Source organism: Athene noctua, chromosome 16, assembly GCF_965140245.1.
Source record: "Athene noctua chromosome 16, bAthNoc1.hap1.1, whole genome shotgun sequence".
In the NCBI taxonomy this organism is placed as follows: domain Eukaryota; kingdom Metazoa; phylum Chordata; class Aves; order Strigiformes; family Strigidae; genus Athene; species Athene noctua.
Genome location: NC_134052.1, coordinates 6,031,037 through 6,082,545, shown reverse-complemented (window position 1 = coordinate 6,082,545; position 51,509 = coordinate 6,031,037). Strand labels below are relative to the sequence as shown.

The 51,509-nt window shown below is 51.6% G+C and overlaps 3 protein-coding genes across 5 annotated transcripts; 1 reads left to right on the top strand and 2 right to left on the bottom strand.

Moving 5' to 3' along the window:
• Nucleotides 1–13,528: 13,528 nt before the first annotated feature.
• On the bottom strand, nucleotides 13,529–37,435 carry SDC4 (syndecan 4). Of its 2 annotated transcripts, none has more exons than XM_074920285.1 (5): nucleotides 37,332–37,435; nucleotides 17,152–17,293; nucleotides 16,146–16,198; nucleotides 15,721–15,904; nucleotides 13,529–14,466 (listed from the first exon to the last, which is right to left on the bottom strand). In XM_074920285.1, exons 2-5 carry the CDS (start codon nucleotides 17,273–17,275, stop codon nucleotides 14,315–14,317), a joined length of 513 nt encoding a protein of 170 aa, XP_074776386.1. In that variant the 5' UTR covers nucleotides 17,276–17,293; nucleotides 37,332–37,435; the 3' UTR covers nucleotides 13,529–14,314. The 2 variants fall into 2 exon arrangements, with proteins under 2 accessions (XP_074776386.1, XP_074776385.1); XM_074920284.1 differs by lacking the exon at nucleotides 37,332–37,435 and adding an exon at nucleotides 31,175–31,312.
• A 101-nt stretch (nucleotides 37,436–37,536) lies between these two features.
• On the top strand, nucleotides 37,537–39,859 carry SYS1 (SYS1 golgi trafficking protein). 2 transcript variants are annotated; one of them, XM_074920140.1, is made up of 3 exons: nucleotides 37,537–37,714; nucleotides 38,325–38,392; nucleotides 38,981–39,859. In XM_074920140.1, exons 1-3 carry the CDS (start codon nucleotides 37,553–37,555, stop codon nucleotides 39,219–39,221), a joined length of 471 nt encoding a protein of 156 aa, XP_074776241.1. In that variant the 5' UTR covers nucleotides 37,537–37,552; the 3' UTR covers nucleotides 39,222–39,859. The 2 variants fall into 2 exon arrangements, 1 of the variants encoding a protein (XP_074776241.1); XR_012634629.1 differs by having other exon boundaries at nucleotides 37,587–37,714; nucleotides 38,167–38,392; nucleotides 38,981–39,059.
• A 4,115-nt stretch (nucleotides 39,860–43,974) lies between these two features.
• Nucleotides 43,975–49,548, bottom strand: LOC141967106 (neuritin-like). The gene is made up of 3 exons (XM_074920491.1): nucleotides 49,486–49,548; nucleotides 48,878–49,025; nucleotides 43,975–44,714 (listed from the first exon to the last, which is right to left on the bottom strand). Exons 1-3 carry the CDS (start codon nucleotides 49,526–49,528, stop codon nucleotides 44,474–44,476), a joined length of 432 nt encoding a protein of 143 aa, XP_074776592.1. The 5' UTR covers nucleotides 49,529–49,548; the 3' UTR covers nucleotides 43,975–44,473.
• Nucleotides 49,549–51,509: the final 1,961 nt, after the last annotated feature.

Below are 51,509 nucleotides of genomic sequence, written 5' to 3'. Positions count from 1 at the left end.
AGAATGGTACTTCAAAATACGACACTTTGCTGCAATTGATGTTGTTCCTAAGATGAGAGGAAAAGTGGGATGAGGTGCTGTATGCAGATGTTTTTCACTTTAAGTAATCATCCTGAGTGGCAGGAGAGTGTGGTACTAATTTAGCCCCTCAGGATCCTCTTGTACTGGCACTGGAGAAAGAACAGAAAAAGAACCAGGGCAGGTTGAAACGCTTTTGTTCGGCATGTAGTATTGGAGAGAGATGCCTAAAAATAAAAGATCGAGAGGAAAAGGCAGAAGAGAGAACTGAGAATTATGTGTCCCCACCCCTTGAAATACAAGAGGGATTCCCCGGAGAGGAGGAAGAACACAGAAGAGGGGCAGTGGGGGGCAGCACTTCAATCACTGCCCGGACTTGTGGTAAAACAGGTCCAGTGCCAGATCCAGTTATACAGGCACCGCTCAGACAAGCGATGGGACCGGGAGGAATAACCTGTATTAAAGTCCCGTTTAATATGAGCGAGTTGGACGCTTGAGGAGAGGTGGTGAGAAACTACCGGGATGACCCACTAGGGGTCGCAAAAAGATTTGCATTAATAGTTAAAAACCAGGACCCCCATTGGAAAGATACAGACTTAATGCTAGATGCTGTGACAGAAACAGAGAAACAACTGGTTTTGAAAACAGCTCGTACTCATGTACAGGCACAAATGACCTTTAATGTCTTGACTGGGGTAGCTGATCAATATGTTCCCCTGGCCAACCCGAACTGGGATCCAAATGATAACATCGACTATCAAATGCTGAAACGATACCAGGATTGGGTAAAATTTGGATTTGAAAATGCAACCCCTAAAGCCATAAATTGTTTGGAGTTATACGCTGTGAAACAAGGTCAAACTGAAACCCCTAAAGAGTTTTTAGATCAGCTGAGAGCTGCAATGCACAAATATACCACTTTAGACCCCTCATCTGATGTGGGGCAGCAACAACTGGTATCACTGTTCCTGAGACAATCGTCTGAGGATATTAGAGAGAAGCTTCAAAAACTTAAAGAACCTGAAATATGAGATTTAGAAAAGCTGATTGAGGAAGCTTGGAGAGTGTATAGAAATCAGGATAATAATGACAGGAAGAAATTGGGAAGGACAATAGCCAGGGCCTCTGTTTCCACTCTAAATCAGCATCATAAAGGCAGCCCCACAGAAAGGGGGAGTAGAGGTAGAATGCAAGGTCGTGGAAGAGGGGGATTCAGTTTGGAGATCGGATGGAGTTGAAAAGCAATCAGTGTGCTTATTGTAGAGAGAGCGGGCACTGGAAGAAGGAATGCCCCAAGTTGGAACAAGGTTGTGCAGGGTTTGGGACGGTGGCAGAACTGAAGTGATGGGATCCTGGGGAATCCACACTAGTGGATCCAGTGGTTAAAATAAAGCTAGGGAGCAGGGATAAGGAAGTTTAATTTTTTGTAGATATCGGAGCCACTTACTCTGTTTTGAACCAACATTTAATACCTATGGACAGAGATTTTGTAACTCTGATTGGAGCACCTGGCCAAACTGAAAAGGCTTTCTTTATGCAACCTATAAAGTATAAATTAGGAAAACAAATAGGTATACATAAGTTTATTTATTTGCCCAGATCCCCTAAACCATTAATAGAGAGAGACCTGTTAGAACAACTAGGAGCAAAGATTGGTTTTGGTGCTGAAGGAATTGAGTTTAGAATAAAGGAAGAGCAATTAACCAAAATTTTAAGTTTGTTACAGACTGAAAAGGAGAGAAAAATACTGACAGAAGTTTTGGAGTGTGGGCTTCTGGAATACCAGGTAAGGCTAAGAATGCCAAATTAATAGACATCAAATTAAAACCAGGAGGTGCTCCAGTGAGGATTAAACAGTATCCTTTGCGTGCAGAAGATCAGACAGGGGTAAAAGAAATTCTTGATAAATTTTTGCAATTCAGACTGTTAATTGAATGTGAATCGGAGTATAATACCCCTATCTTACCTGTAAAGAAATCTGATGGCAAGAGCTATAGATTAGTTCAGGATTTAAGAGCAATAAACAAAATTGTACAAGACCTATATCCTGTGGTAGCAAATCCCTATACTTTATTAACTAAATTGAAAGGAGACCAAGTAGAGTTTACTGTATTGCATCTAAAGAATGCCTTTTTCTGCCTAACCTTAGCAACAGAAAGCCAAAAGTTATTTGCTTTTGAATGGGAAAAGTGTGACATAGGGAGAAAAACCCAGTTAACCTGGACAGTGTTACCACAAGGTTTTAAAAATAGCCTCACTATCTTTGGGAATCAATTGGCCCAGGAACTTGAAACCTAGACCCCTCCCTCACCAGAAGGAACTTTACTACAGTATGTAGAGACCTTTTAATAGCTACAAGGACAAAGGAAGATTGTATACAATGGACTGTCAGTTTGTTTAATTTTCTGGGCCTTAGTGGATATCAAGTCTCTCAACAGAAAGCTCAATTGGTCCAGCAGCAAGTGACCTACGTCAAATGCTCCACATCGTGGCAAAGGAGCTGGTAGCATCAGCAGAGCTATTTATTTGCATAATCACTGATGAACACAAATGTCTCGGACAGGCACCAGCCATCCAGTTGTACGTTCTCACTCTCTTGTGAGTTGGCAGTGCCTGTCTCCGCCGGATCCTACAATAACCCAGCATGTGTTGGGGAAACATGCACAGACCATCCCGCCGGCTCTGGTGAGCTGGGCTGCCTGCTCGGAGGTGGGCCGCCTGGTGGGGCCCATCTGGCAGCTCTTTCCTGTGCTCCTGAATTGTATGTGGAGCTTTTCCCCATTCCTAAAGCAGCCAGAAATGTGAGAAATGTGGGTATAAAACGAAGCGTGAAAAACCCATCACATCACTCCAAGAGTTGAGGATTAAGAAAGGCATCAAATGCTTTAGGGATGCTCAGGATAAGTTATGCTGTGGCACTGCATGAGCATCCCCAGGCGATGGCTCCAAGGCAGTGGGGATCCCCTGCTCCCTCCGGGTCAGGGTGCTGCTGGGGCTGCTCGGCTCCCATCAAGGAGCCACTTCAAATCCTGGAGGTGAACGTACCTTCAAAAACATCAGCAGGAAAAGAAAATCCTGGCTTTCCCACCATGAAACAATATCCTAGAGGAACAAGAAGTCTGGTCTTGGTCTGTGTCCCATTCTGCCTGGGCTGTGCTGCACTGTCCTGGCCGTTTGGAAGAAGAGTTGCTGCCATCTAGTGAGCCCAGCCACCAGCACCTTGCCTGCTGAGCACTGCCACACTCATCACACTGTCTGTGCCCATGCTGCCCCCCGGGAGCTGCACTGGGTGCTGGGGACCACCTGGGCATCTCTGGCCATCCCCGGGGGACATTTTCTGCCCGACTCAGACAGTTTGGCTGTTTTCTTTAAACAGCTATTGCACTGCATTTTGCCCCAAACCACAAAGCAGTTTTTCTGATGGGTTGGTTGAGAGTTTTTTGGAGAGCAGGGAGCAGCTGTGGCACACAGCGGTGCAGGGAATGTCCCTCCCTGCTCACCCAGCCCAAATCCAGTCTGCGGACACCATTCTTGGTAGCAAGGTGGCCAGCAGGCTGGCTTGCTTGTAGGGCAATTGACAGCCACACCTGCAGAAAGGCCAGTAGAATTCCTGTTAAAGGGGGTTTGGCACCCCCTGAGGATGAGGAGGGGACAGAGAGGGGGAGCTGGCCAGGGGGCTGCAAGGAACGGGACTGTTCTGTACAAGCAAGGCGTCTGCCTTGGCAAAGGCAGCCCAGGGCAGGTCCCTCTGCTGCGCTGTGCCTTCCTCACCTCCCCGACAGGAGTGTGGTCAGGGCGGTGGCAGCACTCCCAGGTCCCTGCCCAGCCCCTGCACAGGAGCCCGGGGCTGCAGGTGAGCATCGCCGGGCACCGTGCGTCAGGACGAGCTGCTGCATCCAGTGCTGGAGACACGGAGCCACCTCCAGCCCAGAGCAGCCTCTACACCCTGCCTGCTCTAAGGCCTTCGCCTGGGGCTGTCCCTGCCCTGCACCCCTGGGCAGAGCCTCCCAGTGGTCCACTCCTTGGTGTAAATGTCTGTATCACCAGCCCTCGAGAATGGGGGATGTGGGGATGCTGTTCTGCCCACCAGCCAGGGAGAAGGTGCAGAGAAAAACCTCCTTCTTGGAAACACGGTGCCCCTGGGGCTCATGACCAGGGCTGGTACAGTGCATAAATGGGGCTCGGCCAGTGAGACTGATCCAACGGGCTGGTTAATGCACCATGGGCCAAAAAATCCCCCTCCCTACCAAGCCCCCGCACTGGTCTCAGCCCTACGCGCAGACCCCAGCGGGGTCCCATTACCCTGAGCATCCCCCCTAGGGCACCCCTGGCCCCAGCCCAGTGCAGCCCTGTGTATGTACGTGGCCATAGGTTTGGGCAGTGCCCAGAAAACCTATGCTGACTTTATCCTTTTTCTGCCAGAGCTATAAATAACCCAGCTGGGTGGCGGGATGCAAAACTCTGCCGGGGCCAAAATAAGCTGAGTTGGGTCACTGAGGAATTACAATTACCTGTTCAAGAGACTCCAAGCGCATCGGGAACTGCCCAGGCATGAGGCCCATCGGGCCAGACTCTAAAAAAACCTCAAATAATATTAAGGACCAAGCAAGCCAGAGACACTCATGGGTGCCCACATCACCAGTGACGCCAGGAATGGGTATTATTAGCCCCTGTCCCAAGATGGGCTGTTTGGGGGCAGACTGCCACGCTTCTGTGCCCACAGCTCCGGGCGCTCAGCCCTGCCCAGGCAGCCAAGAAGACTGTGGAAAAATTGGGTTTCCTTTTTTTTTTTTTTTTTTCTTCTTTTCCTTAAAACAAGTTGAAAATAAGCTCACTCCTGGCAAGCTCCAGACTCCCTGCAGCCCAGGGAAGGACTGAGCCCAGGGGCCAGCAGCATCCTGCTGGGATGCAGGGCTGGACCACTGCCCCAGGGCTGCAGCTGGAGTTTGGTGGCCAGATTAGGGGTGCGGGGTCAGCACTGGACATGGCTCCCGGCAGCCAGCCCCACGCTGCAGCGCTGCTGGGGGGTCTGGGGAGCACAGCTAGGGGGGGCAGGATGGAGGGAGCTGGCAATCTGCTTTCATCCCACTCTCAAAAGAAACACACGGATAGTTTTCTCAGGGTTCACTGAGGAGGGAAAATAGATTTTTTAAAAGCTTAACTAAACAACTGAACTTGAAAAACACTGGCCTGATTTCCATGCGCCGTTGCTGTAATTAGGCATGCAAACCAGGCAGACAGTTACGGATCAGCACTGAGAAAGAAATGAATGGGTGCAGCTCCCTCCCCGAGAGCCCAGCAAAGACTCAGCATCTGTGGAACTGCCAGCGGAGGAGCTGAGCTGCACCCCTGGGTGCTTATCCACAGCCCCAGAGCTGTCGGGCTCGGGTCTACCCTGGTGCGGCTTTGCCCAGAGCTCTGCAGGGAGGGAGCAGGCGGCACTGTACACAGGGTGTGCTGGCACCTGGCTGCACGGTCACACTGGCTGCAAGCACCCTCCTGCCCCCTGCCCTGTTAAATCTGGCCTCCTGCCCCGCATGGTTTGCGCTGGGACAGCTTGGGAATGAAGCCCCCAAACTCCCCCATCGGTGCCCCTCACCTCTGCATCAGGCCTGGCAGGACAGCCTGCTGAGGCTGGTCTCTGCGAAGGGACCGGGATGTGAGGATAGGCTCTGCCAGGAGATCAGCTGGAAGGAGAAGCAGCATCTGGAGGGCTTTGGCCCGGCAGTGATGTGTCCTTGCTCCCTGCAACCAGAATGGGGACCTGGCCCCGCAGCACTGGGATTTTGGGGTGCGAACTAAGCAGCAGACACAGGCTGGCAACAAAAAAAAAGACAGAAGGAATGAATTGCTATGGCTTTGATTTGTGAGCACAGCTCGGTCCAGCACAAACCCATTCCCAGAGAGGCCCTGGGAACCTCCCCGAGGAGCGGGGCTGGGAGCTGCCTGCCTGTCCCTGCCTGAGCCGGTCCCTGCGGGAGGGGCTCAGCCCTGCCAGAGCCAGGCAAGGGTGCAGGGGAGCAGCGTGGGGGCTTTAACCCTTCGCACACCCACTCTGCACAGGGATGCTCAGCATGGGCCCGTGTGGGGCTGATGTGAGGCCCCTGGCACAGTGTCTGTGGGGGACTGTCCATCCCAGCCCTGCACACAGGGGCTGCCAAGAGCTGCCTGCCTGACCAGGAGCAAAGGGAGCAGAGCAGCCCTCGCCACTGCCCCCCGCTGAGCCCCAAACCAGCACCCAGCAAGGGAGCTCACAGGGTGTCCCCCACACAGGATGAGGCACCACAGGGGCAGAAGAAAATATACTTCATTAAACCGGCTCCAGCGTAGGCTAAATGACCAACACGAGCAGGATCAGTGCTGAGAGGCAGGGCAAGATTTGCTTTTTGCCCTTGGGTGCACAACCAGGAGCGTGGCTCCTGGAGAGGAGTCCATCTGTCCCCCCCTGACTGTGGCTCCCAGGGAAGTTGGGGATGCATCGAAGGTTTGTCCCCCCCGGGCTGCCTCTGCGGGTGTGCGTGGTCACCATCCCCTCACACCCCACCGACAGCTGGCACGTGTGCATGCACGCAGCCCCCCGGGGGGGAGTGGGCAGGTTTGAAGGGCTCTTTGTTCCCTCGTGTAATTATACCTGAGCGGGTGAATAGAAACATGCTGAAAACCCCTCGCTGGACCTTTCTGACAGGAGCCGGGGCGCTCGGCTGCACAGTGGCCCCATTGTTCCCTCGCGCGTGCCTGGGGCAGCCAGCCCACCTCCCACCTCCTCCCCCAAAATAACCAGCCTGTGATTAAAAACCGGGTCTTTTCCCTCTGCAACATCAACACTGGGCAAAACACCCTGAGGCTCCCCCCTGCCCAGAGCTGGCAGGGCGAGCTGGCAGCAAGGGCAGTGCCCACAGATGAGCTGGTGCCTTTTGGCACTGGGGACACCCCCAGCACCCCAGGCCCTCACGCCAGCCTGGCTGGGCAGAGCAATGGGGACATCTGCACTCATGTCCATCCCTGCCCATGCCAACCCCCACGGAGATCTGGGGACACCCAGTCCTTGCCCTGCCCCATGCAGAAATGCTCCTGCCCTCGGGATGCAGAGCAGCAATGGACTTGTGGCTGCAGCAGACTGGTTTCCAACAATGAACTGGTTGTTGGTGGTATCGCTGCTCACCAGGGCAGTGGCAGGGGACAGCATGCCAGCCTGCTCCTCATGCTGGTCCTGGCAGGGTGCCTTCAGATTTAGGCAGCCCCAAGCTCTGGCTCTGCTTTTAGGCTGTGCTTCTCCCCGAGCCTGCTGCAAGGAGATGTGCTCAAAGGGGGCCTGGTCATCATCTTCCTGGTAGCCCCAGGATCAAGCGGACGACCAGGGTTTTGGATCACCTTTGCCAAGGATGGATTGCAAATCAAACCTGCAATGAGTCCAACAGCCTCAGTACCCTTGGTGGCCAAATCCTGCACAAGCACTGCCTAGGCTAAGGACAGGCAGGGACTGGCTGCCGGCAGATGCTCAGCACCCTGCACATCAGGCTGTCTTGGACACACAGGCAAGCACCTGGGACGAGGGGCCACCAGTCCCAGGGGAGCATCCCATCTTTGCACCCAAATGGAGATGCACCCACAGGGCTCAGGACAGCCCCACTCGGCTTCCCTCCCATGTCAAAGCACGCACAGCACCAGGTAGGCTGAGGCGAGCCACCATCCCTGCCCCAGAGATCCCCAGGAGTTCGGGCCGCGCACTGAGCCACCACCGCCCCCCGCCCCGAGGCTGGGGGTGCCGCTGGGAGCCAGGCTGGCTCCACCACACCCTCTGCGATGCTCAGAGCAGCTCTCACAGGTCTGGGCTTGCCGGTGGCTCTGGGGACGTGGCACCCAGAGCTGAAAATGCAACAGCTCATCGCAGTGGGCTGGTTCCAGGCCAGGACAAGCAGGGGGGGGCTGGGGGAGCTGTGGGCGCTGCCAGCACCCACTGTCCCCGCAGCCCAGCGGGACCCCCATGCTGGGTGGTGGGTTCCTCCATGAAGCAGGCTGGCTGGACCCCCAAGCCCCTCTCTGAGCATGGCAGCCCTGGCCGCCCCGTGCTCGGCACAGCTACCAGTGGATTTTCTCGGGTGAGCTCCCAGACAGGCAGGAGCTGCACCCCCATTCCCCACCATCGAGCCCTGCCTCCTCTCACTGCATCAATCAGGCACACCTTTGCCGCACTGACCCCGTGTTATTAAGTTTAATCTGTTCCCAAGACAAATGCATCGTTACAGCTTTTCCCACCCACACTTTTCCCAAGCCACCAATATTTTAGCATGGCAAGGAGAAATTCCTGCCCCTTCTGATTTCCATACAGGGACAGGGGATCTGCATCTTTGTCTGCTCTGCTGGGGAAAGGGAGAGGGGAAGGACCCATCCCCGTGGCTCTGGGGCAGGAGAGGGGTGCTGGTGACCCGGGTCTCTCCCTGAATGGGCTGCAGCGTGAAGACACAGCATGGTCTCATCATCTCCAGACGCAAAACGAAGAGGATCCTTACATCGGGGTGCGAGGTGGGGGAGCTGAAGCCTTTCCCAGCCCTGCTCACCCACCGCAGCTCAGGGGTGGCTTGGGCACTGCGTGAGCTCCCGGAGCACACAGCCCACGTGCACGTGGGGAAGACCAGGTCAGCACCTCGCCGGCCCTTGCTCAACCTGAGCACCTCCTGCCACACAGCCACTCTGGGGGTCCCCCTTCCGCCGAGGTCATGCTGCACCCCCCACCCTCCCCAGGTAACCAGCCGCTATGGGTGACGATCCTTGGTCTGCTGCTGTGTCCAGCCATATGCTGCTCCTCCCCATGGCAAAGCCTCACAAAGGCTCTTTTAATGCCTTTTGCAGGGAAATAGTATTTCCCTGTGGGTCCCAGATGCCTTTCAGAGCCCAGGCCACCTCTATAAAGCTGCCCATGAGCTTTGGCTGTAACAAAAAGCAACATAGCTAATACCTTCATAATGCTTTCTCTGAATCCTCCGTGAAAGGAACACAAACCTCGGCTGGGGATCCCCCGGGGAAGTGCTTGCTCCTGTCTGAGGGTTCAGGAGCTGGTGGCCCCTCCGGGTGAGAAGCTCTGTCGGTCCCTCCTCCCCATTCCTGCCAAGGGCCTTTAGCTGCATTGAGGCGCTTGCAATGCAAAGAGAAAGAGAGAGAAGAGAGGAGACAAAACAAAACGTTAGCAGCCGGCTGGGTTTCCTAACACTATTAGCAAGATTGCAATTCGCGGTCCTGTGTCCGAGAGCGCTGCTTGCCGAGGAATTCCCACCCGCGGCGGGGAGCCACGGGGGGGCAGCCTGTACTTGCCGGAGACCCCTCCACCCCCCCGCAGAATCCGCGCCCCGGTGGGAGCCGCGGGGGGGGAGCGCGGGCAGCGGCGGGGCCCGGCCGTGCCGGGAGGGGCTCGCCCAGGAGGGGGCAGCAGACACAAGGCGAGCGGGCCGGGACGGGCCCCGGCGCCGGGCGGGGGGGTGTCACACGTGGGCCGGGGCTCTGCCAGGGCTGGGGGCAGGCAGGGGAGCACGGCCATGGGCAGCGGGACCAGGCGGGCAGCGGCCGTGCAGAGCTGGCAGGGAGCACCCAGGGCAGCGCTGCTACACCCTGAAGTGCAAGTGCTGGTGCAGAAAACCCACCCTCCTTATCCGCGGGTGGTGGTTGTTAACCTGCGTGGGCAATGCGGCTCCACCACGCTGCAGGGAGCATCCCACCCCTCCTGCCCCTCTGAGTCCGTCCAAGGAACATCCCTGCAGCGATGGGTCAGCTGCGCCCAGCAGCGTTAGCACCCGGCAGGGCCCAGCCCCAGGGACAACCCTCCCCGTCACCTCCTGCACAGCCCCAGCTCCTCTGGGTGACAGGGCCGCCCCATCCCCTGGGCTCTCTCGCCCTACCTGGAGCTGTGCACCCCACTCAGCACCCGGGGGCTGGGGGATGCTCGGGGGAAATGCTGTGTCTCCAGGGAGCAGGAATCCACAGTCCCTGCAGGCAGTCTGGGTGTGCTGCCCAGAGAGGGGGGTACCCTGTGCCCCTCTGGAGGGTTAGGGGTGGTGGGGACAGGCACCCCTACTGCCACCACTGTTGCACACCATCACCATGGCCCATTTCAGCACCTCTCCATCACACAGCACAGCACCCACCCCAGTGCCACGGCTCACCCTGCAAAACAAGGGACCCAAACACCGATGAACTCTATCTCAAAACCCTCCTGGAAGCCAAAAAATAAAGCGGAACAGCTTCTTCTCCCAGCTCATCCACTCCTTCCCCAGAGCCCCTCCTGCCAGGGAGCACTGGGGAAGGGCAGACCTGCCCCTGGCCACTTGGTCACATCAGTCCCTTGGGAGGGTTCCAGCTATTTTCAAGCCAGGTAAAGCAGATCCTCAGGGTTTTAGTTTTAAAACCAGAGCAATGCAAGGAGGAGAAACAACCGAGTATCATATCTGGGGTCAGAGCTGAAGACCAGGAACTCAGGAAGCATTAGTGTAAGTCGCCCCTCAGCTAACAGCAGATACAAGCGGGCTGGCTGGGGAGGGCCGAGGGGTAGACTGAAGGAATAGTGACAAACCCATCCCAGGCACTGCAGCTCTGCAAGGACGGGCAGGCAGCCAGGCCTGTGCTCCGGGGATTCGCAGAGTACATTTGCGAAAACAAGGCGCTTTTACGCCGAGGGCGGTTTTGGAAAGTACACAGGATTCTTCCAACTGAGAGATGAAGCCCAGGAGAGAAAGAAAGAAAAAAAAAGAAACCACAAAAGAGACAAACATACGTTGTTCCAAGAAGCATGTCCAAGAACCTGTCACAGCTGCACAAGGCACGAGAACATGAAGATCGCAGGCATACGTCACCAATTTACCGACAAACAGCGGCTCCCATGAAGGGAAGGGTCAGCCCTGGGAGCACACAGCTCCGCTTCACTCAGTACTAGAAGCAGATTCTCAGAGGACCTTTGAGAGCACACCGGTGACAGAGCAGGCAACAAGAACAAGTGTTTGCTACTCCCTCACCCCTGAGGGAGCCTGTGTACTAGTCCCATTTTTTCCTCCATCCCTGCTAATCTTAGCCACCATCTTCGAGGAGTAGGAGTTCCCACAAGGGAGAAGGGAATTACATTTTCCTGAGGACAACAATCCATTTAAATACAGTACTAAGGAGACTCAGCACTTTTCCCAGTGAGCGGTCCTGCTCTGCACACAGCCCACCCTCTCCCATGCGCCCAGGGAGACAAGAGATGGGTCCTGTCCCTCAAGAGCATCAAACTGTCAGAGGGGCTTAGAGAAGCAGCAGCTTCCTCCATGTCTTGCTTAAGAGCTGCTTTAGTCCAAAATGACGAGATCACCTGTAGACTTGCTCCCAGAGCAGCTGATCCCAGGGAAGCTGAAACAGCTCTACCCCTACTTGAAGGTCCACCCCAGTAAAACAGGTTGGCTTGAAACTTGGTTGAGCGACTCTCTGCATGTTGCTCTCCTACATTTGAGGGACACAAACATGCTGCTGCCATCAGGGGACACACACAAGCCCAACTCTGGGCTCCAAGTGCCATCACAAAACATCACCAGAGAAGGGATGGACTCTCTTCATTTTGCCATGCTGCACTTGCTTTACTTGCCTGGAGGAGCTTCAGTAGCTACAGAAACCCAGCGACGCCGTTTCTACAGGAGTCACTTGTGGGTCAGATGCTGAAGACTGCTCAGGAGCCGCTGACAAAGCCCCTTTGAGCTGCAGGCCACCGCCAAGCCAGATCCCTGCATGCCTCCCCTGTCGGTAAACCAAGAAGTTACACAAACATGAGCTCCCTGTTACCAAGCTCTCAAAAGTAATTTCAGATCAGAAACAGTCCAAAAGCCAATTTTAGAAAGTACCAGTTTATTTGAGGAGAAAAAAAAAAATCAGTAACAGTGGAAAATCCCCAAGAGCAATTACACAAGAGAATCTAAATAACCCGAGAAGCAGACACCACTCCTGCCTTCCTGGTAGTGCTGTCCATAGGCAGTGAAATCCTCCCTCTCCTTCCCAGTTCACAGTAAACTCTGTGCAGTTTTCACAGCCTCCCAGCGCCTGCAGTTTCCCCAAACACGCTTGTACTGGGACAAAGTGAGTGAGTCAACCTGGAGGAGGACCCTTGGGAAGAGCCTTCTCGCAGCGATGGCTCAATACAAGGCTCTCCTTCCTTCCCCGCTTCGCCTGCCCGGCTCCCAGAAAGCAGCTGCGGCTGGCTGAGGCTGAACTTTTTTCTATCTCCTCAAGCCTATAACAACGCCTCAGTAAGGAGGTTTTTAGAGCTGCCAAGATTTCTGAACAGCCTTTGAACCGTCTAGCTTTGTGCTGCCTACCCAGTTACTCAGTTTGAGGACCCACACTCAGATTTTGTCTTAAACCACATCAGACTCCAAGAGCTGCAGGAGGACACGACTTGCACAAAGTATTCTGTAACCTTCCTGAAACAGAGGCATGGGACACGCACCCTACCCTTGGCTCTGGGAGTGCTGGGGGAATCGGTCTAAGTCTCAGTAGAGGTAGGAGCTATGCACATGGTATATTAAGACAGACCCACCGCAGGAGGGTCAGAGCTAGCCATCTGTGTAAGCTCAGGGCTCCCAGCTGGGGGATGCCGCCGTGGCAGACTTGGAGCTACCAAAGCCAGCCTTCTGCAAGAGGCAGGTACTCAGCACCGTACCGCGGGGGACTGCAGCACGGCCAGCCCTTAAAACTAAAAGTTATTTTCTCTGTACTGCAAGCTTCCAGTGCTTGCTTCAAAAAGCAACCCCAGACAGGGATCTCTGCTCCAGCTCATTCATCAAACCCAGCACCCCAATGACCGCAGCCTGCTTCCAGACACAGCCCGGGGCACGACGACAGACCCCCGGGCTCTGGCTGCCCCCAGCTGCCTGCCCGCTCCCGAGCCCTCTGGTTCTCCACACATGGCACTGGACAAACGAGACCAGGCCTCTTACACACAGTGAGGCTGCTGGAGAACTAACTCCAGCCCTTTCACTCTTAACTGTATACTTCTCCATAAAATATATAATATATAGCTCTATAGGACCAATTATAATATATTACAGTGAATATATTATAGGCTAGAAATACTCTCCTCTTTTCCCTACTTCAATCACATTATAAATCCAATTTTGCATACAGATTAATCCTAGAAGTTATTGCCTTGAATTTTTAATTAAAATTCACAGAATAAAGCTTAAATAGTTTTCACAGAGACTCATTATATTAGTGTTTTACATAAAAAGGATAAAAGTTACCAAATGAGAAGAGCAGCCATTTCAGAAACTATAAATAATTCTATTTTTGAAAAAAAAATCAAATCCTAAAAAAGTTACAGGAAAACCATAAATATCTTTACCCTCTACAGTAGCTGCTATAGAACTAGAAGAAACATGTAACACACTGTAGCTAACTGCTTCAGTTCAGAATATGAATCATATAAAACAAACATCTCCAGAGAAATGCCTGGCCAAAGGAAACACAAAGGGATTGAAAAAATAAATCTGAGGAAATTAAAAAAAGTAGATTTTTTTTTATTATTTCAAAACAATTTCTACAAACTTTATATAAACATTAGGTTATTTTCTTTAAAATTTTGTTATAAAAAGATCCTACAAGCAATCGTTAAAAAAGGTAAAGAGACTGAAGGCAAGGAAAGGGTGTCATCATAGCCAAACAAAACTGGCTGTTCTGATTTCATGGACTAATGACCCTTGCCCAGGGCAACAGGAAGAGACAGAAATCTCCTGGGGAAGACATTCCCATAGGCCCTTTATGGCAATCAGGGATTCTGAGCCTCTATGGACCTTTTAGTCCCTGAAAAGGCAACATCATCTGTAGTGTAAGAGATTCATAAATAATTCTCCACAAAAATGCTTCACACATCAATAGCCTGGTGCAAGACATCTATCAGCAAGGTTTATAAAAAAGCCATCTTCTATAGAAGCAGCCAATCTGAGCACAGCACACTGGATGCAAACACATGGTGTTTGCTTCTGTACAGTCTGTTTTCTGTTTATATACCCTCTACGAAACCAAGCAGAGAATTTGGCATCTTTATTCTTTTTACACTAGCTTTAGGAAAATACACTGAGGGTTTTTTTTTTTTTCAGACTCTTTGTATTTCATTGGGCCCTTGTTAGCTGAGCAGGATGGGAAGGGTCACGTAGGAAGTTTGTTTTTTTCTCGAAGTCACTTTGAAATTCAATCCAAAAAGAGCATTTGTTCAGCACATCTCATCTGAGGGCACAGTGTTTCCATACAGTCTGTTTGTCCCTTGATGGGCACAAGGTGCTGCTGAACTTTAAGCATAGAACTCATTTGTAGGGGCTTTCTTGTAGATTGGTTTCTTCCCAAGGTCATAACTGCCTTCATCCTTTTTCTTCATGCGATAGACTAAGAGGAGGATCAGGAAGATGGCAAACAGGAGCCCCACTGCTCCTCCTGCAATGAGAGCTGGGAAGGAAAAGAAGAGCACAGAGTAAGGCTAAACTCCTGGACAACTCCAAACCATCAGCTGCATCTTAAAACCTGGAGCACCAGCCCCAGAACTGCCTCCAGAGTCAGTGCCTGTCACTATACATGCTGGCATTTGCAGCAACACCACATGTTACTGGGAAAGGCCAGAAACTGCTTTCAACCCAACCACAGAATAATCACATGTTCCATGTTAATCAGTTTGTGATAATCTTCCAGTTTAGTGCAAGAAAAAAAGTTAACAAAAACCATCCTCCTTTTGTGGAGACAAAACAAAAAACCCACCCAAAAAAGCCCCACCACAACCCACAAACAGCATCAACTCCAGGAAAATGGTATAGCTCCTATGTGAATGTTTTGTTAACTACTTGTGTGAGCACACTCTGGGGACTCTGTCTTTCAATTAAACAGCAACACCACCTCACACCCCCACCCCCCCTCCCAAAAAACACCCCAACAACCAAAAACCACAAACCCACAGAAAACCACCAATATTTTCCTCTCTCCTCACATCAAGGGTGGCCACAAGACTTCAGTGAAGTTTATCCTTTACTGTGACACCTATTCATTGCATCAGCTTCTCCATTAGGTGGCTTTGCAATTCACTCTTCCAAGTCACTCCTCTGACCAGGAGGACAGCTGCAGATCAGCAGATGTGCCAAGGTTTGTACTCAAGACCATCAGGCCAAGTGCTTGATGAAGCATGCCTTGAGACAGACCTGTCCCACATGTTGAGGGGAAGACAGTCACTTGGGTTTGCTCTAGACAGACGTACTTAAGATTCACAACAGTTGACTAAGTGATCAGATCCCTTAGAGGGGTTCCTGGTTCCTGGCAAGCCTCAGAAAAGGCAGGACTTAGGCAGAGGTTAGAAGGGAAACACCTGCATTTGATATGAAAGCCTATGATGTCACCGATTTATGGCTAGATATGCCTCTTGTTGAGGTACTATCTGGATGCAGAGCAGCTGCCACATGACTTGTGTGGCACTCAAGCCAACAGTCAGCTGGCAGGCTCAAAAACAAGCTGTTTACTACCCCAGCAAGGCAAGCAGTAGGCTCTTCTGCTGTTTAAGGACCAGAAGGCAGAAGTGACCCTGCTACAGGCAGTCACAGAAGTAACGCATCTCTCTCTCATTGCCAGCAGGGAACAGCTCCCCAGAGAAACAGGAAACAATACAAGTCATTTTTATTTACAGTATTAATGATTTATCAGGACAAGGTGGAGTATTACCTGTAAGGACTTCTGTTCTTTCAAAGATGCTGCTGTTGGCTGTGCTTGCCATGGAGATCTTGTTGGACAGGTTCTCTTCAACAGGTACAGCTTTGTCTGGAATGATTTCATTGTCCACCACTGTGTTTTTCTTCTCACCTTCTATCTTTCTCTCAGTATCACCAGGGATATAGTTGTCAGATATCTACAGAATATAGACAAACCACACCCATCAGTAAAGTAGCACCCAGCCTACCTACAATTGAAAGCAGGAGGGTGTGCAGGGAAAAGAAAGTTTGCTTAGTGCATTATGAGTACACTGTTCCTGCTCATGCAGGCAGATTCCTCTTGATGCCATGTCTTGCAGGGGGAAGGCTATTCAGAAAGCTTCACAGACAGACCAGAGTAGCTACATGTTGCTTAAAACATGCAGAGGCAATACCTACCAAAGGAGTATCCATGGTGGTCAGATACATGGCATCTTCAGAGTCTGAGTAGTCTGCAGCAAGGGGGAAAAAAAAAAAAAAAAAATCAAAGTAGAAGAGGACACTAAGTTTTCCTCTTACTACACGTCATTTTTCCAGAACTCAAACACTTCCCGCAATACCAGCAACTGCGGTCAAACCTGGACTCTTGTTTTGTGCTGACTACAATTTCTTCTTATCTACTAGTATTTTCACCACTTCATGGTTTGATTGCACAAGCCCATGAGATGTAATCTTAAAACCAACACCCCTCACATGGAAGGGGTCTTCAGTGGGATCCACTAGTCCCTGCTTACAGATCCTCAGGAGCTGCCCCGCAGAGCGGGTCTGCTACAGCTTGCTAAACTAATGCCAACGGAGGGCAGTGCTCTCACCACCCATCCCTAAAGGATAGTTCACCAACCCTCTAGTTACCAGATCTGCCCAAACATGTCAGGCACCGATTTCAGCACTTGTTCTTTCCTTTTAGAGAACAAATGTTCCCATAAAGGGGACATGGAACTACAGAAACTGGTTTGGGCAGGGAGCTTTGCATGTCACAAGAGTTCAACAGAACACCAAGTTAGTCCTTTACCTTGTTTGGCCTTAGCTGAGACACTAACTTTAAGCCTTTTAACATTGTCTCAGCAACAGATTTTTCGTTTTTAATTATTATTTTTAAGTTTCTCAGTTCTTTGGAGTTCAACAGGAAAGAGATCCAGCCAGTGCAATGCCTTTTCACTTGCAGTAAGACAAGCTTGGCTGGACTCCATCTGTCCTTCCAAGTGATTCAACATCACAGTACAACCACTTTCACTGTTCTTATCTGTGAGTGACTACGATTCACACTAATTTCTCATCTACACCTGACACTGCAGTTCCCCCTGGAGCTCTGGCTGTGCACTTAGCCCATCACTCCTGGGCTGGTGCTGGAAGAAATTTCACAGCATCAACCGAGGGAGATCCATTTCTCCCCCTCCCCACTTACCTCCAGACCCAGATGCATCATCTATATCTAACCCATCAGAAGTAACATGAGGCCTAAATTCACCAATGTCTTCATCATCTGGCAAGTCTCCAGAGGCAGGGTAGTCAAGCCATCGGGCGTCCATCGTCTCAGTTTCTCTCACCTGTAAATGGGGGTGGAGAAGCATTAAGTATCAGGCAACTCCTCAAAAACATTTCATAAAAGGTCAGGAGTTCAGAGCCTGTGGTCAGCACATTGCTTCCATCAGAAGAATATTAAATGCTGAACTTCCTCTCTACCAAAAGCATTATCTTCATCAGCCTGGAAATAGCTGAATTCCCCTAGAATTTCTCAGAACAGAAGTGAGCCAGCCTGGGAGGGGAATTTCCTGAGGGCTACAGATTCAGGTTTACTTGAACCCACAGGGTAAAAATAACACCACAGGATCTTAGTCAGGGGTTTGTAGCAAAAGCATTCAGAAAAAGAAATACCTTCAGTCTGTGATAAGGGGGGATTTGGAAGGACTTGCTGTTCCCAGAGAAAAAGCGTAGCACCTGTAGCTCAGTTTTTAGCACAGCACCAACGCCTCACGCCAAGGCAATTTGTTGCCACTTGTATTGAGAACAAACCTATTTTATCACCCAAGGGTGAAAAACTGGCATGTCAGTTCAGCTGAACTGCAGTGCAATATAGCTTGATGTTCAAGAGCACTTGCTATCGGTAATGACTTGCTTGAAGGAAGAGCTTCCCCTGCCTCACCTCTTTAAACACACGTACACAAACAAGTCAGTAAAATGAAGTCCAGGTTCCTATAGCCAGATGACTGCACTTATAGACACATTAGCAAAATGGCAGAAGAGCCTCCCCGAGAATAAGCTGTTTGGCCACAATGGCAATTTACACACCAGAGCTCGTTTGCACTTGGACCTTCAAGGAGTCACAAGCCCAAACCTCCTGCCCTCACCAAGGTTATGCCATTTTTCCAGAACTATTTCTCCTCATGCCACAGCCCTGGGGCCAGTCACGGTGAGGGTACCACAGGTATGAGCTCTTGGGTTGCTCAACACCAGCCCACAAATTCCAGCAGCTCCAGATGCTTCCACAGCCATGAAGTCATCACATAGTGGGGGATTTGACCCCTTCCCCTATGGCCAGAAGCACAATGTAGATGGATGGGCCCCATAGCCAGGGGCTAAGCTGTCAACATTTTTTTCATGCTGTCCCCACAGCAGTCTTTCTGGAAAGTCTTTCTGAAGATTTATCTACCCAGGAGAGCATTTTTAAAACATCCCTTTACTCCACAGTCTTGCACATCTGAGGGCTCTTCTTGACGTACAGGTTTTCCACAAGCTACACCCTCACAGGGGGTGAAGATCAGAGATTGGTGAGAGCTGGGTGGTACCACCTGAGCCCCAGAACTTGCTGCTTCATCAGGGCAGCAGCGAGAGCCTGGGCAGCTGGGATCAGCCTTTCTGCTCGCCCAGGCAAGGCCCATCCTACAGCCCAGTGGTGACACCAGCTGATGAATTACATCCGCTATTGATCTCAGAAGTGAAGGCCAACAATCAGCCACAAGCCATGTGTCAGCTTCCTCTGCCCACAGCCCTGCTTCCAGACCAGATTTCCCCACCCATTAGCATACTGGTTTTGCCACAAACAAGGCCTTGTGGTCATGACAAGATGTTTCTCATTTTGCATAAGGAACAGTGGCTACTAGATGTGCTTTTCATTAGCTTATTGAGGCATCTTTGGTTTCCCTGGCAACTCTGCTGGAGGATAACCAAACGAACAGCCTAGCATGAAGTGCTGAGGCCAGCTCTCCTGCTAGACCCTGTGTCTCCACTCTGCCCAAGCCTGGCAGTAGGTGATGGGAAGGGGGTTGGGGAGGAAGGCCAGCTGGGATGAAATCCCCTCCCGGCCTGGAACCAGGCATTCCTAACGATATGGATCACTCGCTCCAAGGCAAATTCATTTCAAGATATGTGAAACTCCACCAAAGCCAGACCTGCAATGGAAACTGCTGCCAGCATGCAGTAGCTGTTCCCAGAACAGCTTCTGGCCATTTCATCACAGGGCAGGAAGAGCCCAATTCTGCCTGAGCTAGGGTACCGGGGCTGGGGAGCACATTCGCTGCAGATCCGCGTAACCCGGCTGCTGCGCCAGGGCAGATCAATGCTGGCAAGAGCCCTGTGCCGAGCCACACCCCTGTGCCAGCTCATGCCGTACTTCATTATGAATCATGGCCAGCTAATGTCCTAATGAGGGCAGCTCAAGAAAACCTGCGTTTAAGCCGCCGAGTGGCTGGACAGCAGGCTGGCCTTATCAGATCAGCCCAGCCGTGAGCAAAGCAGTGGCAGCCAGCCACAGTGATTAGTACATACTGTGGAACGCACCAGGTTTAGCTATCAGAAAACCCTATTTAAATCAGGACAGACAGTGTTTACAAGCCAGAGGACATAACAAGGAAATTACTGACTCACAAGCGTAAATAAGATTATATGGGAGCGTTCCCTGAACTCACTCTGCATCATCCTCTTGGGCAAGGACAGGGAAGTTCCTGGAAGCCACGAGAGCTTCTCAGAACCATACGGGAAAACTTTTCTTGGGGACAGCAAGCCTCATTTTACAGATTCATCTGCCAGGGAAGTTAGAGGGCTGCAGGCCATCTCTATACTTGCCCTCCAGGTTTCAAGACATGTTCTCCCAGGGAGCAAGCTCCTACTGGGAGCTGGGGCATGGGCAGCCTGGGAAGAGTTAACACTGGACTGCTCACAGGGCAGGTCTGGAGCAGGCACATTCCTCACATACACACCTTTAAGAGGGCACACAGGCACTTTCACAGAATTAAAAGCAAGGGCTTTAGGCTTCCTAAGTGCCACATAAAGAGCTCCCTGGAGTACTGCCTAAAGAATGCATCCCTTTCCAAGAGGATTCAGTCCTCCCTACAGCTCTACTGCCAGGTGAAGAGGCACCTCGGAAGATGCCTGTGTTTCCTCTCAGCTGGCAGGCTGCAGCCAAGAGGAAAAAGCCAGGAGGCTGCTGCAGGACAATGGGCAGCCCTTGCCAAATCGTCTCTGGCCACATTCAGCTTAACACCTTCTGTAACTGCCAACTGGAGAAGGGCACTAGCACTGCTCGGAGTCTGCTTTCCACCACCTGTTATCCCAGCACTGGAGCCAGGCCAGGGACTTGCTGGGAGAGTTGGACTGGGCGGCTACACAGCCCCACCTCGCCTTGGCAGCTGAAGTCGAGCCCTGCTATTAATATGCTCCTCTCTAGGAGAGGTCTGTATGGAAATCAACCTCTTCTGCAGGGGTCTAGTTCCAGGGTTTCTTCCTCATGTTAAGCAGCTTTATCCCCAGTAAGCACCAAGGGAGATTAACCAAAGAGCTGGGGAGCAGAAGCTTTTCCTGACTGCCAGTGTCAAAAAAAAAAAAAGTTTATTCCCTGCCAGACAACCAGCACGTCAGGCACGTGAACTATGAGCGTCATTCCTGGAAAAGCCGGGCACAGAGGTCTCGTGTTTAAGCCTAAGACAGGCTGCACTGCTGGATGAAGCCAGACACTGTTTGCTCAGTTCAGACACAGGAATCGCACCCCAGGCAGGGGCTTGCAGCCCTGCTGTGCTCCATCCCTGGCCCACCCACTCCACTCCATTTCGTGCTTCTAGGGCCTTCACTTACAGGTCCAGCACACCACTAGCCCCTTCTCAAAGCAAGAACAGTTATTTGAGGCACCAAGCAAAGTTTCTGTCCAATGCGTGTATTTCCCCAGCTGCTGGCTAGTTCTGGGAAATAACAAACCCAGGCAGGTTGCCTGCCCCAGCCCACACATCCTCACCACAGCCTTTGCAAACCCTTTCAAAAAAACCCCAAATGGTGTTTTGGGGCAGAGACAAAGTTTTCCAGACATGGAACTGGCTTTTATGGCTGTCCCTTGTCCCTGCTCAAACACACAGGAGTTCATCAAAAGCTTCTTTGAAGAGTCACAGCCAACAAGCTGTGGAGGGAGTCAGACCTGCAGAGACTTGGGTATCCAAAGCACAGGGAGCTCTTTATCAAGTTTATAACTTTGGCATGGAGACCCAACACTCGTTCCTGTCCCTATGTCTCCCTCCCCAGCACTGTGTACACAAATCTAGGAGTAAACAGGAACAAGGTGAAAGTCAATCTTTCCTAGACAAAAGCACATGGAGCTGGGCCAGCCTGGGAGGTGGCAGAAGAGAGGGAAGAGGTGCAGACATATTAACTCTTTGTAGGCGGCATGAACAGATACAATGAACATCTAGATCATCATAACAAGAACGGGCTCCTGGCCTCACAGCCTGCTTATTAAGAGATCATCCTTGCAAAACCACCAGCCTGGCCCTCGCACTGTCCTGCATCATGAACCAAAGAGCACGAGATCCAAGGGGCCCTTTCCACTGCAAGGATGCAAAACTCTGTAAACCACCAAGCCCAAGACAGGGAATTTCCATACAGTTCACTTCCACCAATCTCTTGCACAAGCACACAAATCAGGAAGGCTTTAAAGCTCACACAGAGCATGCAAAGGAGCAGGGGTTAGGAGCTTGCCTCACCCCCTCGAAGCATGCCAGCCCCCCAAAATCAGGAAAGCAGAGGAGCCACGCAGCGCTGGAAACGGGCCGGCTCAGATCAGTGCAAGTCAGCCAAGTGGAGCTGACCTCCAAAGGAGGGAGGCATGCAGCAAGGTAATAGGCAAAGACAGCCCAGCTCTATCTTCCCATCTTAATAAGCATCAGAAGAAAGTTATTGGAAATGACATGAGCTTCCAGCAGAGGCAGACCCTACCAGACTATTAAGGGAAAGGTCTATATTTCCCTCCTAAATACCCTTTACTTGCTTCCCCTCTCTCCATGCTCCAGCTCTGTGTAGGGAAGAAAAAAAAATTCACTTTTGTCCTGAGAGCAAAGCAAATATCAGTATTTCAATCTATGTCACACCTAACTCCTTCAACACATCATCCACAGTACAGAAAAAAAAAAAAAAAATCCACTTGTGCTAACTCCTTGTGCCCACACTTGGAGGGTACCATTTTACCTCTCATTCCTGGTCAGTCTGTCCCACATAATTCGCAGCACACATGGCCCGCACTGTCCTCTGTGCCAAGGGACAGAAGTTAAGCTGCTCCCATCACATATGTCTACTCAGTTGAATGACAGGCTCACCCCAAGGCTTCCAGACATGGTTAAACTCTACTGTGCCTTTGCTCAACACTTTTCAAGCAGTCCTAGAGCAGGACCACAGGCACAATGGCTTTGGGCAAAGCCAGCTTTGCCCATCTCCTCTGACAGCCACCATACAAGTGCACTCCCATCACAGTGAGCCACAAAGGTAAACCTGTAACACCTCTGAGGACTAAGGGGGAAATCAGAGACAAAAGTACAGACCAGGGCTGGCAAGCAGCTCCTGGCTAGCAGCAGGGGATAGGCTGCATCTTCAGTACCCCAGACCACTTATTGCATGCTATCTCTTTGTGCCTCTTACCAAGGGGGGGGGATTTTTTTTTTTTTAAACTGTGCTCAGTAATACAAGCAAGGAACAGGGTCTTGCTTAGTAAGATAGAGCAAGAGCAACACATAGCCTGATGAACTCTTCGGCTAGTAAAAGTGTCACTCATTCAAGGTGACTTAAGAGAAGCATCCCCAGTCCCTGTCCAACCAGGCATCTGTCTCCCTGCAGCCACATAACCAGTCCCGTGTGCTCACACTCAGCAGCTCACATGCGACGTGGGGGCAGAGGTGCAGCAATGCACACCCAGCACTAACACAGCCTCGGCCTGAGTCACCCCCCACTTGCCCCCACTTCCTGCGTGATTCTTTAAACTGTGTCACCGCAAGCAGCTCTCCTGGGGGCTCATGCAGCAGCGGAGGCGTAATCCCAGTAACAAACTAATCCTGGGCTCTGGAGAGCAACCCGCTATCACCGGTGCCTCTTCTACAGCAGGGATGAATCCTCCCAGGCTCTGCTTGCTCAAAATAGGCTTCCCTACACTTACAAAGTCAAACCTCGGTTACCTTTTAACTTGCATGCGTTTGCTTACACACAGCCTGCTCTCTTCAGACCACACCGTATGCGTGTGCCTTTCAGGCTATGCCTTAGAAGCAAGCAGGAGGAGGACAGAAAGATTACAAAGGAATGAATTCTTGTTTGACTGCTCTTGCCTGATTATCAACCAAGAGCAAAGCCATCAAGATCGAGTCCTTTGCCAGACAGGCACATGCTGGGATCTGTTTACTGCAACGGTGGCAAAATAGCTGCTCTAAATACTCAGTGCCCAGCTCCAGAGACCTACGGAGATGAGCGGGAAGGAGAGGACTGCTTCCCCCCTCCAGCTAGAGATAAAACTCAGCAGGCAGCTGCAGATGGCTGTGTGTCAATCACTTGCCCTGAAGCAAATAAAGATAAGGTTCAGAGGAAAACTGCAGGAGGGAAAAGCAGGAGCTCTCATGTGACTCCAGAGGAAAACAACTGCGATAGAGGTATTTCACACCCCTGAAAGGTTCTCCCGGACACGGGCAGTGATACATACACACCTAGTTCATAAAAAGACTGTATTTTTTATGGTATTTACAAACCTGATCATAGGCATTTTATACACTTCACTGCCCAGGGCTCAGTTCAGAAGTTGAAGAAATTTATTCAAGGTTCAAAAAAATTCACTTTTTCAGGCTCATGACTCACTGAGTTGCCCTACTCTATCTCAGAAGGCTCCTATTGCATCCTTGTCTGGGGAATTAAAAAAAAAAAGATATAAAGGCCCCAGCAAAGCAGCTTTTCCATCAAGGTTCATTTCTCGTGCTAATACTTCAGGCTTGGGATATTTCACATATCATATTTCCCCATCATGCCGGGGAGAGGCCTGCCCTCACTGCCCTCTCCTAGAATACAGCTACACCCCAGTATTTCCCTGGACACGCACACAAACAGAATTTCCAGCAAAAAACATGTGACGTGCATTTTTTGGATCTTTATGCTCCCTCATGCCAGAGTGTTAGCAAAATTAAGCCAGGCAGACACCCAACTTCAAAGGGTGCCTTTCCTAGCTGGCTCACCATGCAGCTAATCTCAGTTTGTTTGTACAGTCAAGATTCCCAACACTGCGCCCTACAAATGCTTCCCTTCCCACAATCCACTTTAATCTAATCAGCAGTAGTAGCCCAAAGATTTAGGTTTAGCCCAGGCAGTAGAGCTCTGCCAGCACAGTTATGCTATTTAAAGTTTTTCTCTGTTGGCAAAGCTACCAGCAAAAAATTGTAGAAGAGGAAGTTATCAGCACAAAAGCTCTCAAGACAACATAGCTGTACCACTCTGCTATCAGGCCATACCCGTGTAAGCATTTATACAAACAAACATTTCAACAGCAGGGATTTTCCCAATTCACTACAGCAGCAGAGGCTGGGCTTTCAGTGCATGTTGGGGGCGTTGGTTTTGGTTTTTAGTAAGAGACATTCCCAACTTGTGCAGAGGTTGCCTTGGCTTGAGCCCAGAAAGCAGCAGACCCAGCATGTGCTATTTGGGATAATGCAGCTGTACTTTAGGAAACCTGTCATTCCCAGGAGCATTTTCCTCTCTCGAAGAGCTCCAGACTCCCATCCAGGCTTCCTCCCCTCTCCAAGCAGGGAGTGAACAGCTGGCAGCAGTTTTTGCCCCATCTCTGACCACATCTCTGCACCCACACTGTCACAGCCAGGAGCAGGGGGACCCAGATACTGGTTTGGTCACTCCTTCCTTGGCTCTGCAGAGCCTGCACTCAGCCAGTCGTTTAGTAACCAATGCGCAGGACCAGGTCCTCGTACTCAGCCTTGGGAAATTCAGAAGTAGCGCTAAGAACAGCCCTCACATAAACAGTCTCCTGCAAGATCGTGGCTTCAGAGTCTGCTCTGCTGCATGCTGTGGATTTGTAATAAATATTTATCTTGCTGGGGAACAAAGTCTTCCAAGCAAAAGCTCCTAACATCAGTAAGGACTGTATTTCCAATTGGGGAAGAGTAGAAGTTTCTCTGTTTTTAAGGGGGGACACTAGCCCACAAAAGAAGCTTCTGCCACCCTCCCAGCACCACACTGGCCAGGATCCGTCCCTCCACCTACAAGTCCGAGTCCTCTCCAGGCCAGCACAGCAGCACCCCATCACACCAGGCACCCTCCTCTCAGCCATGCTCTTCTCAAACGCCTCACCTTATGCACTGAGACTTCTGGCTACTGTACCATGCAAGCCATTTCAGTTGCAAGTCCAAGGCTGGCATTTTCACAGTCATTAATGAACATTAAAATTTCTTTTTATTGCTGTAGTTTGACTGTAATGGCAGTTCAAGGGCAGAAGGCAGGGATAGCCTCACAGCAATGTAAATGGGGCAAGGCCACATCACTTTCTATTCAAGTTTTACAGCAGACAGCAGCACAGTTTTAGTTGGACTGTGCTGGAGACACCTTTTCCCCTGAGAGCAACATCGGAAGAGAGAAATCCTTCCCACGGCAGGCTTTGCTTTCCCTCACAGAACACAATTTGTTTAAGCAAGAAGAAACCTTATTTTTGCTTGACATCACACTAGCTGCTTGGGTAACAGTGCTACAGGTCTCCCAGTCTCCTTCCCACCCAAGAAGTGTCTTTCTGAGATTTTAATTAACTGCTTTGATTTTTAAGCTATCCCAATAATTTGTCTAACAACTTGGCATTTTATAAGCAGTCTCAGCCTCAAAGGATTTAAGGATAAAATTGATAAGAGTGTATACTTCCAGCAAAAATAAGACTTCTACAAGTGTATTTTAAGTCAGCCAACCTTTAGAAATTGAGAGGGACACAGCTATATCTTGCGTGTTTTCTCCTCCTACGCTGACATTTTCTCCAAATTCAAAATTAAGTATTTAACCCCGTCTTTTGAGACTTTCCACTCCTTTAGCTTGCTTTGAATGCCCTCAGTCATTTCAGACAATACTGCTGCTTTCCTCTCTCCCTCATATAACTCTCATTTCCAACTGTATCTGTCTGAAAACACAGCAACCACAGAGCTGCCAGAGCAAGCTAGTGGCTGCTCAAGTCAAGGCCATTTTCTGATCTACTTTTGCCAACACCAACTCAGCTACTGGCAGCAGCCATATGTCAGAGCCTAATAGCTTTTTTGCCCACCATAGGCATAACCCAAAGTAGATTAGAAGAGAGGCAGCAGCGAAAGTGCCTCTGCCAAGCAGCACTAGTTTTGCTTGTCACCCCTTTTCTAACCCCGTAAGAAGAGATCCCCTCTGTGCTGCAGTGCCTCGGAAGTCCAAGTCACTGCTTTGGGTAAGGGGCCAGGGCCGTTACTCAGAGAGTGACAGCAGAGCTGTGAGGCCAGGCAAGTGCCAGAAACCCTGAGTCAGAGCATGGCTGCTGCGAGTCAGGGCTGACAGATACACAGCAGAGCTGGTCAGAGGCAGCAACATTTACTGGACAACTTCAGGTACGTGCTTAAAGACAAAAAAACAGAAGTGTGAACTAACATAGGAGTGCAGCCCTAATAGTTCATTAACGTAGGGGCTTTTGTAGGATCTTTTATAGACCCTCGGTGCAGTAGGTTATTACAAGTTAAACTCTGTAACTAAGCTGCCCTGACTATTCACAGCCACCAAGCCCAGTTTCATCACAAGAGCTTCATTCTAGTGCAAGTCATTTGAATCCTTAATCTAAAGCATTTGCATTCCACCGCGTCTCAAACAAACAGCCACACATGCTCCATGACAGCAGCCTGGAGGTCAGGCGTGCGCAGGGTTTGTCCCCACTGGTTTTGTAGTGCTTCAACTGCATTATCGTCTAGTTTGAGGCAGCAAAAGCAGCACAGCCCTACTGTTGTTACAGGGCATAAAAGGAACAAGCTGTACTGAATGGAGAGGAAGAATGCAGCTGCAAAGATCTAAGAGCAGGCTGAAGAGGATAAATGTTAACTCAAGAGCAAGGAAGCGTTTTGAAGGATGGACGCTCTGTTTTGTCTAGCCGAAGTGATAGCTGGGGATTTCTGCTGGATCAGCAAGCCACAATAACTTAATCGAGTAATCTTACATGTCAACTTAAGTCATTTACATTGCAGACCACAGAACCACAGTTATCATGCCTCCCTTCTTGGTATGGTTACAATTAGTGATTTTTTTTTTAAAAAAAAAACCACGTTAGTCTTAAAGACAAACTCCATCGACCTGTCCATCTAAGGGAGAACAACTTCACATGCACAAAATGCAACACAACCTAGTCTTAACTTACAGCCAAAGTGGATTCAGGCAGCCAGCACGTTTTCAACAGAGCATTTACCAACACCAGGAGTCAGAAGGGAGGGAAAAGTAGCTTCAAGAGTTGTGCTGAAGTCTGCATGACGAGCAGCCAGCCAGAATGCCCCGTCTCCATCATCACTCAAAGTCAAATTAGCAGCTTCCAGCTTGTGGTGGAAGTGGGACACAAGCTTATCAGAAAACAGTAAGCCACCACAAGAAAATCATAGCCAGGTCACATTAGGCTCCACTTACGGCATTTTAAGAGCAGCAAATGGCCTCCCCACCCCAACCATTCAAACAGCTCAAGGCAATAGTAAAGCCATTAATGGAGGCTTGGAGGGGAGGGGAAGAGGGGAAGAGCATAAGGAAACATTTTCACTGTTGTTGGACTGGATACAAGCCTTTGCTGGACCTCCAAGTGCCAAGGCTTTGGGCGACAACTGAAGGGGCAGGAAAGAGAGCAATCGCCTTGGCTAACAGCCTGAACTTCCTAGAGTGAATGAGTCTCTGTGTATCCTGAGTCTGAAAAATACCAAGTTCAGCCCCAATCTGCCTCTTGCATAAGCTGTTTGGAAAACTGAACCACAAGAAAGTGCTCTCCAGCATAAGAAGGACAGATGAGAACTGGGCAGCAGCGCTGTTTCCCTGGCTGTGCCCCAAGCACTGGGGGGGTGACTGCTCCCAGTACCTCCACGTCCAGTACGGACAAGGTGCTGGGCTACAGTGGGACTGTGCACCCCTGAACTCCCACCCCAGGATTTGTGCATGGGGTTCAACAAGGTACAAGGTGCTATAGAGGCTATTTCTTACACGTTGCAGGCACTTCATCCCAACAACCAGCTCTAGGTTTGGCTACCAGAAGTCAGGGGCTCCTTCCCTTCAGGACTAAGGGAAATCGTCTTAGATACTGTAATTTTGCTGCTCTGTGTTTTAGGGAGTCTGCAGCAAAGCAAGGATTTGCTCTACATGTTCAGCTGCCCTGTGAGTTTGCCAAGTCAGAAGGTAAAATAAAACGTGCAGATAGCAATGTCTTGATTTGATTGGGAGGGACAGATGAGAAACTGGGCAAAGAGCAGAAAGAACAGGCCTCGGGGATCAATGGCAGCAGGACAAGCCAAACCGGTTTTAACATTAATAATGCTGCACTACTTTCCAAACACAGCTATCATCAACAAGACACCAGCTTTGCCAATCAGGAGGCCTCCAAGCATGATTGCTTTAAACCAGCAAACAGAGCTCACAAACAGCACGAAGCCTCCCCCCTCTCCCCGAGCCAGCAGCTTCTGGGTTGGATTTCTGCTTCTCTACACTGCTAGGGACGCACAAACGGTGTGGTGCTGCAAGGAGACTTTTTCTGCATACTTCAAGGCAGAAAAGTAGGACAGCTGCAACAAGCTTGCAGCCCATTAGCACTACTAGGGCCCTGCTGATCAGGGCTCTCGGAGCCCTCTTGCAGCTCAAACATCGGAGCAGCCCAAACCTGCAGCAGGCAGACCCCTCTGCGGCAGGGGAGCGCCCCTTGCTTCCCTCCTGTGCTGCCAGGGGCACTTTTAGATGCTAAAAGCACAAGGAGAGCCCAACAATGCTACTCTGCCCAAGCAAGGCAGACATCAAGTCCTTTGTCAACTCCACCGATCCCAGTGTCTTGGCTGCACTGGTGGTTTTCTGCCCAGCCCCAGCTGCAGGCCCCTAAAGCAGCTTCTGCAGAACTCCACCCTTGCACAGCACAAGCAGAGGGGAGCACCCTGCCCACTCCACCTTGGCATTCTAAAGTGCCCAACCAGAGAGGGCCAGGGACCACGGGGAGACTTCAGGCTTCAGCTCCAGCCCCCCCGCCCCGGAAACCAGACGATGCTCTGGCACAAAGCTGCTGTAACACAACCCACCCACAGCCTAAGCACCAACGTCACACTTCGGCACTGCAGTAAAATTCCCCACCCTCTTACACATCCAAGATTGCTTCACACAGAGAAATCCCATCTACACCAGAGATCCACACAAGGGGAAAGGAGCCAAGGCATTTTTGTTTGTACAGGCTTGGGGAAATATTCAAGCACCAAATCACTCTCAAAACCCATGTTCTTACATAAGCACAAGAAATACAATCCCCGTCTTGTTAAGAAACAGCTACCTGTCTTCACCCTGCCTGCACAGAAAAACCAAGAGCCACATGCTGTGCAGCCCTGCACGTTTTGGCAGTGCTATTACCAAAAAAATAATATAGGAACTTTCCCAAACAGTGTGTCATCCTCATCTCCTCCCCAGCAGCCTGTAACCCAAACAATTTGTTTGGATAAGGCTTTATAGCAGGCCAGTGTTACTTCTCAAGCACACACTCCATCTTAGGTAGCTTAAAAGATACAGACAAATACTCCATCCAAGTTCTATATAAGGATTTACAGAATACATCCGTGCAAAATTTGTTGTCTTTGCAGAAATCCAATGCTTGCAGACCACTCAGTTCCCCAGGGTCACCAAGTCGCATTTCATACCAAACATGGTCAATGCAACTTCCAGATGCTGTCTGCCCCAAAGGTTTGCCCTACTAGTTTTGGCCAGCTCTCAAACGAGCAATTCACATGCTTAGTAGCAGGGATAAAGACACCAGATTAGAGTAAAGTGGATTTGGGCTGGTTTTAGCAGAGAGTAGCTGACAATTGCTACAGATGCTCTCTGTGGGAGTTTCCTACTCTACAACCAGCAACCCCCCAACTCCGTGTCCCTATTATAGAGCAACTGAGCAGCAGAGCATTATCAGTTCCGATCTGCCCACCCAGCCTTCAGTCCAGAGCCAAGCATGGACAATTAAACCTAGTTTTGAGAACCCCTGATCTCTTGCAGTTACCTTAATTTCAGCTGCTTTCAGACTAGCAGAGGAATCTGCCATGACTGCACTATCGGAAAACTGGGTACACACACACAAAACCAAACAAAACAGCAGGGAAGGCAGAAGCCCAAAATCTCTGCTTCACCATGAAGATCCCACATGTGCCCTGCCTGAAGCATCCAAACCGTTTCACCTCACCATATATTTTAAGAGGCTCTTAAACCCTCCGTGGCAATGCATCACTTTTCACTCCCATGTGGCAGTGAGGAAGGTTTGATACACACAGAAAGACAGCGACACAACCAAACTCAGGTAAGAGTGGGAAGCCAGCGCTGCACGTATCGGACCCATCACACGTTCACAATAAAATTGAGGTTAAATTACTTCAGTCCAGGGCCAGCAGTTAGAGATCAAAGCTGTAATGGAGAGCAGGCCATTTCTATCACGTACTCCTGTACCGCTCTGATTTCCCCAGCCCTGATTACAGAAGATCAAGACGAGGAAGAAGAATCAAGAAAAGAAGCAAGACACACACCCCCCCCCCCCTCACCAGGGCATGGGGCTGGCAGGGACAGGCGAGCGGCGGCACTAGCCGCCGGGCAGGCAGGGACGGGGCGACAGGTCTACGCGGGCACGGCCGGGCCAGGACACCGCTGCCTTGGCATCAAGGAGGCAGCGCCACAGCCAGGAAGGCGCAAGGGAACCGGAGGGAAGAGGGGGAACGGCCCCGTTGCCATTAACCCGTTTTGCCCCCCCTTCCCCGGAGAGGGGCAATGGCCGGGGGCAGATCCGGGGGCAGCACTGGCTCTCAGGCTACCGGCGAGCGGCCGAGACCCGCGGCCCGGCGGGGAGCAGCCGGGTCACCCACCCCCCGGCACCGGGAGCGTCCGTCCCCCTCGGGGCGCGCCGGTGGGGGGACACCCTCCGCTCCGCTCCCGCAGGGCGCGGCGGGACTCACCGACTCGGCGGCGGCGGCTCGCAGGAGGAGACCGAGCAGCAGGGCGGCGCGGAGCGCCGGCGGGACGCGGGGCAGCGGCATGGCTCGGCGGGACGCGGTACGGCTGAACGGGCTGGGGGCGCCTCCCGCCGCCGCCGCGCTTATAGGGACGGCGCAGCCCCGCGGGGGCGGAGCGCCGGTGCCGCCCGCCCCCGGGAATGCCCGCGGCCCGCCCCGCAGGCCCGGCACGGCGGCGGGGCGCCGGGGGCTGCCCCGCACCGGCACGGGCAGCTCCGGGCCCATTCCCGAAGCGGTTCAGCCCCGCTGCGAAGCCCGGGCCCGGCTGGGGCTGTGCGGGGCCTGCGGTGGTGGGGATGTGCCCTCTGAGAGCCGGCGGGGCAGGGGGCACCCACTGCTGGGGAGGGGGAGAAAGGGGGGGAAAAGAAGGGGGGGGGAAAGAAGGGGGAAAAGGGGGAAGGTAAGGGAAAAGGGGGAAGGTAAGGGAAAAGGGGGAAGGTAAGGGAAAAGGGGGGGGGAAAGGGAAAAGGGGGGGGGAAAGGGAAAAGGGGGGGGGAAAGGGAAAAGGGGGGGGGAAAGGGAAAAGGGGGGGGGAAAGGGAAAAGGGGGGGGGAAAGGGAAAAGGGGGGGGGAAAGGGAAAAGGGGGGGGGAAAGGGAAAAGGGGGGGGGAAAGGGAAAAGGGGGGGGGAAAGGGAAAAGGGGGGGGGAAAGGGAAAAGGGGGAAGGTAAGGGAAAAGGGGGAAGGTAAGGGAAAAGGGGGAAGGTAAGGGAAAAGGGGGAAGGTAAGGGAAAAGGGGGAAGGTAAGGGAAAAGGGGGGGAAAGGGAAAAGGGGGGGAAAGGGAAAAGGGGGAAGGTAAGGGAAAAGGGGGAAGGTAAGGGAAAAGGGGGGGAAAGGGAAAAGGGGGGGAAAGGGAAAAGGGGGGGAAAGGGAAAAGGGGGGGAAAGGGAGGGAGAAGAGAAAGGGAAAGTGGGCGGGAAGCGGGCACACAGCATCCGCTTTTGCAGCATTCCACAAGTGACAGTCTGACATTTACAGAAAACCGAGAAGGGCTCTGCGACTCGCAGCATGTCATCACTGTGGTTATCAGGCAGGGTGTTGCATCACAGTTCTTGTTGAAGGTGGAAAGCGAAACTGCTCCGTCTGTTTTCTCTGTAAGTGGCAAGTGCAAAAAACCCACACAGATAAAGAAGGGAAAAAACCCGAAGGCACAGTTTAACTATTTCAATTTTGGTTCCTTCATTAACAATTTTGCCTGACCATGAGAATTTCCTTGAAAGCTCTCATTTCAGCCCCTTAACAACCTGAGGTGCACCTGAACTACCATACCAGTATGCCCTCTGTGTCAGTCCTTCATTCATGTCACAGTCACATCAGTTTGCACTTGGGCTCTAGTTTGTAGAGAATAAAATATTTTTTTAACAGGGAAGCAATGCACAGACTACAAAGCACGTGTGCTGGGATCCCATCTGCCAGGTACGGATACAAACTCTGCCAGATCTGGTTCTCAGCCCACTCCAGCACTACAAAGTTACCCCAAGAGAACTTGTGGCCTTCCCCCTGTCCCACCTTTAGCATGCTAACCCTCAAACCAAAGATCCCTAAGGTGAAGCAGCCTTCCCAACTGCCCATTCCTTTGGGAATAAATAGGTACAGAGGGTGCGAGCTGAGGTCAAGAGGTCTCCTCAATGTTTTTAGGACTGTGCCTGCACACATGACCGCTGGCATCATATGAAGTAACAAGGAGCGCTGCTCAGAGTTTAAAAAAAATGAAGATCTGAAGACAGCATATGTCCAGGTAAGGGTAGGAACCAGTGGTGGAGTTTCCTGTAGCACATGACCCTCTGTGCTCAGGACAGTGATGTATCACTAATCCTCTAGTTCACCTCAAGTATCCAAGGATGTGAAGGAGGGATCTGCACTGTGGGATGGGTTACTACCCTTCCTCATTATCCTCGCTTCATCATACAGAGGAGCTGATGAAAGTCACTCCTGGTGCAGCCAGCGAGCCCAGCTCCAGTGAGTCTCCAGCTCTGGACATCCAGCAGAGGCAGGCACCAGAAGATGGAGAGGAACAAGAGCACAGGGGCTGGGTTGAATTTGCAAAGACTGGTCCGTACCATGACAACATCTGCCAGCCAGGAGACAGCCTCAGTGGCACAAGGTGGCCAGAAGCACTCCAGTCCTCTCTAACCATCTAAATGGCATCTATATTAGTGTGCGTGTGGCCACGACCCCTCTACACCTTCCTTCCAGGCAAAACAGCCACCACAAGGATGCTTGCAAAGCCAGCTGTCTGTAATGCGGCTACAAACACCGCTAACCTGCTTGCTAACTTCCTCTTGCAACAAGCACAACACACCATACTCCTCCTGGTTGTCATACCCCTCAACACCCTTCCCCCTCCACCAAAAAGTCACCATTTTCCTTCCTGGGGAAGTTCTGCTTTGATAGAATGGAGAGGAGCCAGTCTGCCTACCTAGCCCAGGGACCACACACATTGTCCATCAGTCACACCTGCACACACAGTCCTTCAAGCAAACTGATAAAACTCTTGGGCTTCTGGAAAGAGAAGAGATAATTAAACTCAGCCCTAATGTATTTTCCAACCTTGAGAACAAAGCAACTATATTGCAAGAGAATTCATGTGAAAGGAAATGAAGCCACAAACTTGTAATATGGTTCTGTTACCCATGACACAGAATAGCCTGCTTCCTTTTGCACTTCAAGTATCTCCTCTCAAAATGATGACATTCTTCTCTCTCTGGAATGATACAGAAAAGTTGTGGGTATATGACACTCACTGAGAACGATAGGACAAATGGGCCCAGAGAGAAAAAAAAGCACAATTGAAATGTACTTCCTGAAACCTCACTACAAGTGAGAGAAGCAGAAGAAAAATATGTGTTGAGCCACACGTTTGTTCTGGGTGATGAATTCTCACAGTCAAGGTGTGTCAGTTCCCTTCTCCATTTAAAAACTGCAGTTGGCAGAGAAATGATATGAGCTGGCCACCATTGTTCCTAACCCAGTGTTCAACAGTGAACAGTTACCTAACTCTTGCACTGAAAATAAAAATAAACACCTGCCAGTTCCCAATACACAACACAAACATGCTGGAAGTGGGAGTGTCCAAATACAATGCACTTGGAGGGTGAAGGGAATCACATTTTTACATGACACATCAAGAAATGTCTAGATAATCTTGAGAAGGCCACACACAGAGCCCTTTAGACAATTCTAGATCGTAAATGCTACTGCCGTGACCAGAAAAAGAGATTATCCGCCAAGCTCAGCACAGTTCCTACAGGTAGATTTTAAAATTAATTTAGAGCAGGATTCTCAAGCACAAAAAAACTTAAGTAGAGTTTTAAAAAATCTCAGTTCCCAAAGTCTGTTTGTTACATGGAGCTCTTTGGAAAAAAAGACCTGCACACTGAGAGGGTAAGGGAAGAGGAGCAACTGAAAACTCTCATCCCACATTTTGAACTACTTAATGCCAGGTTATTCTGGAAAAGTATAATCTTGGCCTTTCTGTCCCTTTAGCAAAGGCCACCTTAGCACAAACCCTACTTGCCTACTTGCAAGAGGCAAACAGACCCCAACAAAGATCAGTTCAAATAGCACTGCCCTCTGTACACCAGATCGTAAAATATGGATCACTTAAATAAACAGCTTCATGTTTTAGGCAATGATTCCTGAAGAGGAAAAACAATACCATCCTATACAGATATTTCTTATGGAAAGAACCCCTGGATACACAGGGCATTCTTTTTCCATACACCTGATAAAGCGGAGACCACAACAGTTGCATGTGATCTGGGCACATTCTTAGGGCATCTTCTATGTCCTGGGCATATTGCCAGTTTTTCTTCCACCTGCTGCTCTTCACGACATGCAGGTGTCACGCACAGAACAGTCAGTCGGTTAAAAAAGGACATTCTAACCAGAAGTCAGGCGAGCAACATGTACTATGACACCCTAGAAAGCTTGATCTCTGTGTTTCAACATCCCTTTCCCCTTTAACACATCTTTCCTTCACAGCTGTCTCTGCTTTTCGTTTGAAGTAGAGGAAGAAAAGGAAAATTGAGAATGTTGCTTAATTCTCCAATAACATTTGCTTTCCAGGTCTACTTTAAATCCTTCCCACAAAGCAGGAGTGTGGGGCGAGGCTCCCTGTGGGGAGAAAACCCTCTCTTTCAGGAGAAGGACACAGTCCCCAAAGCTAGAGCAGCCTGGAGAGGAGGGAGAGTAGAATTCAGGAGCACAGACGAACAGACATGACCATGCAACATGCTGTTGCAAAGTCAGCCAGGAAATTAATTCACAAACCGGACTGCAGCTGATGTCTTTGTGCCACAGCACTTCACTGTGTCCATCCTGCTATGCTGCCTGCCCAAGGCCAGACAGAGCCTCAGCTCACACATCTGACACAACTGGTGCCATGCTGATGCCTTCAATTATGGGGCAGCAACCAAGCAGGGAGGAGTCTCAAATTCAGAAGGAATTCAAGTCGGCACCTCCCAAAACACCAGCTCATATCTTGTGATCCCAAGGACTATTGAATAAATCAGAAATATTGTTGCTGATGACTTTGGCTTTGGAAAGACACCCAGCAATTATACCGACAGTCCGACCTTACACTAGCTTGGAGTTTTAGTCAGCCTTGACTAAAGAACCAAAATTTTTGCTGGCAGAGGAAAGTCAGTCCTACAAAGCTTGAACAGGAAAGAGGGAAGTGAAAATTAATATCTAAGCTGGGGCTTGCATGTCTCTGAGAGCTAAGTACAGTAGATTTCAGGAAAGGAAACCGATTTCTACCAAGAGTTAAGAGAGGAAGTGTTGAGTCTCGCAATTTATGCTCAGCAATGTGCTGGCAGCAGACAGCCCTGACAGGGCTGGGATTTTCCCATGTTCATTTATGCACTAAGGCTGGTAAGATTCTGCAAAGGTAAATTCTCCAAAGACCCAAGTCAGAACTTAGCAGCAGTGGCCCACAATCCTTTCTAGGAGCAGCAGGCCCAGGAACAGGGAGGAGAATGTGTCAAACCTGCCTCAGCACACTGACATCCACAGAACGAGGAAGGGAAAACATGCAACATAGGGAACTTCCCATATGGGGACATGGAAAAAACATCATGAGAGAATGTCAGAGAATGTCTGAGTCAGAGAATGTCAGAGAATGTCTGAGTTCCCATAGCCAGAATATTCCACACCCATGACCGACATGAGTCTACCACCTCCCATAAAAGCTGAGGTCCCCTTTTGTCCTCCTCCTCTCTTTTCTACGTGACGAGAGCTCTGTCGCAACTCCCCCGTCCACCAGGGCAGCCCGGGGGTGCCTCCTCTCCTTCTTCCAGCAGAGAACTTATCTCCAAAATGCTGTGTCATCCTACGTGGCCTTGGGGATTTTAGTATTCAGATAGTGACAATTCCCTGAAGCCATGCAAGCAGGACAACTTATTGAAGCCACTAAATGAGCTCCAACAGCCAAGAGCAGATCACAGAAGAGGTACGCCTGAGCATGAGGGATCTGGCACCTCACCACTTCATGAGGCATAAAAAGAAACAACCACATATTAGAAGAAACCTCTCAAAAGAAGCCAAGCCCTACACATAACCAGCCCTGTAATGGAAAGGTGCTGCCAGGGCACACTAGGGCTCAAAACAACATCTCGGTGCCCTATGGCCTAAAGCTAAAATGAGGACAGCTGGGCAGCAGCTACCAACAGTCTTGGCACCTACGGGAGTTGGCCTAGCGATGAAAGGCAATATCCCATGACAATCATTTCTTGCATGTTCGGTATCTGTGTCTTTTTAGCAAGGGCCGCTCAGCCAAATTATTGAATGCACTGAAACAAACCCAGATGGGCACCGTGCAGAGGGGGAAAGCCCAGAGCACACCAGCATGAGAAAGAGCCGGGTGCTGGTCGCCGGGCAGACAACGCAGAGCCAAAACCCGCTGCCGACAAACTTCTCCCGTATAACAAATCAAACAGATGCTGCGGCCTCCCGGGAAGGCCGCTTCCCCGCCGCGGGCCGCCCGGTCTGCGCTCCAGGTGCTGAAGGGCAATACCACGGCCAGAGCGCTCCCGGCACGGCTGGCCAGGCACCACCCCCGGCCCCGCGAACCGGCGGGCTCAGGTCCCCGGGCGCTTACCTGCCGTGCAGCGGGGGCGGAAGGCAGCGGCACCCCCCGCCTTGGTGACCCCCGGCCGCGGGGCCCGGGCCCCCCATGTCGCGGCCGGGGTCAGAGGGCGGGGGTCGGGGTCAGGGGTCAGCGCCGCGGTCCCGGGAGGCAGCGCCGCGTCCTCCGCCGCGCCAGGGGGCGCTGCCGCGCGGTGGCGGACGCCGCTTCCGGCGCGCTGTGGCGGGCGGGTAATGGCGGCGCAGTTCCGCAGCTACGTGTGGGACCCGGCGCTGATCGTGGCGCAGATGGTCTTGTTGCAGGCGGGCTACTACAGCTCGCTCGGGCTCTGGCTCGCCCTCCTCGGCACCCTGGGCAGGACCGGGCCCTCCCTCCACCAGGTCTTCAGCGACGAGGTGAGGGCGCGGGCCCGCCCGGGCCCCGGGGAGCCGCTCCGGGCACAGGCCCCTGGGGCGGGCGGGGGGGGCCCTCTCTCGGGGTCTCCTCTGGGGGAGGCAGACCCCGCTCCCCGTGTCGGCATTCCCCCGCCGTAGGTAGCACCCCGGTATAGAGGCGGGCTTCCCCCACCCCATGTAGTTGCCTCCCAGTATAACGACAGCCCCGCCGTAGGTCCCCCCGGTGTGGAGGCAGGCCCCTCCCTTTGACTAAGTGTTCCCCCGGTATAGTGACGGCGCCTCGCTGTATAGGTGGTACACCTGTATAGAGATGGACACTCTGTATAGGTACCGCCAGTATAAAACAACTCCCCCCATATAGGTAACCCCAGTATGGAGACACACACACACACTCCATGCCTCGTTTAGGTGCTACTCTTCAGTATAGGAACAAACCTGTCCCTTTTCTATAGGTACCCCCAGACAGAGACAGACCTCTTAGAACGACTGCCGTAACTGCTCAGGCTCCTCTCATAGATCATTATCAGCGCAGGGCTGTGCCGATGATAACGAGATTACGTGCTGTGGGCTGTGATTTGTGCCACGGTTTCCTACTAATAGTCCCATGTAGATTTTAGGCTTCTCAACCCCGCCGGGGAGGCTCTCCATGATGGCTTTCATCCTCAATGCACTCACCTGGTAAGTTGGCAACTAGCTGGAGCACCTGTGTCTTGTTCTTTCTTAATATTAAACTTTAAGAGAATTCAGCGTGACATACTCCCTCTCTTAAAAGATCTCCCAAAAGCCTTGTGCCTGATTGAGCATGTCTGCTGAGAGCAGTTGGGAACTGCTGACTCCTGACTTCCTAGAGCCTGGATAAGTCATTTCACTTCACTGCATCAGTTTCCCAGCTGGGAATGAGATTTGCTTCTGTGAGAGATTTTACTGAAAGTTAGAACTAATGGATCTCAGCAAACACTGATCTATAAAGAGGAATGCATTTTTGCCCTGCCACCGGGCAAAGATTACTGGGGGACATAGTTTAAAAATTCCTGCCTGGCTCTCCACACTAAAAGCTCATTTCCCTGCTATCGTATAATTAAACAGTTGTAAGCGTGTAAGTCTTGCTGCAGCGGCCAGGAGAGGGGTCAGAAACAACCTATCCTTAAAACATTTCAAAAGTTTTAAAATAGCTAAACAGTCAGCACTGACAACTGCTGCTAACTCACTGCATCTCCCTTGCCGTAGGCATGGTGTGGTTTGTTTATTGATCTCTCTATTTTGCAGTGCTCTGGGCTTGCTGTACTTCATCCGCCGAGGAAAGCAGTGCCTGGATTTCACAGTCACAGTTCACTTCTTCCACCTTCTGGGCTGCTGGATTTATAACTCACACTTTCCCTCGACCCTGACGTGGTGGCTGGTGCACATCGTGTGCACCGCGCTGATGGCTGCAATCGGGGAGTACCTCTGCATGAGGATAGAACTCAGAGAAATCCCCCTCAACTCTGCCCCCAAATCCAACGTATAGACTCGCTCTGGTAACAACATGCTGCATTATGTCGTTGTTTCCAGCACAAGTGCATCTAATGCCTGAGAATCATCACTGAAGAAGCACAGCAGGTCTGTTTAGACTTTTTTTTTTTTTTTTTTTTTTAGACCTTGGTGACTGCATGAGTGTGAGCATCTCCTCTGGCATCAGCCAGCAACAGGGGAGGAGCAGATGTTTATTTTGTTAACACAAAGCATTTAATATGACTGTACGGTGAGCATGCTCTTAAACACTCATGAGACTGTTAAAAGCCAGGTAGGAAAACTTGATATGTGAGGAGCATCTGGAATTTAATAAATGTGAGAGTGCCCTGTATGGGTAATGCAGTGGTCAGCTCTTCTTGCAGGAGCTGGCACAGTGAGCAGTGGGGCTGGGAGCTGCTGCTTATGATCTGTAACTTTTTGGGGCTTTGGTTGGAAAAGGAAGTCAAGGAGGTGAATGGACAGAAGGAAAATAGTTGTACTTATCTGAATCACCAGCTGAGACCCTAAATAACCTGTAACGTTAGATGGGTTTGTTTGCTGTTTCCATGTTTAATACATAGAGATGTCAGCAGTTTGCTGAAGAAATCTTTTGTAATAATAAAAATGTTATGTTGCTGTGAGTGTGTTACGGTTCTCCTGGGGAGCTCAGTGCTTCAAGAAATACCATGAGTGTCTGTATCATGGCAACAGAAGGGTACAGCCAGAGTACACGTGGCTGTAAGATGCCCATAAAATTTCCTACAATAAATACTTCATACCTCTGCTCTGAAATGAAGGCATCAGTGAGTGCTGTCTTTGGGAAGTCAGCCAGCATAAACCTCGCTTCAGGAGGAGCGTCAGCAACCCAGGGTCTCCACAGGTTCAGCTCGAGGCTAGAGCTGGCCTGGGGAAGCCTGCAAAGGTGTCCTGGAGCCATGCTGCTCTTCCCACTTGTCTGGGTCTTCCTGTCAGGTTTCAGAAGTCTAGCAACAGATCTGGTCTGGTAGAGGGGATGTTTAATGAAGCGAGAGACTCCTGCTTATTTCTCAAAATAACAGGATGTGCCTTTGTTCAGAGGCTCTTCAAATAAACATCACCCGTGGGCAGGCAGGGGCAACACCTTACTGCTAAGAGGCCAAAGCCAGATGGCTCTTCAAATCCCACAGCCCAGGCAAGCAGACCTGCATCCTGCCTGGTTTCTGCTGAGGGATGCCCAGTTTGTGTGAGCCCAAATGAGGGCAAAGCCAGTTCTACAGGCAGATTTTTGTCCTGTGCAGCATCTTGCAGTAACTTTCCTTTGTATGTTAGTATTTGTAAGAGTTGATTTGCGTAAATTATTTGCTAATTCAGCTTGTTGAAAAGCAGCGGGATGATTTGAGATGCAGAAGTTGATAAAGTCTTTGAAGCTGCTCTTTTGACTTGTTACTGGGGGGGCTGTATTTCAATTCCCACTCATATTCAGATACTATAAATTGAGGCAGGATGACATCCTGATGTTTTAAATACTTGGCAGGTCTGCCACAGAGGAGGAGGATTGCTGGTTACATTTGTTTAGCCAGAGCTTTTTATATTCTGAGATTTTGCCAGGACCTCTTCCTGACAAAAAAAAAACCATTAAGCAGTTTCAAACAGCAGTAGTCTTTCCGAGGGAAGAGTTTACACAAGTTTTTTTCTGGGCAGGAGCCGATGCTTGCTGGAGGGCCACCCAGAGGTCACTTCCGAGGGCTTCCCCTGCAACTCTGCTCTGCAGTCAGCAAGACAGTTCATCCCTTCTCTAAATCTCCTTGTTTCTCATATAATAAGTATACTTGCCTTTCTTCCAGTCACCTTCAGCCTAGATATAAACTGGTCTTCCAGCAGGTGCCAGTATCTCCCTCAGAAAAGAGCAGCCAGCGTGCTGCGACCAGGATCAGGGGCACAGCAGAAGGCACACTGCCTCAGGGCTGACAAACACCGGCTTGGTGTCAGTCGTATTTTAAGACTTTCAGGGTCATTTTGTCCTCTTCTGCTTTTTGTTGCTATTACTGAGAAAGAACATCCCAATCCTGTACAGGGAAAGTTTGCAGGTTTAATTCAAGGCTTAACAGCCACACTGAAGCACAGTGCAAACGCCTGTGTTCTTCAGGGGTGGTCTTAAGGCAAATGTGAGCTAGAAGACTAATTACAGTGAATGTGAGAGAGCAGAGGGAAAGCCAGATTCATCCCATTTCTTAAAGGCGAATGGGCAGCTGATCCCAGTGTTGCTGTGAGATTGTATTAAAGAGGTGCTATCTTTGTTCCCCTGTAAGAAGAGAGATGAACACTTTAGATCAAGGAACACTTATCTCCTTATTTTCTGAATACATGTGACATGCCGCAGCTGCTTCAGCAGCCTCCCTTGCTGAGCAGGGTGACGTCCAAGTACAGCTTTGTATCTAGAGACACTCAGAGCAGGGCCATGAGGAAAATCCTTGGCAAATGTGTGGGACATCCAACAAGATGCACTGCATCAATATGAAGCATGCTGTAGGATTAGAAATTCTTTCTGAAAGTCCGCTGACTTTGCCTTTGAGGAATGAATCTGTATATTACTTTTTTTCTTTTTTAAAGGAAATCTACTGTAATTGTCCTAGTCATAGGGGAAGTTCTGCTAAAAATGATTGATTGAGGAGGGAACCTCTGAAACGCATCACTCCCATACTGTGAGACCTAATTTTCACTCACATGCTTTCTGTCATATTTAGGAGCACCTTTGGCTTTAAAAAAAAATCTGCTGCTTCATACTGGAATGATGGCAGATGGTCTTCGTTTCTTAATGAATCTTTGGGTTTTCTGTGCAGTAGAGTTGAGGGATTTGCTTCCAGGGAAGATATGCCTCAACACCTGCTCTTCTTAGAGACAGTGGTAGTGTCAGCTAGCCGTTTGCATCAATGGTTTTGCAAAAAGAATTATTGGAGATTTCTGCTGTTACTTTTGCATTTCCCTTCCCCAGAGCTGTTTAAAAGTAGGAAATTTTAACATAGGGGGAGATGCTAAATCTAAAAAGAAGCTAAGAGTTGTGAGACTTAGGGTGATTGTGCTTATTTGTTTTCCTAAAGGCACTGAACGCTCATTGTAAACAAAGAGCAGGTATAGGATTTGGATCTAAAAGACTTCAGCCTTGGTGATACACAATACCCACCTGCTTCATCTTTCCCCAGCTACAAACCACAGACAGGAGAAGAGATAGCAGGGAGGGGGAACACGATCAAAGAGCATATGCTGCTGTTAGAGCAGAATCAGAAGAAAAACCAAAGCAGCTGAATGCTTCGCTCCAGGTTCTTCAGTGCTCTGGTTTGCCCTTTCTCCACTACTACTCTTAAGGCTTTGTGCCTGAGTAGCAACTCTGTTGCCTGTAGAAAGCCTAGGTGCCTCACACTGAAGTGCTGCCTGAACACCAGCTGCTCCTCCTTGACTTATTTCTTGGAATCTGCCTCAATTTATTTGTTCCCTCCTGCTGCTGCAAGGAGCAGAGTGTTAGGTGATAGGGAAGGTAAGAGGAAGAATGTGTGAATACCAAAGGAGAGCAGCGTGACCTGTCATTAAAAAGCCCAACACCACTGTTGGTAAAAAGATCCTTTGCTGTAGGAGAAGCTTGCCCACATGCCTGTAATGCATCTAGTGGGATCTCTGGGGCTAACAGAGGCCCAGATCCCCTCCTCACACTGTAAAGCACATTTTCAGATTTGGGGACACTGTTTCAGAACCTCCTGATCCATTTACTGGTGGTACCTACTGCTGTGCCTCCTCCCACAGCAGGCAGTGCTCAGACCATCACTGCAAGGTCCTTGTTCAGCGTTTCTCAGCACCGTGAGGAGCCGTGAGCTTCCCCAGCTCTGCAGCCGGCTGTCCTTTGCTGTTAGCAGCTGCCTGTCCCTACTGAAGACAAAGCAAGCGCCCTGATAAGGGGCCAACAAGCTGTGGAAACAGCCAAAGTGATCTGTGACAGATCTAGGAAAGTCGGTTTGAAATACCTCATTAGTTGAACACAGAAATTTCAGATCTGATGAAGGACAGGTGAGTCCCATTATTAGAACATGGAGTTTACCACCACATCCAGCTGTTGAGCTCTGGTTTAGAGCATGATGAAGACCAGCTCCTTCCCCATTCCAGAGTGGCTGTGCTGCACAGGGAACGCATTGGAAGCGGAAGAAAGTCCCGTCAGGGCTGACTGTGCTTCCCCTCAGCAAGGAGCTGCCTCATGACCCTCCCAGGAACAGGTCACAGACCCACGCTGGGTCACCACTGCTCCTACGGCCCTGGCCGGACAGGCAGGGCACAGAGCTTCATTAGCACCCTTAAAACACGAATTGCATCGTACTGCCCAGAAATACTGGTGAGTTTTTTTAACATACCCAGAAATCACTCGCAAGCACCTCTCTATTGCTAACACTTTCATGCTTGTACTGAAGCTGCAGAAGCAACAATGCTCTGAGCCACAAAGGGGACAAGCAGAGACTGTGCTATCAAACAGGAGGTGGGACAAATAACTTCTGTCATGCTGTAGGTTCTACAACAAACTTTAATACTCTGGAATTACACACTGCCACCCACAGAGCTGCTTACAGGTACCTTTGGAGAAAGCTTTAAAGCATAAGAGTTGCTATAAATCCTTTTTGTCATGCTAGCTCAACAGTCCCTCTTCCCCTAAATATTTTTGCCCTCTATTTCTTTAGAAAAGGGATTTACACATAACATGGGAGTTACTCAGGATCCAGATGTGTGCAAGAGGTCATGCACCTGTGGTTATTCTTCAGCAGGGGTTTCACCATGTCATTAAAGAAAAAAGGCCAGTACAGGGAAGTAAGGTCTCCTTTCTGCCTTTGACAGGACATATACCATCCCCTGCCCCTTGTTTTCAGTGCCCAAATCAAAAATCTGTGGAGAGCTGATCTGGTGGAAAGAGTCAGCAAAGGAGATGTCCTTCCAGTAGCCATAGAAGAGTGCAAAGGAATCCAGCATTCATGATCAATTTATCATTTTTCCCCAAATTCTCTGCCCTGTATCTTCAAGTTCCCAAATTCTGCAGTCAACCAGATCTATGCCCATGCCTTGAGGTAGAAGAGGACAGGCGTTATTCCAAATTACAGAGAAATAACAAAACCCAGAAAGTTCTGCTGAGCTCTTCCATGTCTCATGGGCAGAGGATGGAGCCAAGTGTTCGCTGAGCACCCCACAGTGTATTCCTCAAAGGTTTGGAAACATTATCAGATGTCACAACACATGCAGCCACCACCTTTGTTGTGATACTTACAGAGCTGCAGTTTCTAAGTTCAGCCAAGTGACAATGAGAGGGATGCCAAGGATGGAAACATTGGGAATGTGGATCCAGGCAAAGCTTTGGGCCGTGCTGGGGCTACAGAGGTCGAACAAGCTGCCTTGAAATTTGATTTTTCGAGACTCCCTTCTCAGCATCTCCCAGATGGCTGCTGCTTCCTTCTGGCACTCCCAGAGCACTGTCAGGGCACACGTGTGGAATTCATCCCAGTACCTGCAGCCAGAGAAGATACCACATGTCAGACCCTTCGCACAGCACCAAGGAGCCGGGCAGAGCCCTGCTGCCCTGAGCCTGCCCTCTGAGCAGCAACAACCTCAGCATTTTGTCATCCCCTCCATTGTCTATCAGAGCATCTTGGCTAAAACTCCAAACAAACATCAAAACACACTGAAATTATTTCATGCTTCCCCCCCACCCCCCCCCTTCTCTGGAAGTCAATAAAATCCATTATCTTCCATCAAAAACAGTTTCCCTTCAGCACTGAGCACCCTGAGTGTCTAAACTAGACTGCAAACAAAGGCCCAGCACATTTCATTCATAGCTTTCTCCAAGCTGAGGGCAAAATGCAAGCACAAAGCAAGGTGAAGGACAACGGCTCCTGCAGACCATCACAGCTTTATAATTAAGGTATGGGCAGGGGCAGGAGGAGTTATTCTGTGTTCTCATTAGACACTTCTCCACATATCTGCTGGGTATTGCCGTGTGTGGGTAGAAGCCATTCAGTGGAAAAAGGCTCTTGGGGAGCACGAGGGAAAAACAACAAGACAGGCAAAAGTAACTCACAGTCCTGTGGGAACATACGAGGAGCTGCTTGTTGAAGACCCCTTGGCTGCCCCCCCTGGGGATGGCAACATGGATTTTTTTTTTCAGATCCAGAGCTAGAACCAGGCAGGGAAAAACTCTGGCAGAAACACGGCTGAAACCCACAGTGCCCGAGAAGACTCTTCCGGGAAGGCTGTGGTGGACACCACCCCACCAGTGTGTCATGCTGGAGCCAGCACCACGCAGGATGGCCCCACGCTGCATTTATCCAGAGCAGTATCCAGCCTTCCAAGGCTTTTTCCCCTCCCTGAGCTCCCTCCTTGCCCCTGGTGAAGGAGTGTGGCGGCTCTGAAGAAGCTGGGTGCCCACAGGTGTCAAGCTGAGCAGGGAGGGGTGGGCTCCAGCTCTCCAGGGACCAGGACAGAGGTACCAGGCTGGGCCACTTTCCCCACCCAGCATAGGGAGGACGAGAATGGACATCCCTGTCTGATTCTTTTTTTCACTGCTGAGCACCTGAGGATAGTAGGGCATTAGACTCCATATCAACCTCCCCAAAGGCTGCTGTAGGTGCTGTGATGGGGAGGGCACTCACAGCCTGGCGGGTTGCTGCACACACACTAGTCCTGACACACGTGAATTCATAGGTGAGGTCTCTGTTTTGTGGGTACAAACCCACAAAATAAAACAGCAGGAGCCTGAAAGCCTCAGCAAGTACCATGGGCCATCCTCTCCTCTGGAAGTGGCTCCTCTCCAAAACAAAACCTTCCCCAAGGGACAGATAAGTCTCTATGTCACACTTGCCATGACTTCTTTCAAAGAGAGCTTCTTTTACCTGAAAAGAGCTTCACAAAAGTGTTTCATATTGCAGCTTCTTTGGAGCAATGCATGTCCTGGCACTGATGCTGGGGCAAGGCAGGGCCAGCTGTGGGCAGCATCCCGCTGGGTCCCAGCTGGCTCCCCAGCCTCTGCCAGCCCACAGCACCCCGAGGCACCCTCCTGCCCTCCCCTCCCCGCCAGCTTTGCTGTCCTGCATTAGCTGGGGCTGGGCACCACCTTCAGGCCAGAATTTACCTACAAACCCGAGACTGCCAAGAGGACAGGATCAGTCACTCTGCCACCTCCCCCATCCCACCAGGGACATGTGCCACCCCTCGGGATAGAGATGCAGCCTGGCTGGCTGAGCAGGGACCCTGCACGTGGGAAAGGGGCAGCTTGGTTTTGTCCAAGTGCCCTGTGCTGGAGATGACACCTTGTGCAGTCATGCAGACCCCAGCACTTTACTTAGTTTTCCTACTGGGGCTTACGTCATAACGCCAGCTGTGAGGGAGTTCATTAAACCAAGTCACTGTGGCAGAATAAATGTCCCCAGATAATGAGAAAAGCTGGTGCCAACCCAGATAACCTCCTATGCTCGCTCCTGAGCTGCAGCAGCACCAGAAGGCAGCTCTGCCAGGTGAGAGTTAAACCTGGCCCATGTCTTCGGGCAAAGGATGGCTGGGGGAAGGCAGAGGGGGATGAGAGCTCCTGCCTGGTTCTGCTTTCAGCCAGGATGGCAATTCCCAATGTTTCACCCTTCACAGCCTCCATCTGCTCAGCCAGGCAGGTTGCCATTAAGCGACGTGCCCATGCCGGCTCTGGGGCAGCACCATGCATGCTGAGTGAAGACACCACCAGCCCCATGCCAGCTCCCAGCTCTGCGTCTGTCCCTCACCCACACTCCCGGAGAGGGGACTACAGCACCAGGAAAGTAGACAGCAGTGGAGAAAGTTGAGGGTTAAAGGCCATTAATGCAGAAATATTTCCTGGCAGGAAGCTGGAGCATCATCGACCTCTTCCTCCAGCCATGGCAAGCCCAGCTAGCTGTGCTCCGGGACCAGCAGCAGAAGCTGGCATGGGCCAGAAGGTGCAGAACCCCAGCCCTGCAGGCAGGGAAGATCCCAGGACCTGTCCAGTGAAGGTTAGTGCTCCAGAGCCTGTCAAAAAGCCTCAACTCACACATTTCATGGGAGCTTCAGCAAAGAGATCACTCCTCCAGCAGTCAACCACAGCGTGTGCTGGATTGCATGCTTGGTGGTTTTCTAATACCAAGAAGCCACATTTTAGAAAAAAAAAGTATATATTGCAGCCCAAACCAGAGCAGTTCCCATTTCAACCCAGCCTTCAGCCATGTCCAAGAGAGGATGTTTGTCCTGAGCTAGGCTGTCCCGTGGAGAAGGGGGAATAAAGAACAGGTCATAACAACCTCCCATCAGCATGTTTGCTGGCAGGGGAATGCAAAGAAGAAATCAATGAATTTTTAAAATGTAGGGGGTAGTTACTTTTCCATTCTCCTCAAGCAAGAGTTTTGTTGAAGTGTTTTCCACTTCTAACAACCACCAGAGTTAGATATTTCAGCTGGGGCAGGCAGGAGGGCTGGGGACCCCTCCACTTGCCTCGGTGGCAACACCAGCTCCTCATCCCAGCTTGCTGAGAGCCTGACCTGCCTCCACTGACTGCCCCATCCCACCTGTCCCCTGCCACGCCGTGGCCCCAACCATTGCCAGCCAGCACCTCGGAGCTGGTCCCAGAGCATGCACCCCATCGCTAAGGGCGATGCCTTCCACTCCCAGCCCACGGTGGTTCTCAGCAGCTTGGAAAGCCTGACCCGCAGGGCACTCAGCCCTCCGCCTCGCCCTGGCAGGTTTCCACCACCCCAAGGCACGTGGGTTTTCCCTTAATCGCTGTCTACATTTCCTTAGAACTCCTTTCCACTTGCCACAACTCACTGCTGGGGACACAGAGTGATCTCCATCTCTCTCTCAAATATTTTGTTTCCAACTTTCATTTGCCCTCCCCACCTCACTGCCTCTGCTTGTCTGCTTTTTAAGCAGACCTTTCCCCAAACCTGCCCAACACCACCCCTCGTCACCCAACTCTTTTCACATGATTTCTCTTCTGCTAAAGGCAATGTCCACCCAACACTGCCCTCCTGCAACACTTGCTACAAACTCACCAAAATCAGGGGTGGGGTAAATTCAAGCCAGAAGGATGAAGGGTCTCAGAGGGAGAAGGTGGGTCTTGGTGGCAGAAGGCTTGGTTTGGGCAGCCAATCCTGACTCAAGGCTGGGTGCAGGCTGCTCTCTGCAGCACTGGAGCCTGGAGCAGCCCAGCCACGTGTGAGTCGCTGCCTGAAACCTGGGTGTCCAGGGGAGCCTTTCCCAGGGGGCAGAGGGGGTCGGGTCCCACCAGCCCTGCTCCTCCCGGCTGCAGGTGTGCAGGGGGTCATGGGACAAGTCCTGGGGATGAGAGCTACTGTCAAGGGCTGGGGATACAAACTCCAGCTGGAGCCGAGCTGCAGATGGATGGATGGATGGATGGATGGATGGATGGATGGATGGAGGGAGCTCAGTGGGTCTGTCTGAAATTGGAGCGAAGTAGGGAGCACGTGTGTGTGTGCACACACTGGTGGGATCCAGGAGTGCAGGAGAAGAGTTCAGAGCAGCACCCAGCACAGGGGCAACGCCAAAAAGCCCCTCTGGCCATGCACCACTGATAACCCCCTAACCCTCCCTCCTCTGGGGACAATCCCCACGGGGTGCGACATGCAGGGGGTCTTGGTGTGGGGCCATACTCACCCACAGACTCGGGGCAACCCCTGCAGCTCAATGCCATCTGCCTCCTCGTACGTGGCCATGTTTTCCCCCAGCTTGAGGACACAGTCCGAGAAGCCTTGGTAAACGTCAGTGCAGGCAGTGCCTGATGCCAGCAGCCCGGCCAGGTGCCCTGCCAGCCACCGAGGGGGTCGGTGTGAGCACCACGACCTTTGGGGACGAAGCCCACCACCCAGGCACGGCGAGCTCCCCCTTCCACGCAGGACGCACACAAACCACACACCATCTCTCACCCGTGCTGAGCCCTGCCTGCGTTTGCAGAGAGCCTGAAAGAGCCACTCTGCCAGGGCAGGGAGCCGATGCGGGGGCAGTCGGCGCCCCCCACCCAGCAGCAGCACCCCCGGCCCGGAGCAGAGGGCAGGGACAGGCCGGGGGGGGGGTTGCAGCGAGCACGGCTAGCTCAGCAGCGGCAGCCAAGAGGCACCGGGAAGAGACACATGGCACCGACTCGGGGAGGAGGGAGGGGACCTCGCATCACTTCCCGCCTGGACACCCCAGACGCCACCTGGGAAGCGACCCCTCCCCAGCCCGGCCACCCCAAAAAAACCCGACTCCCTCCCGAGCAGCCTTACCCATGGCGAGGAGCATCACGGCCGCGCCCCGCCGCTGCCCCATCCCGCCGCCGGCTCCGCGCCTCCGCCCGAGCTCCAGCTCCAGCCCCAGCCCCAGCCCCAGCCCCAGCCCCAGCTCCAGCTCCAGCCTCAGCCCCAGCCCCAGCCCCAGCCCCAGCCCCAGCCCCAGCCCCAGCCCCAGCCCCAGCGCCCGTCCCGCCGCCCGTCCCCCGATGGCCGGCAGCGCTCCCCGCCCGCCTCCGCGGGGAGGGCGCCCGGCCCCGGCCGCCGCTAATGAGCGGCTTTGGCCGCGGCTAATGAAGGGGGGCTGGGCCGCGGCTGACGAGCGCCCGGGGGCAGCCCCGTGCCCGCACCCCACATCCACCGCGCCCCGCGGCCCCTTGGCCCCTCAGCCCCTGGAGCTCGCAGCACGGCACCCCCGGGACTCCCTGCCAGCACCCAGCGCTCCCCACCGCTGCACCCCACATCCAAGGGAGCCTTGCACCCCCCGCACCCACGGCACCCTGTCACCAGCACCCTCCCCCCTGCTGGCTGCGCTGCCCACTCCGCGGTTCACCCCCCGCGTGGGGCCGGGGCCGGCAGCAGCAATCCGGGCAGGACGAGGATCCCTTTGCCTCGGGTTTAGTCTCCGGCAACGGCCCAGGGGAAAGCAATGCAGGACGTGAAGCAAAGCCCCGAGCGGGCGCAACTTCAAAGCTGCAAACATGGGCACTGACAGCTGGAAAACCTCCCCTCATCCCGGCACCAGCCTTCCCCAAGGCTCTTATGGCACCCAGGGGATGAGTTGGGATTTTACATCTCTACAGCCAGATCCTGGCTTTTGCCCCACAAGTCCTTTTTCTTTTCCTCCAGCAGGAAGGGAAGCAGAGGGTCTCCTGGCTCCTTTGATGGCATCACTACTAGCCATGACACATCAGAACTAACTCTTTGCTGGTGACAGCTTTGCTCTCAGGGACACCACTCTCCAGCAGCCCATGAACCCCGCTGGTGCCCAGTGCTGTGAGTGGCGTCAGTGGGACTTGCTCTGTGCACAGGTACCCCCTGTCCCCAGGGCAGCCGTGCCAGCACCCCCAGACACCTCCAGCCCCAGAAACCCAAAGCAAGTGGAAACCACAATCCTGTCAACGCAGCCTAGACCAAAAACAAATGCAAAGAGAGCTTGGGGCTGAAAACCATAAATAATTCTATTTACAAAACAATGGCTAACAAAATAAACTACATAGCTATACATACATCTTATATACAACTTCCCTACAGCCCTGCCAGCGTGTTCAAGTGCCCTGCAAGAAAAAAAAGCGGCAAGATAGTTTCAGGTAGACTGCTGATAGTCACGATATTTGCCACAGCCCTGGGACACGCTGGGGAGAGCGGGACTCTGCCACCAGCACTAAGCGCCGGCTGAGCTTAGGCTTAGACTTTGGTTGCCCGGCCCTAAGGAATCGCTCGCTTCCCAAAGCGGACGGGTGCTCAGGGCAGCGCGGCGGTAGCGGTTGTGCCACCAGAACGAGGGGACTTGAGCGCCGTGTCCCTGCAGCGGGGCCCACCCGCCCCAGCCCCAGCCCGGCAGCAGGCAGCCCCCCCTCACTGCGGGCAGGGAATGGGGAGCACGTGCCTGAGCTGCTGCTGGGGGGTCGATCTGCATTTCCACCTCCCTGTCCATCTCAGACAACAAGGAGCTTCCCTGGGCGGCGTCCCGACCCAAGGGGAGAGTCCTTGACCGCAGCGTGCTGCTCCGGGGACCCTTGCTCAAAATGGCTGCCCCGGGGACTCCATTTACGCCCAGGCCGGGTCCGATCTCTGGTCAATACCGGCTCCTGTGGGCCCAGGGCCCCCGGTACCATAAAGCCCTGAGAACAAGGGTGCAGGGAAAGGAAATCAAGAGCCGCCACATGTCAGCAGCCAAGAAGCCTGATTTGCATCAGGCAGAGGCACCTGCCACGAGGAGGTGGAGATATCAGGAACAACAGACAGAGTGGGACTGTGAGAAGCCTTACCACAGCTCCAAACCAGAATCACAGAATCTT

Coding starts and splice junctions, on each gene's coding strand:
- SDC4 (XM_074920284.1), bottom strand. CDS start 31,255: ATGCCGCTGCCCCGCGTCCCGCCGGCGCTCCGCGCCGCCCTGCTGCTC. Junction 16,199..17,151: donor TGATGCATCTGGGTCTGGAG/GTAAGTGGGGAG, acceptor CCCTTGCTGCAG/ACTACTCAGACTCTGAAGAT. Junction 15,905..16,145: donor CCACCATGGATACTCCTTTG/GTAGGTATTGCC, acceptor TATATTCTGTAG/ATATCTGACAACTATATCCC.
- SYS1 (XM_074920140.1), top strand. CDS start 37,553: ATGGCGGCGCAGTTCCGCAGCTACGTGTGGGACCCGGCGCTGATCGTG. Junction 37,715..38,324: donor ACCAGGTCTTCAGCGACGAG/GTGAGGGCGCGG, acceptor AGTCCCATGTAG/ATTTTAGGCTTCTCAACCCC. Junction 38,393..38,980: donor ATCCTCAATGCACTCACCTG/GTAAGTTGGCAA, acceptor TCTATTTTGCAG/TGCTCTGGGCTTGCTGTACT.
- LOC141967106 (XM_074920491.1), bottom strand. CDS start 49,528: ATGGGGCAGCGGCGGGGCGCGGCCGTGATGCTCCTCGCCATGG. Junction 49,026..49,485: donor CGTGATGCTCCTCGCCATGG/GTAAGGCTGCTC, acceptor GGTGGCTGGCAG/GGCACCTGGCCGGGCTGCTG. Junction 44,715..48,877: donor GGGTTGCCCCGAGTCTGTGG/GTGAGTATGGCC, acceptor CTCTGGCTGCAG/GTACTGGGATGAATTCCACA.